At 53.0% G+C, this 69,967-nt stretch overlaps 1 protein-coding gene and 1 non-coding gene across 4 annotated transcripts; both read left to right on the top strand.

Annotated features, from left to right (window-relative positions):
- The first annotated feature begins 21,606 nt into the window (after positions 1 to 21,606).
- PTPRE (protein tyrosine phosphatase receptor type E) lies at positions 21,607 to 62,539 on the top strand. Of its 3 annotated transcripts, none has more exons than XM_065894441.1 (19): positions 21,607 to 21,718; positions 27,072 to 27,177; positions 27,487 to 27,554; positions 29,181 to 29,317; positions 34,600 to 34,690; positions 39,127 to 39,203; positions 39,918 to 39,954; positions 41,746 to 41,843; positions 46,100 to 46,219; positions 47,468 to 47,631; positions 51,214 to 51,349; positions 51,626 to 51,775; positions 52,100 to 52,193; positions 53,193 to 53,269; positions 54,435 to 54,569; positions 57,658 to 57,783; positions 58,660 to 58,826; positions 60,249 to 60,384; positions 62,232 to 62,539. In XM_065894441.1, exons 1-19 carry the CDS (start codon positions 21,607 to 21,609, stop codon positions 62,304 to 62,306), a joined length of 2,106 nt encoding a protein of 701 aa, XP_065750513.1. In that variant the 3' UTR covers positions 62,307 to 62,539. The 3 variants fall into 3 exon arrangements, with proteins under 3 accessions (XP_065750513.1, XP_065750512.1, XP_065750514.1); XM_065894440.1 differs by having other exon boundaries at positions 27,481 to 27,554; XM_065894442.1 differs by lacking the exons at positions 21,607 to 21,718; positions 27,072 to 27,177 and adding an exon at positions 27,326 to 27,360 and having other exon boundaries at positions 27,481 to 27,554.
- A 6,304-nt stretch (positions 62,540 to 68,843) lies between these two features.
- On the top strand, positions 68,844 to 68,950 carry LOC136136752 (U6 spliceosomal RNA). Its single transcript, XR_010656687.1, has one exon. It is a non-coding gene; the product is annotated as a U6 spliceosomal RNA (small nuclear RNA).
- The last annotated feature ends 1,017 nt before the right edge of the window (positions 68,951 to 69,967 follow it).

Here is a 69,967-nt window from a genome sequence, read left to right as displayed (position 1 = left end):
AGTTCTTTGAAGTCTTTCCTTCTTAAGGGACAGCGACCCACCCTGTTGAGCTGGGCCAAGCTTCTGCCCTAATTAGGCAGTTACACGAGAGACCTGGGCGAGGAGGGTGGATTTACTTTTAATAAAAGGAGATTAAAAACTCTGTATCTGCCGCATATTAAAGAAGATCGAAGCAAATTAAAATCCTCCCACAGCTGTGGGTAGTCGTGGTCTGAAAAGGAAGTGTTTCACTTGGAATTACTACAACTTCTTGCTTTGAGTCAGGAGAAAATTCAGGCTCCCCCAACCCCGATTTCAGAACCATCTGTTGGCGTTCTGCGCGAGAGTGCTGGGGATGGAGAGGCACTTTGAATCCGGACACCGGGCCCAGGTGTCCCCTGGTGGAGTGGCAGTCACAGGCTGTGTGATGAAGGAGGTAGAGTGGGAGCCGTGTGGCACGCTGCCCATCCAGGCTCCTGGTAAGGGGCCAGCTCGCACAGCCCAGCAGGAATTCAGGCAGACCTGCTCTTCCCAAGAGAAGCCAGGTCTCCAGGCTTTATGTAGACTCTCCCCCTTTTTAAGTATTTCAAACTAATTTAAATCCTTTTAAGTCATCAGCATACACCTACTCCTAGAACCCAGCGATTCCACTTATAGGCATTCACTTCAAGTGAATGAAAAACACTTGCCCACAAAAAAGACTTGCACCCAAGTTCATAACAGCTTTGCTCATAATAGCAAAAAACTGGGAAACAGCCCAAGTGTGTATCAAGAGAAGAACGGGTAAGCAACATGTGGTAGTCGTGCAGTGGAAAACTCTTCAGCAGTGAACAGGGGTGGACCTCTGACGCCCATGGCGACAAGGATGAGCCTTGGAAACCTGTTGAATTTAAGAAGCTGAACACAAAAGAGTATTGTGTTTCCATTTACAGGAGGTTCAAGAACAGGCAGAGCTAACCATCTCTGTAGATAGAAACCAGAATAGTGCATGCTTCTTGGGGTGCGGGAAGAGTGGACAAGAAGGAAGTTTCTGGAAAAGTGGCCAGTGCTCTTCATGTTGACTGCATGGGGGTATGCATTTGTCAAAACTCATCAAACCATAGGCTAAAGGTCTGCATTCGACTGCATGGAATCATATCTTTAAAATTGTATCTTTAAAAATAAAAGAAAAACTTTCAAAACCCAACGCACATCAAACCTAGACTGTCCGTGGATTACACTGCGTCAGCAGGCTTGGGTTTGTGACTTCCGTGCTTCAGTGAATTTTTACCCCTCGAAGCATCCAGGTGGAGAAGCACATCCCTCACCAGCAGGCGGGATGTGATGTGATAGGGGCGGGCGGGATGGGCAGGAGGGTCCCCCTCTCCAGATTGCTGCCCAGCCCATGCAATGGCACCATTTCGAATTTATTGCTAGGATTTTGACTTTCCTTCAAACGCAGTTTAGAGGAACATGTTCACCTCGTTCAGAGCAAGTGACAGTGACCTGTCAGCCTTCCTGTCTTCTTGGTCGGGGGACCTGTGCCGGCTGGGGTCTTGGGAGAATAGGGACAGAGGGCATAAAGCCCACCTTTGCCCTGGATCAGTCAGCCAGGCGGCTAGTGGAGTCCATCCTGTTCCTCCTTTCCTCTGCGAGGGTGTAGGGAGTGTGGGCGAGGAGGGTGCCCATCCAAGAGAAAAGGAGGCAGACGCACGCATGGAGCATCTGCTGTGGGACCGCAGAGCCAAGGAGCTGGGGGGCTCAGACACGGGGGAGATGGACAAGGCAGTTGCTCAAGGTGCACAGTGGGGAGCGGGTGGCCTGGAAGCAGGTACCTGGGTCTCCCGGGGCACGGATTGCTGGAGAGCTTGGCTGGGGTCAGAGAGCTGAGGGTCAAGAGGAGTTCGGCTGGCAGAGCAAGTGCAGAGGGGGATCTAAACAGCAGGGGCCAGTAATCTACGGGGAGCAAGGAGGCTGGCGTGTTTGCTGGGTGGGGGGAGGGGGGGGCTGGAAGGGGAGATGGGGCCACCACCCAAACCCACCCGGCCGTCTGGCCTCAACCCTGAGGGCAGTGGAAGCTACTGAAGAGTAGGATGTGACAGGATTTTCATTTGATGAAAATCGCGACCTTGGCAGCCTCGAAGGCCGGCTTCAGAGGGGCCGCTTCCTGCCTTCCCTGCGGGACCCACAGGGACCGCACACAGATCTGGCCCCAAATTCGGTGGGCTTCTCATCCCCGCGACACACCCGCAGACCGGCTGCTGCCCGCCACACGCGGCCCCCAGACTGAGAGTACATTCTGGACATTTTCAGAGAGCAAATGATTGATGGAGGTGGATTCTGGAGGCGATGGGAGCTTTGGAGTGGGCAGCATGAGAGGGACTTCTTAGATCCGTGCGTCCTGTCCAAAAATCTGAATCACAGTCCTTGACTGGATGGGAAGCTCAGTTCGCTCCCCGATGCTGCTTCCTGGGCTCCTGGTCCCACGCACGTCTTCAGGTGCCTTTCAAACAGCAAACAGAGCCATCAGGCTGCCCAGCGGCTTCTGGCTCCAAGTCAGACACGGTGCCTTCCTCTGCCAGCTCCCTGCCATCCTGCCTCTTGAATCTCCCGTGTCGTGGTCCAGTCAAAACAGGTCTTGTTCACGCAGCCAAAATCTATACTCGTGCGGCCTTGGCGATGCACATATTTCTTCCTTTCCCAGAAGTTTAGTGGGATAGGGTGGGACTGGTGAGCTGCCCAGAAGACTGCTGTAATTGCGGTGTTTCCACCTCTCCCCGCCAGGCTCGTCCTGGGCCTTCAATAGGCCCCAAGTGCTGGGGAGCAAGCCCTCAGGCCAGGCTCTGCTCTGTGGTGTTCTTGCTTCTCTAAATGCTGCACGTCTAGGGTCTTCTGTAGGATTTGCCTTCATAGCCAGAGCGTCAGCCTGGAGCACGGCTCTGCCACTCTGTGACGCTTTGATAGTGTGCCCTGCTTAAGCCCGGCCCATCTGCTCATTCACTCATCTGGTCATTGCTCAACAAATGAGTACCCACCATGTGCCCTGGGATTGTCCCCAAGGCTCCCCTTGGACCGGGGTTTCAGACCAAAGACAAGTTGGTGAATGGAGAGGAGGTGGGAAGGGTTGCTAGGGCAGGGTCCCGTGGGAGGTGCAGGGTGACAGCACCCATTGTGCCCCTCAAGGACCCCTGCCCTGCTGCATATGAGCTGTGAGGATGGACAGTCTGGCTTTGCCCAAACTCAGTGATGGTCCCTGTGCAGGGACCCTTGTTACAAGGAAGCACCAGGAGCCTCTCCAGGGAGATCAGGATTCTCTCCCTGGGCTCCCAAAAGGCTTTGCTGGGAGGTGGAAGCTGCGTGTGTGTGTGTGTGTGTGTGTGTGTGTGTGTGTGTGTGTGTGTGCTTTGCAAGGGGCTACTGTGGGAATGAAAGGCAGAGAAATTATGCCCAAAGCCAGGAAAACTGATCGCTGGTAATTGACGGTGGGCCTTCTTACTGAGATGTCAGAATTTAAGCAACCCAGTGATGTGCTTTAGATGCGACAAGGTGCACAGCTGTGCCTCAGAAAATCCCGACTTTGCTCTTGGCTCAAGGGTGACATCTTGCACCGATGCAAAGCCAGTTTTTACTTGATTTTGCTGATTGATCTCTTGACCCCAGATCCAGATATAATATCATCGGACCACAAATATAAGCAGTTTTTTCTCCACCGAATTTCTGCCGTTTGGTTGCCAGCAACAGAAACCTACTTAAGGACAGTTCAGTGTACAAAAGCAACTGCCTTGGTCTGACCGTGGGTCGGTATTTGGGTTTTAGAGCCTGGATAACTAGATAACTCTGGATCTAACCTCGCCTCAGTTTATATTAGATAACAAAACGACACACTGGGCTTTGGAATGACAAAATGGTCAGTGGCTTCTGCGGATCCCCTGGCCAGCTGGCCCGCCCCCTGGGAAGCCCTGCCTCCACTGTCCTCCGGGACTCCGACCCGCTGGTGCCTTTCCCTCCGGTTTCGTGTGGATCGAACTACCAAGAGCACAGCCCTGGACAAGCTCACAGCGCTGAGGCTCCTGGTCCAGCCTGGGGCCACCGGGAGGGATGGACTTTACTGGGAGCCACGTGAGTTGAGAGGCGTGGTTAAACCGTATCTCAGCCTGCTCAACCCAAGGAGAGGGCATTTGTGCGCAGGAGGTTAGAGGACCCAGGCGCTGAGACCCAACGTCTCGGGTGCAGGTGGCGTCCATCTTCCATGTGCTGTGCTGGCGTGGAGGAGACTGTGGCCTCCTCGGCGGGGCCAGGATCCTCATCCTGTGAGCCTCGGCAGCCAGAGCGAAAGCCCTGCGGGTTTGGGAGCTGCTCACAGAATGGAGGCAGAGGCTGGATTTAATGGAAGCTAAAGTGCAGTGATCGGCTGGCACCTTGTTCCACAGACACCTGCAGCCTCAGAGCGGCTTCTGCAGCCCTTCTCCCGGGGCCGCCTCCACCCTTCCCCAGGGAGTGGGCGCTCCGGAACGCACGCTGTTTCCAGAATTAGCCCAAGCAGAGCACTTGGAAGAAAGTCAAGCTGCAGCACCCTCCAAAGCCGAGAGTCTGTCATTCAGCGCTCCTGCCGGGACCCAGGGTCACACAGCGATCTCTTCTGCTTGCTTGCATTGTGCCCAGGAGTCTGGCCACCACCCATTACAGGACCTAGGTTGCCTGCTACAGAGGGGAAGAGAAAGGTCCAAAGACACCTTTAAAAATGCTCTTGGGGGGAAGCAAAGAAGGAAAAAAATGATGCTGGAGTTCCAAGTTTCTTACTGGATCTTTCCCCTTTTGCTTCTCCTGAGGCTGCTTTTAGGTGAAGGGTCACCATCTTTATTTGACGTTTTTGTCGATCCTACGTCTTTTTCCCAAAGGCTTTGATTTCCAGTGTAATCAACCTCAGTTTTCAGGAACGATTGTAGAATGTGCATTTAGTTATTGATCACTGGCCGAGCTCTGTGCCCAGGCGATCGGCATACTTGCTGAGTTAAATTAACCCAAGGCTGCAGCAAGGATATCTAAGCAATTAGATGGAGGGTGTCGGCTTACAGTCCCTGGAGGTAGGGATGGAAGTGTCGGCTTATTTACGGACCCTGTTTGAAGGACGTCACAAATTGATTTACTGACACAGCCCAGGTGAAAGCTGAGTGGAAGGCACAAGGTAGAGGAAGTGGTCTTACCTGATCATCCCCTCGGAGGTGTCCTGACCATATTCTGAAGCCCCGGAGAACTCTTCACATGCCTCACTTAAAGCACAAGCCCCTCCTCCCTCAGCAGCACCTGGGCTCCCCAGGGGCACCCAGCACCCCTACTCCTTGCAGGTGCGCTTGTTAGGCAGGACCCTAGATGAGGGCCGAATGAGAAAGCAGGGCAGGCCAGGGCTCCCCAGACTCTTTGAAAATGGTGTCTGTGCCTCTGAGAATCTTCCTGCAGCGGCAGGTGGATCCACATGGCCCTGATGGGTGTTCTTTCCAGCTGTTAGTGAAATTCGGGTCCAGAAAAGGAGGCATGGCAGCTTCAGAGTGGTGAGGGCCTGTCCTTCCCCGACCCCAAGCCGTCCCCCCGGCAGAGGCCCAGGCCTTCCCTTGGCCTCCTTCTGGCAACGTCCCTACAATGTTACTGGATGCTTTGCAAACTCTGCCCTCCCCCTGTGTAGTACCTCCCCGCCACGCTCCCCGCCCTCAGGAAATGCAAGACCCCAAGATGGCATGACTCCCAGGAGATCACATTCAAGTTCAGAAGAGGGAGTAGACGGGAAGCCACATGGATCAAAACCCACCCGCTGTAGGCACCAGCAGAGACCGCCAGGGCGCTGGGCTAGGGTGGAGAGAGCAGAGCTTCCCAGGGCAGGGGCAGGGCCCTGGAGGTCGGTGTGCTGCCCAAGTGCACGAAGGCATGGGTGGCGTCCGCCCAGGAGAGCCGCGTGGACAGGCCCGAAATGATGGCTCAGGTGGAAAGAAACCACCATCGCTGAAGAGTCACCCTCAGTGAGTTTGTAGTGCTTTGGGCTGTAGCACCAGGACATCGCCGTGAATATTAAGGTACAATATGATGAGAACAAAAAAGAATCCTAGTACCTTTCCCAGGGAGTAAAGATCACCATTCGTATTTGCTACACATAAATTGATAGCACCCTCCCCTAGGGCCATGGTGATTTCGGATTGAAACAGTAACAAGAACTGAGAAGGCATTGGGGCAGGATCCTTGGTGTCTGTTAATTGTTGTTTGCTTATATCTGTAGAGGTTAACTTTCTGTCTTCTGGGCCTTTTTTTCTGGCTCATAAACAGTTATTCTGCAATAAGAACTTGGTTGGTTTTGGTAAGATCTAAAGACGATCCCAACAGAACCGTCTTGTCACTGCTGAGGTCGTAATCTTTATTGAAGAAAGGATTCAGTGATGTTATATCTTCTGTGAAATGACAATCAGCTACTGCAAGTGTAGGAAAGATTAATTATTGGTAATTCGTGAAGCTCACGAACAATTGATGGTGAGACATTGTTCACAGTATTTCAGGTGAGGCTGCAGAACCTTTGTCATCTCTGGTTTTACGTAACTGCCACTCAGGATGGAGAGTCACACTTAGAGGTTTTCAGGGGTTTCTTCCTTTGTTCTTTTTTGATAATAAGAAGGATGGTTTTCTTTTCAATAGGGAAAAAAAACTTCTGCAATAAAAGTCTAGTTGTACTTCATTCCTGTCTTATTTGGCCCCAACTGTGGAAACATGGTCAGTTTCATGTTCCCTAGTAGGTGACTGGTCGGTGGGCTCGTTGGTGTTTAAACACATTCAAGTACAGCTTTGGGGTCGGTGAAAATGTGCTTTGGAGAAGCTTCCTTGGATCTTCAGTCACCTGTCAATCTGTTGTCCCTATTGTAATGGAGAAAAACTTAATTCTTACGGAAGAAGCTCTTCACTTTTTCTTCACAGAGGGCACGTTGCGTAATTGGAACTTGCAACTTCTGTAGGAAATTGAAATTATCCCCTAACAGACTTACAGACATGCCTGTGTTCTTACGGGTCCTTCCTAGTGGCCAGGGAAGAGTGCTGCCATGTCCTCGGCCCCTCGCTGGGCTGATCTGCCCCAAGTATCAGGCCCTATTCAGTTGGGCAGGCAGGGAATTCAGCGTGGACCAGTACACGGGAGGTTCAGATACACAGGGGCTTTACGTCGTCCTTGTGATTTTTCAGAATTCTTTGATGAAATCCGTTTCAGCCTATAGTCCACAAGTGTGCACACAGGTCTTCAGGAATGCGTATAAAGTAAAGCACAGAGATGAGTTATAAAGGACCTTTTACTCTTAGACGTAATGGACTTCCTGAATTCTTTGAAGAGCAGCTGCCACTCTCGGTTGCTGTGTCAGCATCAGCAGTAGTAGATTTGGTGGAATTCCCAGTGCGGACACTTTGCTTGGGATCCTCTGTCCGTTCCTTTGACGGGCCCCTGCTTTGCTCAGGGAAATGCCTTCTCCAGGCTCTAAGCCTCACACTAAGGAGGTAAGCTCAGCACGTGGCCAGCTGAGGATGGAGTAACAGTCGGTTTATTGCCCCACTTTCCGGACAAGTAAACTGAGACATCCATCCACAGCCACCTGCTTTCTCCCCCTGAATCTAATAACTGAAAGTTTCCAAGAGACCAGTCACATTTGGGCAGAGGTTGAACTTCCAGGGCTCGTATTCCCCCACACTGTACACCCTCCTCTTCCAGAATGTACCCGTTCATCCAACAAATCAAATCTTGTTCTCGAATCATGTAAAGTTCAGTTTACAGGAGCCAACTTGGGCGTGGAAGCCGGGTCCTGTGCGCCCTGTGCCTGCACGTTCCCTGTAGACCTGAGCCTGTCCACGCAGCCTCGCCCTGTGTACCTGAGCAATCAGTGCCCATTTACAGGCAGCTCCTGCACACCTGGTCTCCTTTGAGCCCCCAATCTCATGAACACGAGAGAAGAACGTGACATGAGGACAAGAGAGAGATTAAAGTAAATGTCGTGTACCCTCTGCCCTGCCATGGAGGACAAATTACCTACTTTTTAGGAAAAAGTTGAGTGGTGAAAGATCCAAGTCCAATCACCATGTTAAATTCTACTGACTTTACTAAACAGAAAGGATTTCATGTTGAGACTTTTACTTTAGACAGTCCTCAAACCAAGCCTGTGATGTTTGTAACAAAACTCCCAGTTCTGCTGGGAAAACTCCCACATTCCCAGGGAGTCTCAGATGAGGGTCTGGGGCTGCCCTTGTCTGCGTCTGCCTGGGCTGGGCCAGGGGAGCTCAGGACCAAGGACTGGCCAGAGATCCACTTACTTGCGACCACGTTCATCACTAGTGCTGGTGTAGTGCAGTTTCCGGCCCCATGCCTGGAAGGGTCTGAATTGCCAGGACTTCAGTGAGACCCAGAATCTGGAAAATCTGCCCCGTTAGGTGAATGGTCTGAGCTTGTGCTCTAGTTTTCTACAGGAGAGTGAAAGTCAGTGTCACGGCAGACTAACTCCCAAACTGGACACGTGGAAATCTCCATTGCCATGACCACTGGAGGAGAAAGGACGTCAACAGCCCTGCACTGCAGGGTCACAGCTACCACGGAGGAAGGACTTGCGCACCCTGGCGGGCAGGTCTTGGGGCCCAGGGGCCAGCCCTGCCAGTTCCCACGGCCTCGCAGCGATCAGCCCTTCCTTTGCCTGTCCCCTGGTTCTCCCAGATCTGTCTGACTCTTCCTTCCTAGTCTGTTTGACTTTCTTTTCTCCGGGAGCCTCTAGGCGTCAGTGGTCCCAGTGTTCACCCCGTGCCCCATTTCTTCTTTCACTTTTGCTTTTCTCAGGTCCTTCAGCCATTGCCAAGGTCACCTGCCTGCTGGCAGCTCCCAAGCTCCACCTCCAGCCAGAACCCCCTCGGAGCGGCACACCTGCCTGATGGACGTGACCTGCCGGGTGGTCCACAGGGCTGCAAACTTGACCCTGAAGGCACTGTCCCGCCCCTCCTCCAAGCCAGCTCCTCCCCGAGGTCACTTTCTCCATAGAACTCCTCTCTGTTCTCTGGCCTATACGCCCCTCCTTCCAGCGAGTTACAGACCACGACCCTGACACCCTCTGATAGGGGAACCAGATATAGCAAATTAAAACCAGCCAAAGGAAGCCCAGCGAAATGTGAGTTCCCAGTAAACAGCAGATGACTCTCAGTATAAGTATCCCCGTGAAATATTTGGGACGCACTGATACCTGGGTGCTCCGTGTTTTATCTGGCAGCCCTACTTCCCAAGTATTTCTCCAGTCTTTCTGGGCACGCATTTCCGATCCTTCCCATTCCTTGCACGGATGCTGCTGTCTTCCAGACACACCGAGCTCCACCGAGACATCAGGACCCTATCCTCTCCCGTGTGCAAGGCTTTTAAACCTGCAAACCACCCAGCGTGGCTGTGTCACTGCCCGCTCATGACGAGCAGTCCCAGCGGCCCTGAATTACTCGTCGTACCGGACCCATCATTTAGCCAAAGGGCCTCGCAGATAAAATATGTAAAAGTACGTTGCTGCGTTGCGGCCGGCCTGCTGTCCCTCTGCTGTGGCATGTCCCACTCACGGCAACATGTGCCCTTTGCCTGGATTTGGAGTGTGCCGGCCTGCAGGGGGTGCCTCTCACCTGCCCTGTGGCCGTGAGTTCTCTGGGCTTCCCCAGTGGTGGTAAATCGTGAACTCTGGGTTGGGCATGAATGGGCTGCAGGTGGGTGTGTGTTTACAGACAGGGGTGGGAATCGAGGGGCCCCGGCAAGGAAAGCCCCCAAAACTCCCAAGGGTGGAAAGGTCGGCAGACTGCTTTGCTCTAGCCTTAGTGATAGGGAACACCCCACGCAGCAGGGTGCCCGCAGCTCTGCGCACTCCTTCTGCAACTCAGCATCCCCAGCGCCACCTCCCTGCACCTGCGACAAACCTCTCACCTGCCCGCGCTGCCCGCGGCCTCATGGCGCATCTTTACACTTTGGAAGCTGCCCTTCGGGAGCGCAGAGAAGTGGGGAGGAAGAGGCCTGCGGGGGGAAAGCCGAGCCCCACGTGCCGTGCAGTACACGAGCGTGTGCGCCCCGTGGGAGCGGGCGAGTGCCAGAGTCCCGCGCCGGGCGTGGGGACTGAGGGCCTCCGGGAGCTGGGATGGCCAGCCTGGGCCTGTCCCCTGGGCCTGTCCCCGTGGTGTTCACAGGGGAGGGCAACTTCCTTTCCGGCTCTGGCCCCACCGTTTCCCACACACCAAGTGTCTTCACGTCTCTGCCGTTTGTGGTTAGAACCGGCCTGGTTGGGACGCTGTAAGCTGCCCTCCAGGCTGGCCGCCGAGGCCCTGGGAGGTGGGAGGCTGCACAGACTCGAGCTGCCCTCACTCCTCACCCCCACTGGTCCAGGATGGCTCTGCTCAGAGACCTTCCTGCCAGACAGCAGAGAGCCCCAGAGAACCTCAGAGACAGCACGTGTGGCCCAAGCCCGGGGCCGATGGGGCCGTGTCTGAGGGCTGACCCACACCCGTCCATCCGGGCTCCATTTCGAGGACTCACTTGTCCTTGAATTAAACACATGGCCCATCTTCTCTCTGAGGTGAGAACTCTCAAAGTCCCTGCAAGTCATTCCTCTGAGAATCGTGATGAAAAGTAACCACGCAGAGGGTTTGGACGATAGGTCGACGTGCTCGTTGCTCGCCGTTTTCAGGATCTACTTTTCTTTGTGAGGCCCGTGGACCTCGGTGAGCTTGACGCAAACCTTAGATAGTGGAGAGCAGAGAGGCCCCTTCTGCTCCTAAAAGCAGGCAGCACTCTGTTTCCTAAACATATCACTTGGTCATCAAACGGCAAGACACATTTTCAGATGCTGTTACATCAGCTGATTTTATTGTATCAATATTTCCCCCAGTTAAAAGGGAGAGAATTTAGTTAGCTCTGCGGAGGGGCCATTTTTCCCAATGGATTGAGAACTCGTGGCCTCAAATTTGGTAAAAGACTGTGGTATCCATTATTCCGAGGCCAAGTAACGTCACCTAACGGTGGCCGTGATGTCTGCTTTCCTCACACCCGTCTCCCCACGCTGCGTCCTCTCACTCAGGACCCAGCCTCTCCTTGAGCTGAGTTCTCTAGTTCTCTTGTCTCGGGGATTCGCTGAGCCCAGGACGTGCCTCAGGCTGCGGACAGGGCACCCTCATTCCCCCAGTGCTCTCTGCCCTGACAGCCTGGGTGGTGGCCAGCAACTCACCCTCTGACCTCCCTTGTCCTTGTCTGTCCGAGGCAGAGGTGGCGCCCGCCTCTCTGGGCGGCTGTCAGGGGAGGCTCAGACGAGGGGACCCTGGGGGACGCGACGGGCGACTCAGGCCCTGCCTGGCCGAGCTGCCCAGGCTTGCCTCCTCCATTTCCTCCTGGCTGTCTTCCCCCTTTTTCTCTCCTAACACATGGGCTTCCTGGCTGGTCTCCTTTTCATGATGTTTCAGCGGTTTGACATTTAGACCTGTGCAAGTTACCTTTGTCCAAAGGCAATTAAGTCCCAACCTCCACCGGCTATGATGAAAAGCACCCTTTTGCATCTTTTCCTTTTTAACAAGCAAAGCCTTCTCTGAAAAGGCGGGATGGCTGTGGATACAGGGGGACCTTGCTGAGTCTGCGCACCTTCCTGCTTCAGGGGGTCTTACAATTGTTATTGGAATCTCTCGTGTATAAGTATATTCACCCCTGAAGCTTGGGAAAGGTCTGGGCTTGTTTCTCCTTTACCGTGAAAATACAGCTTTCTTCTTCTTTTTATTCTTCCCCAATGCATAGAAAAGTAATAATTTTGCCCCGTGGGTAATATTGTCCTGATTTTCTAGAAGACAGGCGTGGTGGGATCAGGTACCAGATACCTAGGTAATCAAGGCCCCAAGGCTCGTAGCGGTCCCTGCTTTCTCAAGGGTTTATCAGGAGGCTGCGAGGGGCTCAGCTCTGTGCCCGGCAGGCAGAAAGGGCTTGACTTGTCTTATTAGGGGTCATTTCAGAAAACTGGTGCTGCCCTGTCCTGTCTGTTTCCTAGGCGAGCAGCTGAGGAAGCCCGCTGTCTGTCTGTGCTCCTGGCGGTGGTTTTCCAAGCACAGTCCTTTCTCAGGGGCCTGAGGGATGGAGGGATGCCCGGAGCCCCAGGTTCATCTCTCACCGACCCGCACCCCACGGGTGTCGAGCGGTAACCCCGACTGTAGGTGAACAGCAGTGCTTGTTGGCTTTCTGGGATCATTGAGGCACCATGTGTGATCATCCTGGTCGAAGCTGCCTTTCTGCCCTCGGGATTCGTCGGCAGGCAGAAGGCTCGTCCTCCTGGCCTTCGCTTTGCTCCCTCGCCCGGAAGGGTGCGGGCAGCGTGTGCATAACTGCAGGCCTGGGAGCGTGTGAAACTCGCCATCCGCGCGTACAACCCGCCAGGCTTTGTGCACACGTGGCCTTGAAGGGTATGTAAAGCGGTTTGGGGTCACCTGAGAGGGGCCGATGGCTGGCCTTTCTCTTTCCGCTTGCCCTCCACTGAGGGCCTGGGTAAGCAGCTGCAGAGAGAGCCCCTCGCCTGCGCCAGAGCTGCCCCCTCCAGTCGGGAGACCTGGCCGGCTGAGATGGCAGGGGGTGACAGCAGCGGGAGGCTGCCGAGGGGCCTGGGGGCAAAGGGCGTGTGTACCCCGAGCCTCCCGCAGGGAGAGCCGGGCAGGCAGAGGGAGGCCATCGGGTGGTTCCGTCCGACTTTGGCCAGGGCCCTGGCAGCTTGCCTCTGCTCTGGAGACCAGAGGAGCATGGGTTGGGTTCCTAGAGAGCACTGAGCTTCCCCAGCCTGTCTCATCCATTATCCTCAGAACCTTCCAGAGAGGGCGGGTGGCAGACGTTCTAAGCCACGGTGCTCGGGGGAGGTGAGGAACCGTTTCTGTCTGCAGTTAGGTGAAGGATCTGCACGGCTCTGCCTGCCTCCGGGCCAGGGTTGGGTGGGGGAGGGGGTGTGTCTCTGTGGAGCCTGGAGGCCTCGCCCCGGGAGGACACACGCAGCCCCCCTGGGACCTGAGCCCCCCGCCTGAGCAGGTGGAGTCGCCCACCCTGAGCTCTCCCACCTTCTCCTTTCTCCAGCTGCCTCTGAAGGTCACTGTGACCGGCGTTCCCCAGGAAAGACTGGGGAGCAGGGGACACAGTGCCCTTGGCCCTGGCTCTGTCCCGCCTGGGCAGGTGACAAGAGGCATGGGCTGTGCCTAGCTGGAGGAGGCTCGCACTGCTTCTGCTCCTGGCCCGCAGCTCCCAGCACAGCTGAGGGACCCGTCACTAAAGCCCAGGGGGACAAGCGAGAAAGGCCATGTGTCCGGGTTGGGGCCGACTTTGGGCTCTGATTATGGGCTGGCTAAGGCCCCTGCACAGCCGGGCTGGGCGCACGCACTTGGGCTCAGGGACTGCCGGCGCCTTGCCCCACCTACGTGCATTGGTGGTTCCTGGGCATCAGTGTGGCAACAGCCGGATCTGTCCAAGCTGTTTCTGAAGCTTGTTTGCAGAGAAATGGTTCTTTTGTGGGACAACGGGGAGCTTATCTCCCTTGACAAAGATCATCCCAGGAGGGCACGACCTCCACAGACGTTCTTGACCACAGAGTGAGTGAGGATCCAGGCTCCGGGCCAGCGGGCTTTGACGTGGAAATAGCAGCTGCTTTCTCCGCCCCAGGCTGTGCCCTGGCTGCTTCCAGGGGGAGTGATGGGGCGGAGGTCTTCTCAGGAAATAGTAGCATTCACTTGGCTGAGTTTAAAGTCTCCCTGCAGCACCCGTGGTGCCCCAGTAGTTCTAATAACCAGCCCAGGCCGATGAGTTAACAAGATTCACTCACAGTTATTATCTCATTGGATCCTCTTGTTTTACTAATTGGGAAGGGAGGTCAGAGAGGTGACGTGGCCTGGCAAAGACCTTCATCCGGTGGGGGCGGGAGAGGAGAGAGAGAGAGGGTGAGAGCAACAGAGATACAGAGACAGAGAGACACTAAACGCAGCTGGGCCTTCAGTCCCAGTAGAAGATGGACAGGAACCTGCTCTGCTTTGCCTAAGGGGTTTATTTCCTTCCACCACGTTCCCTGAGCATCTCCCCTGTGCCAGATGGACGCACGCATGAGAGCAGCTCCGCCCTCAGGAAGCCCCGGGGTAGGAGTCATTCTGCCCAGTGGAGTGAGCTTTACTACAGTCCTGCTGGAAAGCTTTTCCTGGATGTCTTTAAGGTAACCCTCCTCAGCGTTGTCAGGAGAGACCCTCGGGCTTCCTTATCCTGGGCAGGTCCTGGGGCTTCCTAAGGACCACGTTCTCTGCATGGGGGGGCCCCCCTGCTTCCTCCTCCCACTTCCCACCGTGGACCGGTTGACTCCTCATTGAGAAGACACCCCTCTCCTCAGGCGGCTTTTCAGACCTCCCTGCACAGGGTAGATGTCCCCGCCAGGTGCCACCTCACCGTGTGTAGCCCCCTCCTGGCACATCAGAGTTGCATTGTCATTATTTAGTTATTTCCTGTCTCCTGCTGAAACATGAGCTCTGAGGGAGGAAAAGGCGGTGCTCAATTTGTCCTGTTGTCTCTCCAGACTTTGGCAAACAGTCGACTCGGTAAATATCACTGAAAGAGGAAAGAACGAATGAACAAATAATCAGCCCAACAGACCGTTGCAGGTTTACAGGGTTCACACAAGAGCCAGTAAACTCATGCCTTTGAAATCAGACGTGTGTGTAAACCTAGCCACCGAGGTTTAGTCCACCCATCCCTGTCTGTAGGCATCTCCACGTCTCATCCCAGGTGGGTGGAAGCAGCGTGGTCTGAGGTTCACCCAGCGGGGGTCACCCGGCCCTTGGAGTTGGCCACCTTCTCCTCTGTCATCTACACTGCTGAGTGGAGGGTCGGTGGAGACCCATTTATCACTAGCCTTTCCCTGAGTCCCAAGGCACTGCTGCATCAGCCTCTACTTTGCAGCTGTTTTAGGAGCTCTGTGCCTGAGGATGGTGGATGGAAGATGCAGGACGTAGTGCTCCGCAAACATGACTTTTCATTTAGATCAAACGGCTCTTCTTCGTTGATTTTGCCTGTTTTCAGCTCCAAGTGTCGTTGTGCACTTACCGAAGGTGAAGTGATAGGTGTTAATGCTCCCGGAGCAGACGATCCTCACAAACCGTCAAACGAGGCCAGTGTGAGATCAGAGTCATTGTCAAATAGTGATTTGCAAACAGAAAATCAGTTAATTCCAATCTTAGTTCAGTGGTTTTTCCATTTCACGGAATCCAACCACAACTTGAAAGTTTGCTCCGTCAAAGATAAGCACCTGACGTGATTGCTGACGTCACTGCAAATTTGATGAAAGAATCCAACATCTATGATACAGTTATTTGTTTTATAGGATAATATAAATGTTTGTGGTAAGTGTATCACCCTCAGAATTGATTGTGGTGTACAAGTAATTCATAATTGTGTCCAAACCAACGGGATGTTCTGTCCGTTAAAATAGAAGCTGTAGATGTCAGACTTTATAAATGGTGAAAACTACAAGAGTAATTGAACTAAAAATGTATGGTAATGAAGCCGATGTATACTTCGGCTTATAGCATGCATTCTTCCTTCTCTATTCAGCGTCATATTTCAGAAACGTTTAGGCCGTCAAAGAATTACTTTGTAAATCAATCTGAGTGTCCAAAGGTGGTGAACTTTTCTCTGAATGAGGCCCTAAATGTTGGCTTCATTCTGTTATAAATTAGTTGGAAATATTTAATAGTAGCCATCAACAAACAGAACACCAAAAAACACAACCACAGAACAAAACAAAAACTCTCAGCTTTGAGACTTCTATAGAGTTACAAGTATTAAAAACATAGTTTATGAACAGGAAGACATTAAAATTCCTACAAAAGCAAGGAAGGGATAAACAAATTCAGTGATGAGAGCTCACAAGATGCTATTTTGAAAAAAATTACAGGCAATTTCATGAAGAAATGTAAATATTAAGGATATTGAAGAATATTTTAAAAGTGAAACATACTAAGAACAGACAAGGCTAAGAAACTTATTGGAGCAGGTGAACATGTACTGAGAATAAATATTCTGTTCATGTTCTTATTTTATTTCCATAAAGACAATATAAAAAGGCTTTCCCCCCCAAATATTGCTGTAATGTGCATTGATACGTTAATTTTGTCATCCAGAATTTTTTCTTAAGTTTTAAAAAGAGTTTTTGAACAGAACTCCTTAATAGTTTCCCATTTTAATAAGACCAAAATGCTCTTCAATAATTATTTTAGAAAGCATATAGCTTTAGTTGTTTTAGCCCCTCCTTCACTCTCAAAAGGGTCCTGATTTGGATGAGAAAGTATACGGCGCCCATTCTGAGGGCTCTAAGTGCAATGGCTGTAAATCTCGAGCATGATGGCTCCCAAATCCTCATCTGCTCCTTTGTGAAGGAGCCTCGTCTGTTTTATCAATGTAATCGAGAACAGAAGAACCACCTGGGAAGGGCTGGAGCTGCAGAAGGAAAACACTACCCTCTTGGGGACGCAGGGGGCAGTCTGGTTCAGTCTGCCAGGACACCCAGGGCTACTTGGAAAGGGCACTTCCAGGCCCCGCTGGGCAGGAGGGGTCAGCCAGGCAGCCCCTCCTCAAAGACACCGGCTCAGGGAAGGCGCCAGCCCTCAAAGCGCTGAAGATCCCAATCGTCTGGGGTGGCTGGGACAGTACCCGGTCTGCTTGGGTCACCCAACACCCAAATGACTGTAACTCACACCGGGTGGTAGGACCCCAGGGAGCAAGCGTCAGTCTCAGACTTGCTGGACCTCAGAAGCTGATGGGACAAGTCAAGGGAAAGGAGAGATGGGGAAGCTTGTGAACCAGGGCTGGGGGGAGTGGGCAGGGGGCGGGAGAAGCCCTCTCCTGCTCTGGTTCCACCTCCATCTGCTTCTGTCCTCCTTCTGTCCCCCAGCTGCCACTGCCCGGTCTCCCGCCCAGTTCCCCTTCCCGTCCCTAAGCCAAGCACCCCAATCCTCACCTGTCTCCCACTTACCCTTGGAGTGAACTCAAGCCCACCTCTCCCTTCCAGCCAATCCCCAGACCCCCCTCCTCTTGGTGGTCTCCACTAGAATGGCCCACAGCCCCCTGAAATACAACTTGTCATCCCGCTGCAAGGACAGCAGGACATTTCCCGTGGGATTTCGGTGAGGGTGGGGGAGGAACTTTATCTCAGAAGCTCAGCTAGCCTGTCACACGTCATAGGAGCCCCCCAAAGCGGGGACCCACTCCCCCCGTCTCAGCTGATGTCCCCTCCCATCCACCCCCCAATATGGAAATCCCAGCGCCTCTGACACCCGACTCTTCACCACGTCTAGCTGATTACCATCCACATGGATTCCACCCTTGACCCCCCTCACATGCTGCCTCCCTTCCACTCCCATGGTCCTGCTTTAGCCCAGACCTACTCCATCTATTGCCTAGACCAGCACATCTCAAATTGTAACGCACATAGGAACCACCTAGGGACCTTCCGAGAGGGTGAGAGGTCTGGGTGGGACCTGGGATCCTGCATTCCTAACCAGCTCCCAGGTGAAGCCCATGCTCCAGGACCATCCTGGGGCAGCAAAGGCTACATCACCCCCCGCTTCCCTCCCCATCTTAACAGTGGCTCCTGATGGCTTCCAGTCACTCGAAACTTCCATGGCGGTTCATTGCTCAGAGCCAAGGTTTTCGGCTTCAGTCTGTGTAAAACCCATCACTGCCCATATATTTGGATTTCCAACATCTGGAATCTGGAGTTAGGCCCAGGAATTGGCATCTTTGTTTAATGCCCCCAGTGGTTCTAATAATGTAGGTTTTCGGCGGGGGTTGTTTTGGTTTTGGGGGGTTTTATTTATTTATTTTTGGCTGTACCTCCAGGCTTGTGGGATCTTAGTTCCCCAACCACGGACTGAACCTGGGCCCCAACATTGAAAGCACCGAGTCCTAAACACTGTACTGTGAGGGGGCTCTGATAGTCTAGGTTGTTGATGGAAAATGAGCCTTTAATACCAAACCAAACGCTTTACCGTGGCACTCAAGGGCCTTCTCAACGCAGTCCCATCTTTCTGCCTCGCTCATCCCTGCTATACCTTCACGTACCAGAAGTCCAGCAGAACAAACCGTCCACTGTCTGGACAGTAGGTCGTGCTGTCGTCTCCCTCAAGCCCCTGTCCGTCCCCTCTGTGTCCTGGAGGGACCGCTTAGCCCTCCACCCCTGGGGAGCCTTGGTGACCTCCCAGGTGAATCACCGCCCCCATCTTCCTTCCTTGGTGCTGTGGCCTCATGTCTCCAGAGCGTGAGAGTGGGTGTCTCAGGGGTAGCTGTTTCCCACTCGTCCTTCCAGCTCAGGAGGGCTGCTTTAGGGCAGGGACAGGTCTGTATTCATCTTTGCATCTCCAGGACCAAGTGGGCTGCCTGCCCCAGAGCCATTTCCTAAAGAATAGTATTGAAAAGGCATCAAATGGGGTTTAGAAAAAGACAATTTTAATCAAATGTGTAGCTGGCTGAGTTTTGAAGGGTGTAAAAATAAAGTCTGCTTTGTTGGAAATCATCTGTTTTGATAATCTCAGTTTTGGAGAGCAATGTGCTTTATGCCCCACAGTACTTCACATTTGGTGAGCACACAAGCACTGATTAAATACAAATCACTCAAAGTCAGTATAGATTTAATTACTGTTTGAAGCATTATTTTTGTACTGATTCGTGTCTGTGTTTATCGGGTAGCTTGTGCAAACCCTTTGAGGGTGAATGGCCAGGGACTGGCAAGCTGTCTTTGGCCTCTTAAGGGCTACGATTAAGGGACTCTAGGTGGTGGGCTGGGTTTGAATTCTGCAACGTTTAGTGCCCTCTGCTGGTCACACCAGACAAATCACCTGCTGCTCCAGGAGGCCCTTGCAGAACTCATGGTGTCTGATTCCTGATAAGCTGGTCTTGTCTGGCCTCTCTTTAGATCGTTGAACATTTGGAAAGGAGGGTTTTTAAATTAATGCATGGAAGAGAAAAATGTTCCACCTAGGAATTCTGCCTCTCTGGGTTGTATTAAACCAATTAATACCTTCTAATCAATTACACTACAATTTACTCAAATATATTTTTTTAGTGATCTCATTTTCTTTTCTCATTTTTTATTGAAGTATAGTTAATTTCCAGTATTGTGTTAGTTTCAAGTGTACAGCAAAGTACAGCAAAGTGATTCAGTTATATATATATATTCTTATATATATGAGATTCAGTTTTATGTATATTTTTATATTTATATATTTTACATACACTTTTTTCAGATCCTTTTCCATTGTAGGATATTACAAGATATTGGGTAGAGTTCCCTGTGCTCTACAGTAGGTCCTTGTTGTTTACCTATTTTACATATAGTAGTGTGTACCCGCTAATCCCAAACTCCTAATTTATCCCTCCCCACCTCCACTATCCCCTTTGGTAACCACGAGTTTGTTTTTTTATGTCTGCGAGTCTGTTTCTCTTTTGTAATAAGTTCGTTTGGATCATTTTGTTAGATTCCACATATAAGTGACATCATGTGATATCTGTCCTTCTCTGTCTGACTCACTTCACTTAATGTGATCATCTCTAGATCCATCCATGTTTCTGCAAATGGCATCATTTCGTTCTAGGAAGGAGTAATATTCCGTTGTATGTGTACTGCATCTTTATCCATATATTAAGAGCGTCAAAACAGTGCTCAACAACAACTTTCTAATGCAGTGTATGCAGAGTGCCTGTCAGGGGTTGAGGGCTTTTGTCTCCAGCGGCCCAGGATTGGGATAGCGGCTCCTGAGTTTCCTCCGGACTGGATATGGACCAGCTCCCCCGTGGGGCCTCAGTTGCTCCGTCCTGGAGGGATTTCTGTGAGGGTGATACCCATAGAAAGGGTGTAGCACACAGTAGGTGCTCACGGAGCGAGAGCTATTTTGCATGTATGGCTCACTTAGTAAATCTAAAATATATTTTGGAAACAAGAAAGAAGAAGGAACTAAAAGTGTTGATCGTGACTGTGGTGGTTGTTCTGGGATAACTGTCATAATGTGCTCAGAATGGTTTCATTTTAATAGTGGCGATTGCTAGAAAATGATTGGGTTTTTTTGCGTTCACTCAGCGCCTTCTCTAATTACAAGTGTTTCTTGGCTTTGGTCCATTCGTATTCCCGAGGGAGGCTTCTTGCAGGAAAGTGCCATCTGTAGGGCTGGGCGCCCGGGCTGACCGTGGACAGGGCTCGTGGATGGAAACAGAGGAGGGCGTCCAGGAGGGAGGACACGCCTGCATCATTAGCACCAGATCCCACCCGGCAGGTGCCACTGCCCACCTTCAGCTGCAGGGAGCCCTCGGGATGGGTTTCTATACCACCAATCACTATCATGATTCCCAAGGATTTATGGTGTCTTTGCCAAAACGGAGCGCTGAGTAGGAGGTCCCAGGTGACCGCCTGCAGGTCTCCTGGGCGAAAGAGCCTTTTTCTCTGTCGAGCCGCGTTGCAGTCTGGGTTTGCCCAGCACGTCTGCCCATCCACCCAATAAATACTTGCCCCCATCCCCGAGGTGCCCAAGTGGGTCTGTCAGAGATGAGCTGACCATGACCCCTCCTCCAGGAGGGGGCTTGCCTCTGCTTCCCCTGAGAGCTCAGACCGGAGCAGAGTCCAGATGCAAGGCCTGATATCAGCCCGGAGTCGTGAAGATTACAGGGGATGATCTAGGAAAGCTGCCGGCAAAGTGCCTGGCTCAGAGGAGCAGAGACATGACGCCAGCTCTTCATCCCCAAGTCACTGTTCACACCTCACGAGGCAGGGGACTGAGCTGAGCTTCACGACGGTTAATCAGGCTCCGGAGTGTGGGACAGGTGGACGGCCAGGGACTGGAGTTTTTCGGGGACCTTTTCCTGTAGCTCTGGTAGGAGGTACTCCAGGCCGGCACCCGGAATAAGGGCCGGGGTGTAGTTGTGGTTGTGGCTGAGGGACAGCAAAGGGGGACCCTGTGCAGGTGGCTGGACCCCCCTTCCAGCCCCCCAGCCCTGTGACCACAGGCTACGTAACCGAGGGCGCTGATGCATCTCTGGGCTGCTGTGATGCAACACGGAAGTACTCCACCGTGTCAGCACGGGCACAGCGAAATGTTCCTACACGTTCAACAAGTTACTGTCGTTGGCAATCCTCAAGCCCAGGTGACCGGGCCTCTTGCAGGGTCTGTGAAGCTGCCTCTCAGAATCCCAGACCTCGTGATGTTTTAAGAGTTTATTCTCCCCGGCACCTCCACGTCCTTGGCCTCTTCTCTCCCTCCCGAAACAGACAAACAAACAAAAAAGGAAAGTAACCTGAACAGCAGGAGCTTTTATAACCTGTGGGTAGTTATGGCGCTACTAACCTGGCTTGTTCTAAGGTGGGGCTACTTCCCAAGTGCAGGTAGAAATCGTGCCAGTACAAGACCTCCCCCCCTACAGCAGACTGACAAAGCCACGCTCCCAAAGGGTCCCCACTGTCACCCCGATGCCCGGCCCACTGTTTTTCTTCCCGAGTCCTCTGTGTCTTCCCTGAGTTTCCCGCCTCGGTGGAGGCTGGCCATCCCCAGGTGGGTGGTGGGCGAGCCCTCTGAGCCCGTTCTGCCTCTTCCAGGGTTGCCATGGAGCCCTTCTGTCCGCTCCTGCTGGCCGGTGTTAGCCTGCCCCTCGCCAAGGCTTTCAAGGGCAACGAGACCACCACCGCGCAGAGCAACTGGACCTCCACGACCGCAGGTAAGGGCCCCCCCGCCTCTTCCTCCCTGCCCTCCTGCCCGCACTGCCCACTGCCCCGCCTCCTGATGGCCTTGTGGGGTGATGGGCAGGTGAGTGGGAAGTGTGCTTCTGACCCTGCACGTCTGTAGGGCAGGCTGGCTAGGAGAGCAGTTGCTCCGTATGTGACTGGAGCAAAGCTGAGCACTCGGGAGGCAGCGGACATAAGCTCCCACCCCTGCCCTGGGCTGAGAGTCCGTGTCAGCTTGGTGGGACGGAGGGCAGGATGGCCTCCGTTGTGCTGAACCCAACTCAAACCAGCCCTGAACAAACATGGATGAGTCAGTGGGGGATATTTAAACGCTGCTGTGATAGTTGATGCCGTTCATTAAGAAATTCATACTGTGGGGCGAGATATTGGTATAGCAGTCAGGTTTATTTTAAAAAATGAGTCCGTACCTTTTAGAGACGCATACTTGTATGTTGACAGCTGAAACGACAAGATATCTAGGAGTGACTTGGAAAAGAATACGTAGCGGGGCCGGCCACAGACGCACACAGTTGATCCAAGAATGTCAGGGGGCAGATACGCGGGGGTTCATTACTCTAGTCTCTCACTATTTTTATACTTTGAAAGTTAAAAAGGAGAAAAGGAATGCCTGATACATGAGACAATATGGGTGGATCTCAGAAACACGCGAGGTGACCAGACGGGCTCCCCCCTCCTGGGTTCACCTAAAAATAAAATGCTTGGCTGATAATCGGCTGTGGCTGTCAGGAGTCCTTACAGGAAGCGGGACGGTTGTGTGACCTGGTGCCCACCAGAACGAATGTGGAAGTCACCTGTTGCAGCCTCTGCAGGCTTGGCAGTGGCTTCTGGTCACTTCCAAGAGGGAAATTCATCTGGCTCAGGGCCCCTGTTATGTGAGTAGATGGGCTCCTGTGGCCTAGAATTCCGGATGACACCTGACCGACCCTGTGAGGTGCCCTTTGAAACTTCATCTGTTCCCCAAAAGAAGGATGAAGCATCATTTGGGATGATCACAGCGCTTTGCCAGTGTGTTCCAAAATAACCGGAAATCATTTCATTTGCTCACTGAACAAAATGTATTAAATAATCATAGGAGACATTATTTTACACAAGTAGTTGAAGGTAAATACCTATAAATTGTATAGCAAAATGTTATTGTCCGGATTATATGAAGGATTCCTAAACATTAACAAGAGACAAAAAAAGACAGTAGGAAAACGGTTAAAAATTTGACCAGGCAAAATATGAATATCTAAGTAAGTATGTTTGTGAATCATGAAAAGGCACCTAACCGTCTAGAAATTAGGGAAATGCAAATTTAACTGGTATTATTTTACTTATCAGATTGACAGAAATTAAACGAATTACTAATATCTGGGAGAAATAGGCTCCATCGTACACTCCAGGTGAGTGTAGAGGGTGGAAACATTGGCAACTTGCAGTTTCGATTACAGTTTAACGTGTGTGGACAGAATACAAAGGGTCCACTTCCAGGAGCTCGCCTACAGAAACCCTTGTGAGATACACAAAGGTATCGACAAGAGCTGCAGAATTGTAGGTAATAGCCAAAAAGTTGGAAACAACCTAAGTGTCCATCCCAATCTTGGTTTACCCAAAAAGTGGAAATTCAAGGGGCAGTTAAACAAAATGAAGAGGCTCCTGTGTGCTGACACTGAAACTCTCCAAGACAGACGACCCAAGAAAGGCAAGTCGCAGAGCTGCCAGATACCGTATTTCATCTGTTTTTCTTTTTCCCCACATTTCATATCACTGTATCCTGAAGTGTGCCTTAATATCTTTTTTCCTTTCTTAGTGGTTCATAAAGTAATAGCACATCTCACGATCCGTGGAGTCTTAGATGTAATGAGAGAGTCGTTAGGACTCCAGTTATCAGCGAACCTGTAGGTTTATGAATGTAAACGTGTAGGGAAAATGTCAGGGCAGATACACCCCATGGGTTTAACAGCGTGTAACTCTGGGAACAAGAAGGGATGGCTCTTGCCCGTGACTGTTCTGTGTTTGGTCTGAACGTTTTGCAGCAGGCCTGGATCCCTGTGTTGCTCCTATCGACCAGAACCCAGCAAAACGCACGAGGTACAGGGTGGGAGCAGACTTTTAAAGCGCCCTCTGCTGGTAAACAGCGGGTCCTGCAGGGACCTTGCCCACCCCACCCCACCTCCCGCCCCCAACCAGAACACAGCTGCTCTGCCACCTTCTTCCCCTCCCTCCTCTTCTCTCCCACCCCTGCCCCAACTCTTCCCTCCCCCAGGGACCCCCAAGGCAGGGCAGATCCGCGTTGGAGGAACATCATCCAGTACCCCCCTTACTACAAGCGGGGACCCCAGAAGGGGGGGGTCCCTTCGTCAAGGCCTTACACAGAACTCTTTAGGGCTGAGGGGGGAACCAAGGGGCCTCCCCACCCCCTGCTGCCCACCCTCACCTCACAGGGCCGTCCAGCACAGCGGGCGAGCCGCACAAGTTTAAGCGTGCAGGTGCGTGACTGAGGTCAGGACTCACACGGCAGCCCCCGACTTTCAAATTCCAGGACCAGATTCCATGTAAGCCAACACACACGGGTGCACACTTCTCAGGCGTGCCTGGGCATAAATTTGCACGAACATCCATGCACACCTGACTTGGAGCATTGGCTGCGTAGAGTTGGAGGAGATTTGGGGAGAAGGCTGCTCCGAGTGGACCACCGGGGTACTTACCTCCAGGAGAGCCCCGCTCTGCTCCCCAACCGCGACCCTCAGCCCCACCCAGTCTGAGTCACATCACCGTGAAATGAAAACAGAAAGAGACTTGAATTTCCTCTTAGTCATCGCCCTGACTTCCCGTCGGGAGCCCGTTGGTGCCCGGGAACACAGCCCAGCCTGCGGAGGCTTTTTCTGACCCACATTTTGGTTTTCAAAATTGTATTTGGGTTGACTTGCTTACCAATATTTAAAAATCAGATATTTTTTACGTAAAAATATAGATTTCTTCCTTCGGTAAATTGGAAGAACTGAGCACGTCACGTGCACCTCTCCTCGGCCCCCGTGAGTTGGGGCTCAGACGCGGCCAGCCCCGCCGACAGGGCATGGACACCCCGCCAGTTCCCGGAGCCCCACGGGGCCTGCTCGTCCTTGACTGTTCCCGCCTGACCTCCATCTTCCATAACAGAGGCGGCTGCTGACAACTGACAGAGACCCCGAGCAGGGGAACCCATTTGTCCCTGTGGCCCATCGCTTCTGTCCGGGTACACGGCCCCTTTCTGGGGGCCTTGGGTCATTCCGCCTCGCTCCTTGAGGGTGTGCCGTGGAATTGCCCACGTCTGTAACTGCAGCCTTGACTCCGGGCAGCATGAAAGCGGAGGCTGGACCCTGGAGCCCCTGACGGCCCCAGGGGTGGGCTGTCTGTGATCCCGGTGCCCACCTGAAGCTCCCGGCAGGCCTGCACGCTCAGCTAGGCCCATCCAGCCCTCGGGCCTACGAGCTGGCCCGTCAGTCACTGCCATGGTTAAGCTGAGCAAATGCAGAAGTGGGGAGTTCGACAGAAGGGACGCCCCGGGAGAGCAGAAGGGCACCTGTCAGGCTCTGCAGCTGCATCTGGACGGGCAGGGATGGAGCTGAGTGGCCTCTCTGGGGCTGGGCCCAGCTCTGCCCCTTGGTAGCAGGCATCTCCCCCATCAGTCTGGGCTTGAGTTGCTCCAAGGCCCTGGCAGGGTTCGGGGGTGCTCCAAGGAGCTGCAGGCAGGGAGGCCACAGGCAGGTCGGCTCCTAGGGTCAGGGAGGAGCCTCTGTAGCGGAGGGGCTCCCAGGGAGGGACTGAGCAGAGAGCTCAGCCTGGCATCCCCAGCCTCCCAGCACAGCTGCGGTGGTCCCTGAACATCACTAGCTCAGGTGGCAGAGGCGTGGGGCAGCCTGGAGCGGGGGCGTGTCGTAGGTTGGCCAGGTTTACGGTGGCTGAGGTCACCTCCTCACCGCTGTCCTCAGGTTTTAATACTTCCACGTCTAGCAGTCACTCAGGTCTGTAAGAGTCCTTCGATTATTAGGAGTATAGCACTGACCACCCACAGGGTGCCGGCGTCAGCGCAGGGCCCCGGCGGCAGAGCTCCCGGCCCAGGGGTGAGATACCCATTACACCTTTGGGATACGTGGGGAGGGGTGCGAGATGGGGAACTGCGGGGCTGTGGAGCCCCCACTGGGCTCAGGGGCCCTGTTGGTGCTTCTGTGACTCAGAGCGATGACGGTCCAGTCATGCCTTCTAGGGGCTTCCACTGAAACAGGGGTGAAGGCGGGCCCCCCGGGCCTGTTCCCCCCAGGAGAATAGGCTATGTGCTAAAGGCACACAGAGCCCCTCTGGGATCCACCGGAGGGGAGCTGCGTGGGCTTCGTGGACGAGGGGGCTTTGAGGTGCTCCTTGGCGAGCGAGGACGCTTTGGAGAGGAGGACGCCGCAGGGCAGTCTGAGGGGACAGGAGCTGAGTCAGAACACTGGGCGAGGGGTGGGCTCTGAGGGTGGCAGCCGGGCCACCAGAGCCCCCTGGAATTCGGGCTTGCGGGCCAGACCCTGGGCAGCCACGTTGGGTCCAGGGACGTGGCACCTTCTGGTCCAGGAAAGACAGATGAAAGGGGAGCGCGGGTGGCGCCTGGTCAGCAGCTTTCCTCTGGGCGGGTGAGGTCGGCAGCTCACGGCTCCGGGAGGCCGGGTCACCATGCGACCACGGGCCACCGTCCTGGGACAGAGCAGCAGGGCATCTACACTCCCACCCTCCTCCACCTCCCGTTAGGGGGAGGGACAGGTGCCCTGGGACCTGGGGAAACAGGTCACACGGGGGTCTGGGCCTTCACTACCCAGCAGCAGGGGGCCTTGGACACGTCAGGTCATCACATCCTCAGCTCAGCTTCTTCTTGGTGTCAACGCTGCTCATCTAAGTAGAGGGGCCTTTGTGGACCCAATGGACCAGGATGGTGAACTGAGTTGCAAACTGTAAAGTGGGGTCCGGGAAGAAGGGCAGATGAAGGAGGGAGTTTGCAAACTGTAAAGTGGGGTTCTCGTGTCAGGGAAGAAGGGTTGAGAGGGAGTGACTACTTTGCAAACTGTGAAGTGAGGTTTTGGTGTCCAGGAAGAAGGACTGTTGACGAAGGGAGTTTGTAAACTGTAAAGGAGGGTTCTGGTGTCCTGGGCCGCTGGGATGGGGGGGACGAATTGGTGACCTCTAAAGTGGGGTCTGGCATCAGGGAAGGGGGGCTGGTGGGAGGGCCACTTTGCAAACTGCGAGGTCTGGTATTGGGAACCTTTCCTCGCCCAGAGCCCGCTTCCCCTTGTGCCTCGGGTCCTGACGGGGACCTGCTTCTGCCCCCAGGCGCTCCGGCCCCCGGCCCTCCGGCCCCCGGCGCGCCCCAGCCCCTGCTGGCCTGGCTGCTGCTCCCCTTGCTGCTGTTCCTGTTCCTTGCAGGCTACTTCTTCAGGTAGGAGTGTCCGGGCACTGGCTCACCCACACCTGCTAGGGAGGAAATGATGCGAGAGGCCGTGACTGCAGACGAGCAGGTGGGGGCTGGCCGGGTGGCAGAGGGCAGAGCAGGGGCGGGGCCAAGGGGCCAGGGCAGTGGCTCAGCCATGAACAGCAGGAACAGCTTCTCTCGGCTCACCTGGTGGGTATCCCCGGAGTTCACCTGGTGGCTATCCCCGGGGCTCACCTGGTGGCTATCCCCGGGGCTCTGGACTCTCAGCAAGCTCCCTGTGCTGACACCTCACGCGTCTGTGTCTCTAAGGTTCAGGAAGCAGAGGAAGGCAGTGGTCAGCTCCAACGACAAGAAGATGCCTAACGGAATCCTAGAAGAGCAAGGTAGGGGGCCGGGCCGGGCCGGGCCTGGGGGGGGGCCGTGCCTCTCTAACACCTTAACACTTAAATGATGGACTCCTCCGGCTTTGCGACTCTCATCTGGCTTTATCTGGTATCATGCCGTCCTTTATAACCGGAGTTTCCCCGTTTCAAAACTACTGTCATTTTCTGTCCGGTGTGAAACAGACGTTTGAGGCATTTCAGTTTGTGGCTTTGGGGGAGACACTGTTCATATCCTGTCGTTTTTCCGGGATTTCAACATATAAAATTTATCAGTAAGTCTTAGCTCGTCCTAAGCCGAGACAGGTGGGCTCATAGTTTACAGTTCTCGAAAGGGCCACCCCGGAATCCGCAGTTTTCCGATCAGCTAAAAGAAGGGAATTGATGCACCAACGTGCTTAGAGGGAGGCTCAGAGTAGCTCAGGGGGAATTTCCTGCCTTTCTTTGAGGTTCCAAATTCAGCTACTAACTTGTAAATTCTGCTTACAAAGGCACATTGGTTTTCTTCCCACGCGTTGAGATGTCCAAGAAAGGTATGTGAGGCAGAGGCTTTTAAAAATATTGTTCACACCAGTGACTACAACTTCCTCAGTCAGCTTGCTGCCTGGTTGTCCCGTGGTTTGGGGGAGCAGAGGTGCCGTCAGACTTCAGATGAATTACAAAACCGACCCGGCACACGACCAAGAGTATCGGCAGCAAAGGACCTCAGCCAGTTCTGTCGTGCTGGGAGACCCGTGACCCTGGTTTCACGATGACACGTGGCCTCCGGGCGCCACCTTCCTGCCCCCTTCTCCCTGCCCTGCACGTCCCAACAGCCCGGATGGGAGGAGGAAGTTGGGGCCGGTTAGGCGGGCTGCTCATCCTAGAGTGACTGTCTCAGGAGGAATGAGCCCTGGAGGGAGTTCTTGGCTGGCCTTCAGAACAGCTCTGCAGGTGGGGACAGGCCCTTTTGCAAGTGACAGCAAAGTAGAGTTGACCTTGTTGAGAACAGCAGCTCGGTTCCCTAGGAAGAGAAGCACATGCCAGGGTGTCACTTGCGGTCTCACTCTGAATTTGTGAAAGCAGCTTGTCCGGGGACACCCTTGAAATCTGGCCCTTCTCCTTTTCAGTGCCGCCAGCCCCTCCCCTCCGCCAAAAAAGAAAAAAACAGCAATGGTTTCTCTTATTTCTCTTGGAGCTTATGGGGCTTGAGTAACCAGGACTAGTTGTTACAAAGAAGACAAGGCTGCGGGAGACTCACACCGGAACTGATTCCCAGCCTGTTACCAGTTTGCGCCCAGAAACCTATTGTTATTCTGCTCCATTTCAAACCTGGACAGTTGAGCTGGAGTGTGAAGCCACCTGAATCCCTTGAGGAAGGAGAGGTGGCTGGTGGGCGAGTGAGCTGGGAAGATGAGGCGTGTCTGGTTGGTAAAAGCAGGGGACGCCAGCCAGAGGGGCGTCCGTCTGTCACTATGAGTGATCAGCGTGTGTTAAAAGAGACAGACCTTGCGTTCAGCTGCTCATGGTCTGGGCGACTGTCCCCCTCCAGCTGTGCCATTTCCCCAGGAGCGTTGTCCGTCTGTCTGGCTAATGTCACCCATCTGGGGACATGGCTTAATAAGCCCCGTATTTCTGTTGACCCCACAGAGCAGCAAAGGGTGATGCTTCTCAGCAGGTCCCCCTCGGGGCCCAAGAAGTACTTCCCCATCCCCGTGGGGCACCTGGAGGAGGAGATCCGGGTCCGGTCGGCGGATGACTGCAAGAGGTTTCGGGAGGAGTTCAATGTGAGTTTGGGGCCCCTCTTTCTTGTCACGCGGAAGGGCGCTGGGACGTGGGATGTCGTGTTTCAGGATAAATTAGCCCAAAGGCTCAGAATGCTGGCATCCATCGAGACACTGTCCCAAAAATGGGGTTCCAGGGAAACCTGGTTTCTGCCGTGATGACCCTCCGCTAACCCTCATTCCCATTTATGAGATGGTTGAGAAAGAGGTTCAGAACCTCCTTGCAGCTCAGACACCCTGGGTGCCGTGTTCTAAAGTCGAGTGTGACGGAAACACCGTTATCTCGATAATGTGCAAGACCGGGGCCTGAGTGGACCACAGGATAACAATTTCACGCTGAGAGCAAAGGAGCCCCCAAACCGTCCTGCACAACATCGATTAAACAGTCGAGGGGCTGCCTTGAGGGGACACTAGCTCTGCCTGGACGGCCCTTTGATTCTGCCCAAGTCAGCGTGTTCATCCTGCTACCGCTGTTCTGGGTGAACTTAATGATGGCAACAGCTAAGATGACTTTGACGAACTGGTCCAGCCGGATGGTAGCAAACCGATCCTACTATCAACAAAAATGCAAATGTACATTAATGACACCTCCCCTTGTGTTGCTAATTTTTTAATTTAATGTTCCATGAATTGTGAATCTGCTAGATAGATAGACAGATAGACAGATAGTTATAGATGCTGGGATGCACAGGCAGGCAGACAAGACGCGCTGGGAAGTGTGGTCTCGGATTTGGCTGTCCAGTGTTTATCCCTGATCGTGTTTTGAGTTTTCTTTTATGCATCTTCCTCATATCGTACATAGCCGTGCGCTGGTGTTGAGCTTTAAAGAGGACGGGTTTCCAGCAGGGGAGCCACCTGGTCCTGGCCCTGCCTGTGGCACCGCAGCCCCGCCCGGCCCATCAGTTATTCTCCTGGAAGCCACAGCTTCCGTCATCTGTGAAGGGGCAGGGGTGGGAGGATGCCTTAATGACCTCACAGGTCAAATATGAGGCTCTGACTTGGTAAACAGCAAAGAGTCGTAGCATTGTGACACCTAAAGACAGCATGACTCCTGCTGCAGACAAGTGACTTTTTACCCAGAAGCAACCCACGAGGGCACGGCAGGGTGATGGCGCATTTAGACCCGTGCTTTTGTTTATTTTTTAACACAAGCCTCACCTGCCTTTATCTTGCTTCCTTTTAATTGTTTCCAAATGTATCCCCTTTTCTGAGATAGTAGGTCATAGTGAAAGACAGCTCCAAGCAGTATTGTTTTGCAGTCTCTCAGCCTGACGAGAGAAGTTAATTCTCCATTTTCAAAATGACTATCCAAGCTGGCAGATACAGGACCATTTCCCCCACGTCCATTCTTGTCCTGTTTCCTCTTGTACTTGTATTTCTCCACGTGGAGGCTGGTGACTGCCCTTGCCGAGGGAGGGCTGCGTCAGAACTCGCTGCCTGTGCCGCCATCTCAAAAGCGAGGGCCCGGGAAGAGGGTCGGGCAGGTGAGGCACTTGTCCCAGGTGCAAAATTTAAGGGGGCACCAAAACACTCTGTCATCTGGATAAATTCTATTTTCACGCAGCTTTTAAAAATCATCAAAATTAATGCAAGCAATCCATGATGAACAGAACAGCGCAACTGGAAATAAAGACAGGGTCACTCTGGTGTTTCCTGTTGCCCCAGGCTCCGACGTGGCTTATCACCACGCTGTTGCTGATCCTGACGGTATTTAAAAGTTTGATATTTTGGTTATCATGGATTTTTTTTTTTTTTTTGCGTTTAGATTTTTTTATTTCTTTTTTATTTTTTTTTTTGTGGTACGTGGGCCTGTCACTGCTGTGGCCTCTCCCGCTGCGGAGCACAGGCTCCGGACGCGCGGGCTCAGCGGCCATGGCTCACGGGCCCAGCCGCTCCACGGCATGTGGGATCTTCCCGGACCGGGGCACGAACCCGCGTCCCCTGCATCGGCAGGCGGACTCTCAACCACTGGGCCACCAGGGAAGCCCTTGCGTTTAGATTTTTTTAGATGTTGCATGTGAGTGGGATTTTTCTTGATTCCTGGGTTTTGGGGTACCAACCAAAGCAAGTGACTTGCTCTGCTCTCCCCACCCCTGCCACTGAGCAGCCTTCCCAGCTGCCCTCCTGCCCACGGCCTCCACTCAGGGAAGGGCCGGGAGAGAGGGTTGAGGGGTCGAGTCCAGCAGCATGGAGCCTGGTCCTGGCTCCAGGGGACCCAGGGCAGCTGCACGTCCCCCTCTGGACCCCAGTTTGCTCCTCTCTCAAGTGAAGGGCAGGCTCTACTGAGAGCATCACAGCTGCCGTGACCAGCCCGCTCTTGCCTCCACTGGTGGACACGCTTGAGCTGGGCCCTCGATGCTCGTCCTCTTCTTTGCTCACCCTCTGTCCTGAGCTCCTCTCCCAGGAACTGTGCAGGGAGACGGATGAGCCTCAAAGTAGTCGATCCGAGTGAGTTGGGACTTGTGTGTATGGCCAGTGGAAGCTGCCGTGAACTTGACGAAGTAAAAGAGGGCCTGGCACTGGGATCCGTTCAGTGGGGTGATCAAGGCGTGGATGCTGGAGACGGGCTGCCTGGGCGCCTGCCCCAGATTTGCTTCTTACCAGCCTGGAGGGCTCGGGCGACATCCTTAACCTCTGCCTCAGTGGCCTCGTGTATGAAATGAGGCCCTCCCAGCCCCCATGGGAGTGTCTTAACACGTGAAAGAGGTAAGGTGTGTTCCCAGCTCAGCCTGGCTCCCGCATGAGGGGAGTCTGAGCTGCCGCCCTTCTCAGGACGACTTCTCTGAATGTCCGGTCTGCCGTCTCCATGGTAGAACACTGGTAGAACACTGACCTAGCAGAGTCTGTTCCAGGCCCCCGGTTAAGTCCCTGCAGGTGAGGAAAAGGCCCCCTCCAGACAGCTTCTTCCACGAGCCTCTGTCCCAGCAGGTTATTTTAAGCCCAGTGCCTAAAAATGTCACCTCAAACAAACCAGCAAACCCTCTTTAGCCAATTTACGTAACCGGACAATCCATCACAAGGTAGTTATCAGCCAACTGCTAGCTGCATGGCTCACTCGGGGCGCTGCAGGGGTTACCCAGCTATGGCAGACCGCACCCGGCCCGCCCCAGAGCTCTCTTATTAGCCCTGTGCCTTTGGAGCAGCTCACACATGACTGACGGCAGGAGGAAGTGCTGGCCTGCTCTGTGTGGGCGGTCCTTCTGTGTGCTTGGAAATGGAGTAGAAGTTCGGGGAGCAGAGTGCTTTGCCTCCGCTGTGAACTTCTGTGCTGCCGCCCACAGAGTCAGGATCACACCTCCGTGTTCTGCTCTCCGATCACTGCCGGGGCCACACGGCTGTGGGTGGCAGAGCCGGGTCCATCCTTACCGCTCAGACCCCTCCAGCCACTTCAACCTCCAGAGGAAGAGGGAGGCTTCTTGGTTTTGTTTTGTTCTGTTAATTTATTAATATTAATAGAGTATGTTTTAGAGCAGATTTCGGTTTACAGAAAAATTGTGCAGAAAGTACCAAGTTCCCATATGCCGCATCTTTCCCTGCACAGTTTCCCCAACGATTAACGTCTCGTCTGAGTGTGTTACACTTGTCACAACTGATGAGCCAACGTTGACTCGTTGTTACAAACTAAAGTCCGGGTCGGGGGTCCAGCGCCGCACGTTCTGTGGGTTTTGACGAACGCACAGCGTCATGCGTCCCCCGCGATGGTCTCAGGCCTCATTTTTGTTTTCAGTGCTGGGGTCAAAAAAGCTTCAGGGTGAAAAAGAGAAGGCTCTAGAATGTTGCTACAAATTTCACGTTGAGGTTTGGTCAAGAAACTCAGTGTTAAGACAGCTCGATGCAGAGCTCCCGGTGGAGGAGGTGCTGGTCTGGCGGAGAACTGCCCACCAGCCTTGCCCAGGTGCCCGCCGGGTGGGCCTCCACACTGGCCCTGGCAGAGCCTCTGCCTGTGGCCACTGGGTGTGCTGGGGAAAGAGGCCATGGGCTGGCCGGGGCTGGGTCTGTGATGGAGAGACCCCCGACCCGGGAGAAGGGGGCTCTGGGCCCCCACGGGCTACACACCCGACTCGGGGCCTTGGCTTTGATCCCAGGCTGTGCCTCAGTCTCCTGGGCACTTATAGCCGGACGCAGGGAAGCCCTCGCTTGTCCCTACACTTAAGGAAGCGAGTGCCCTTCTCGTGGTCCAGGTGCCAGCTCCACGTGCCCTCCCACTGCCTGCTACGAGCTAGGCAGGCGACTCTGGACAGTTCTGCAGCCACCCTGGGGTTCTCTTTCCTCATCTGCAAAACAGGAGTGATCCTGGTGTCACCTGATAATAGGTAAGTTGTGAAGGCGGGTGACCCAGCTCCTCCCTCAGTGCCTGGCACATCGTAAACACTCGATAGATTTTAACACCAGTGACCCCTGGTTCCTCTGACGGTCAGGCTGAGTGTTGAAGGATGTGATTTGGGGGTTCAGAGGGCTCTCTCCCACTGTGTACTTCGAGGAGCCCCCCTGAGCATGGAGCCCCCCCAGCAGTGAGCAAACAGGAAGACAGTTGGTGCTAACAAGAGCCGAGGGCCTCTGAGTTGTGGAAAGAACTAGAAGTCAGGACGCTGGGCTGACACCTGCTGTGCCACACGTCAGCTTTAGGGGCCTAGCTGAGCCCCTATACTCATTTTCCTCCTCTAAGACAAAGGGAGGGTTAGGGCGGTGCATGCAGGTCCCCTGGGGAAGTGGGTAGCTGCTGTGCGGGCCCGGGGTGGCCTGAGATCTGCGTTTTCAAGGAGCCCCCCAGCTGTGCCTGTCCCACTGGTCCTCAGAGCACACCAAGTCCTCAGCAGGTGAGGGCTTGAGGACGGTCCTTCGCCATCACTCTACTCGTCCTTCAGCCCAGCATCTGGGTCCTTGCTCCCGGATCAGAGCTCTGCTGTGGCCAGTTCCTACGTACTTGTGCAGGGCCTGCTCTGGACCAGGACTGTGAGTCCTGGGGGTTTGGTGGCAATGCACGGGCCAGCCCCTGCCTTAATGCACTTCGGGGTCCAGCTATGGGTCATCAGGTTATCTGCACCTCCGCTGGCCCCACTAGACAGCGGGCCCAAGGGGAGGCGGGCCTGTGTCTCCATCACATCTCTGCCCGGTGCCGGCCCAGCGCCTGAGGCAGAAACTTCCACAGGCAGGAGCAGAGAGATGGACCCAGCACTGGAGGTGCTCAGAGTCCAGATTTCTGGATTCCTGTGCTCAGTCGGGAGGTGACGTAAACCCGGTGTTGGATTTCTCACGTTTAGTGCTGACCCTGTGCTTTCTTCTAGTCACTGCCGTCTGGACACGTACCGGGAACTTTTGAGCTGGCCAATAAAGAAGAGAACAGAGAGAAGAACAGATATCCCAACATCCTTCCCAGTAAGCTTTTACTTTTTTTGCGCGATGGGTGGCATTTTGACTAGACTCAGCCTTGCCTTGCAGCTACTGGTGACCCTGCCTGTCCTGACAGCAGATGCGCGGGGGCTTGGAGGTCAGGGCCTGGGTCAGTGCAGCGGCTCAGCCTTCGCAGCTGGGAGTCTAGGTGTCTGTCTCCCGCCCAGGACTTGGGTAGCCTGCGTTGCTCTGGGTCTGGCTGCCAAGCCTGTGCTCGCTGTTGAGACCTGCACTGCCTGGTCTATTTGCCCAAGAGGGGTGCCCCCTGCACCGGCTGGCAGGGCTTCTCCTATGGACCCAAATTGTGCCTGGGTCTCGGGCAGCTGGTGGCCCTGGGCATCTCCCGTCTTGGACGCAGTGCTTCTGCCACCAGCAACAAGGCTCCTGTACCAAGGACAGAAGTGGCAGAATAAGAGAGCTGTCTGACATTGGCAGCTTGGTGGGAAGGCTTAGAAGTAACTGGATCTTTACCACCACAGCTAAAGGTGGCCATGGGCTGGGGAGGGCGGCCTCCAGGGGGTGGGGGGCCGGGGAGCAGACACACCTGTCCAGGGGCGTTGCTGGATGGGCTGCGCCTTGGCCTCGGTGCCAAGACAGACACCCAGAGTTCCAAGCTGCCTTTGTGGAAGCTGGCCCGGGAGGTTTGCGACATCCTTCCTCCAACCTGGACCCACCTGTTGGCTTTGCCATCGGGCTAACAGAAGGGCAGCCTCAAAAAACTCCAGGGAGTTCACGTTTGAACCCCAAACCGAGGCCTCCTGGCATCCCAGGGAACACCTCCCTTCTGAGGCGGTGCTTCCGTGGGGTGGAGCAAGCTGGTCTGTGCTGGGCCTCGGCGTGTCGGCTCCTGGTTGCATTTTTAGGGTTAGAATTGAGTCCGGCTGCTCTGTAGGTAGGAGAAGCTGTGGTCCGCCTCATCTGTGTGGTGTCTGGATTATTGGCACTTGATAGAAACAATTCTTTCCCATCTTACGTGCGTAGGATTAATTTGTGGTTTTGTTTGGGTTTTTTTTGTGGGTGTTTTCTGTAGAGCCCACCATGAGCCTGGCTCAACTAAAACCAGAGAAATTAACTAAGTAGTCTGCCATCCAACACATATTTGTAGAGGCAGCCAAGGGGGCACCAGGGAGACGGGTCAGGAGGCCACTGTGGTCACACAGCCGAGCTGAGAGGGTGGCTTGGACCAGGGTCAGGTTCGGCACACACTGCAATGATCACGTTGAGAGGACTTGCTGTTAGATTGGGTGAGGTTCATCGGAGGCAAGTTTCGCGGCTTGAATAGCTCAAGGGAAAGGAAAACCGTGCAGGAGGTTGGGGGTCTTTGGAATGTTGTTGGTCGAATAAAAATCGGGATATTTGGAAGTTAGCATCTAGTATTAGTTGAATTAATTACTTGATGCGTTGACTGCAGAACGTACACGTGGAGGACCCACTCAGCGCCAAAGCCCTTTCCCAGGTTCCTCACCTGCATTCCTGTCCTTATCACTCACTGAACACTGTATCTTTTAAAGCTAACGATTACTTTGCTGATTAAGAGTAGTTTGGGTGGGAGCTCAACCGGGCGGAATTAGCAGCCAGGTGTAGGAATTACCTGTACCCACCACTGCTCCCAGATGTGATGGCTGGGGGAGTGGGCACCGCCCCCCCAGAGGATCACCAGCGGGGACCAGCAGGACCTGGTCCGGCACAGCATCTCTAAGCCGTGTCCTCCAGCTCGTACTGTGGAAGTGAGTTGGCCTTTCCTGCAGGTAGGAAAATGTGGGTCCTGCCTCAGCCCCTCCTGGCCCAGGAGTGCCACGTCAGAGGTAACTGAGGGCGCTGGCCATCCCCAAGGGCCCACGGGACCTCTGCCAGAATGTGAGTGTTTCACGTTGGTGGGAGGATGCGTTTACGGAGCAGTGGCCTGGAGATACTCGGGGTGGGCCCTGGAGACGGCCAGCTGGGTGGCATCTGGCGTTTGGCATCAGCCAGACATAGGAGAAGCGTATCTGATTAAACTGAGCAGTTGGCCAGAGATGCCCTGGGGCAGCTGGATCACGGGGATATCGTGCAGGGGGCTCCCAGGCCTGCTCTCCCCACCCCAAGGCTGAGAGACGCTTCTCTTACTCAGGTTGAGGTCAGGGTCAACGGGCAGGGAGAGGGGCGGGGGCCCAAGGCCCTCAGTCCGGTACACCTTCCCTGCGCCTCGCCCTCTTCCCCAAGCAGAGATTGGCTGTAACTGTATCAGATTTATGAGGTGCCCCTGGGGCAGGAGCCCAGTCCTGGATGTGGCTCTAGGGAGCCCTGAGGACAGAGGTCAAGGTGCCGGGCGTGCCGAGAGGCTGCATGTTCCAAGGGCTCCACGGCCGGTAGCAAGAGAGCATCCTCTTTTCTGGAAAAAAAACGCCAACACCTGGTAATGTTAGGAAATAGCGTTTTGAAAGAGTAGTGCGACTTTTTAGAGTAAAAAGACAGGAAGCTCTTAGAACTGCAAGACGCTAAATCTAACCAGAACGCTATTTTTTACCCCCTGCTTTCTATAGCTGTCCTCAAAAGGGTAAATGGGTCCAAATTATGTTCAACTAGCTTTATACGTGTTCCGCCAGAGCTATTTCTGCCTCAGGGCTGTCAGCCCCTGAGCAGAAGGGTCTCACGGCCGAGCCTTTGTGGGCTGTGAGTTTGAGGCTGGGCACCCTGACAGCCCCGTGTGGGCCGTGACTGACCCTGAGAGCTGCACTGGCTGTGCTCGCTAGCAGCAGTGGTACAGTGTCCAGACAGCTCGCAGTCAACCCAGCTTCCTTCCATGTAAATGGGAGACGTATAGCCTGTGACTAGGAGGGGACAAAGCAGGGGCCAGGACGTGGGACTATTCAATAATTAATGAGTAAATACATACAAAGTACCCACCATGTGCTGTGCCCAGCGCGGCATGATAAACGCGGAAGCAGCTTGATCCCCGGGCCCCGGGCCGAGTCTGGGCATCCTTCATATTTCTACTCCTGGGAGTGGCCAGCCGCTTACACACCAGTGGGGAGACCCAGGGCCGGGGCCACACCACCTGTAGGGACCCATAAAACCATCTAATTTCTTTGTGAATCAGAAGAAAATATATACCTAATCCAGCCTGGTTCACACTCATTTTTTTTTTTTTTAAATAAATATATTTATTTATTTTATTTATTTTTGGCTGCGTTGGGTGTTCGTTGCTGCGCGCGGGTTTTCTCTAGTTGCGGCGAGCGGGGGCTACTCTTCGTTGCGGTGCGCGGGCTTCTCATTGCGGTGGCTTCTCTTGTTGTGGAGCACGGTCTCTAGGCGCGCGGGCTTCAGTAGTTGTGGCTCGCGGGCTCTAGAGCGCAGGCTCAGTAGTTGTGGAGCACGGGCTTAGTTCCTCCGCGGCATGTGGGATCTTCCTGGACCAGGGCTCAAACCCGTGTCCCCTGCCTTGGCAGGCGGATTCTTAACCACTGTGCCACCAGGGAAGCCCCTCACACTCATCTTTATACCAACTGCTAATACAGTTGTAAAGTAAAATGTGTAATTTTTTTCTTTTGGAGAAAGGGGCCCATGAAGGCAGAAGTGACCTGGACCCACGTAGGTCACATAGGGCCCTGGTTGAAAACTCTTCAACATGTGTGTACACACAAAAACATACCACAAGCATACTCATACACACCACAAACACATATATACACCACACTCACATAAATACAACACACATTACACACACTGTATACAAGACACACCACTATACACCCCACAAGTACACCACACACACACACACACACACACACACACACACACACACACACACTACACACACAGCCCTCCCTGTTCGGCCCTCCCACACTGGAAAACCACTTGTACCGCAGACCAGAATCCTCCAGACAGTGGCCCATCCTGCCCAGGCAGTCCGTGTGAGTGTGGCTTACCTTTCTGCTCTGGGGCAGACCTGAACATGAGGACTGGGGTCTGGAGTCCCAAACCCCAGAGCCTTGTGTCCGTGTGTCCAGAGGCAGAGTTGTGCTCCTCCTGGAAAGCCTGGGAGACTGGACCCCGGAAGTGGTCCTGAGGGTACCCTCACTGGTCAGTACTGGGGCCTGGTTTGGGGTTCAGAGGATATTGCCATCACACTGTAGGGGTCCCGCACGTTCTGCTGTGTCTACGTGATGGTTCAGCAGACCGACTCCTGGACCCTGAAATTCTTACCTGTCATCATCCCACAGGTTGTATTGAGCTCCTGTTTGGGGCCTGGCTTGTCCTCAGTGCTGAGGTACAACAGGTGCATCCCCGACCTTAGGGCACTGAGGATCTCGTGGGAATGCTTAAGAAGAATGTCCCTTCTGTCCCGTGATCACCATGGTTATGTCCTTTGTAGTGTTTAATACTGTGCCTGTCATTCCCTTGTCCTAATGTCATGGTTTTTGTGTTGGGTTTTTTTGCAGATGACCATTCCAGGGTAATTTTAAGCCAGGTGGACGGAACCCCATGTTCAGACTACATCAATGCTTCATACATAGATGTAAGTACGCCCAGCCCCCCACCCAGCATGACACTCATGCCTGGACCATTGGGGGTTGAGTGTGAATCATGACCGTTGGACACTTTCTTCTCTGGGGCCACAGATGCAAATTGTCACAACTTTCCTGAGAGCAGTGGCCACACTGGTTACAGCACAGAGCATGGAAGTGCTGGGCCTTTTGAATTAACACCTGTGTCGGGGGTTTGTTCTTAAGATGCAGATAAGCCCTGAGGATGTCCATTACAGCATTATTTATATCACTGACCAAACAGAACAGAGGGGACCAGTTAAATAAATTGTGGTAAAATCATACACAATGGATTATTAAGAATCCATTTTAGTTGAACCTTAAAAGATCATTTAATAGAAATTTTAAATTATCATAAAAACTCAGTATAAGAGAATGCATACATATTAACCAATTTAAATATATATATATATATATATATATATATATATATATATATATATATATATACGTGTGTGTCTGTGTTTCTGCTTGTGTGTGTGTCTGGGAAAGTATTCACAGAAAAAATACTGGAGAGGGATATACAAAAATAGCGTGTTATTTCTGGAATTCCTGGCGAGTTTTCTTCGTACTTTTCTGTGTTTTCCAAATTCTTCACGACGGATACGTGTTATTTTCGTAACAACAACAAAATCCTTCCACAACGATAATTTTGAAAAATTAGAAATCTGATTTTATTTTTCTAGGGTTATAAAGAGAAGAATAAATTCATCGCAGCTCAAGGTAAGCTCTTTGTTAAGTTACTTTCTGAACATGATTTTGGTAAAATGACATGGAAGGTGATTGCTTCTTTATCCGGTACCAACCATCCTGAGGGTTTATGTCGGCTTTTTGTACGTGTGTGTGCTGCTCCATTTACGTAGCTGATCAGAGTCCGTCTAGCCTTTCCCGAAGCACAGAGTTCAAAGCTGTCATGAATCTCACACAGCACTGCCACTCACTGTGTCTGCTTCACTGGCCAGGAGTGTCCCATCCCCTGCGAGCTGGTCAGAAATGCAGCAGCTCAGGCCCCACCCCCAGCCTGCTGCTGTCCCTGAATTTGCATTTTGGCCAGCGTTCCCAGGTCATTCTGCTCAGTAGAGTTTGAGAAGCATTACACTGTGAGGTGATGAAACTCCTCCTAGGAGCAGGGTTTCAAAGGAGCAGAAGAGTTAGAACCTCTGAGAGCATACGCCCCCCGTCTGTGGTCAGGGCAGACAGACATGGAGCGTTTGCGGGCGTCTGTCATACAACAGGCATGTTAGATGTGCAGCCAGACGATGCGTATGTGCAGAAAGACACACGATCTGTTTCCACACCTGCATGATTTAAACCCAGACACCCAGTGGTCTGGGTTGCCGCTTCAGCATGTCGATACTTGCGTTAGAAAACCTTGAATCTCCCTCGGCTGGCTAAGCTCTATGTGGCTTCCAAGTTGTCGGGTTTGGGGATTACTTTCAATCCAGCATCTCCCATCTGCCCAGGGCTTGCATCCCCAGGAGCCAGTACTGGTGAGGTTGGGTGTCATTGGAGCTAAAACTAGGTTTCCTGGACGTCCTGACTCCTCAGCAAGTCTTTAGAGCTGCGGGTCCCAAAATTCAGTGTAGATCAACATCTTAAATGCACATTCCCTGAAAAATAGGGAGATACACATACGCCCACCGTCCATCAGGAATAGGCCCAGCTTTAAATGTCAGAAAACCTGACAAACACTAGCTGACACCAATTGAAATGTCTTTTTCGTTCTTATAAGCAGACATCCAGGGGAAGCAGCGCAGGGCTGGGGCGGCAGCTCAGGGGAGAGGGGCCTCTTTTATACCTCTCCACCCTCCGTGGTCTCATCCTCAGGGTCACAACATGGCCTTCTGCACCTCGAGGCACTGTGTCCCTAATCAGGCAGGAAAGAGGGCAATGGTCAGAGGACTTTCTTCCAGGGACACTTTATCTTTTGTTCAGATCCCCTCCCCAGGGACTTCAACCCACATCTCACTGGACAGCGTTACTGGCTGTCAGGGCAGCCAGAAGATGAGATGTTTTCAGAGGAATGGGGGTTAGACATGGCACGCGGGTCAGTCAGCCTGCAGTCTCTCTCTCTCTCTCTCTGTCACACACACACACACACACACACACACTCTGCTTCAGCAGTTCTGGATGGAGGGTCAGATTCTCAGGCTTTGACAAGCACCCCAGTGGCCACAAACCGCTTTGACAGGCAGCTTGAACCCCAGCTCCCATTTGAATAGCCTTATGGCCCAGGGAGATCATCACCCAACCGGATCTTACTTAGCTCCCGAGGATTTCCCAGCCCCAGCGGGACATCGGCGGGGGGGAGTGGTAGGACAGAATGGGGAATGGGGAGGCTGCCGCCTACTCCGGTTCTGGGACTCTGTAGGGTGTGAAATGGACCAGCAGGCCCATCACCCCCTTCCTCAGGGCGGGTGGGGAAGCCGTTCCCGGGGCCTGAGGGCCAGGGCCACAGGCCTAGGGCTCGCAGCGACCTCTCGGTCTGACTTTGGGACCATCGTCTGCTCACAGGCCCTAAGCAGGAGACAGTGAATGACTTCTGGAGGATGATCTGGGAGCAGAAGTCTGCAACCATCGTCATGTTGACAAACCTGAAAGAAAGGAAAGAGGTAAGCCCAGCCTCTGAGTCACCGGCGCCTTCTTCTCAGCTGCTTCGTTGGGGGTATGCTTACCACTTCCTGTTCCTTTCTCTCCCGCCCCCCCGCCGCTTATCACTGCAGAAGAGAAAAAACACCCAGTGGCTCACAGCATTTTTATTTTGAAATAAATTCTCTGTGTTCCAAGGATCTCACTGTCTTAGACTATGATGTGAAAATGATGCAGAATCTTCTTCTTTCAGCTAAGGGTCATCCCTGGTGGGCTACTCCATGGTGGGAGCGATGGATTTTAATATAGAGATCTTTCGTATGTTGGACACATGATGTGTGGAGCCTCAGACCATAAAAAAAATGATTTCCTGCGTATTACTCAGACCAGAGAAATGCATTTGAAAAAACAAGGCGTATTGAAGTAATACTGATTTGTCGTGTCAGTGTGTTTAATGAGCTGTTTCTAATTATGCTAATTATGTAATGCATGTACATTATAAGAACTTGAAATCTCTAGGTTAAGCTGGTTCATTTCCTACGGGGACAGGTACACGTTGGCCTCTGTCTCCTGGACAGGGCTGCCCCAGGTGGGGTGCATGTAGTCAGCCGCCCGACAGACCCCTCACGCAATTTCTATTCCACGGACGGGGGCTGGCGCCAAACGGAGAGCACGTGAATGTAGATTATGTCAGGAGGTGACAGAAAATATAGAGGAGAATAACAGGGACAGCGGTGGCCCGGGAGGGGTGGGCCACCGGGAAGGCAAGGCCAGGCTGAGGGTGCAGAGACGCCGGGGCATTCTCGTGTCTGGGAGTCACTCACTTTTTAGCCAAAGGGACGCAGACCCCTGTAGGATAAACCGGAACACAGCATGATTGTGGCTCTGGAGGTGTGGAGGAGAGGAGGGGCGGGCCCCGTGGGTGCTGGGCTAGGACCGGGGCAGGAGGGCTCATTTAGGGGGTGATGGTGTCGCTGCTCAAAGACCGGGCTGGTGCGGGGAGGGCCTGCATCGGATGCAGCTGGAGAGAGGCACTGGGGCGGGGAGGTGTGTTCGCGAGGCCGGGAGCAATGTGCTGGACCCAGAACCAGGACGCCCACATAGGGACAGAGCGGCTACAAATGCACCAGGGAACCGGGGCTTGGGGCTTGAACGTCGGGCTGAGACGGGTGGGCAGTGGAGGGCCTCGGCGGGTTTCTCAGCAGTAAGCAGGGGCCTGTGCTTTAGGAAGTGAGCTCTCGCTCGCTCTCCAGAAGGAAAGAATTGGGAGCTGGAGGCACGGACGCTGGCGGCAGGGAGACTGTTCTTCTCGCAGATTGCAGCATGAGGGCCAGCACGAGGGTGGGCGCGAGCAGGTCAAGAGGAAGACCCAGCCTGGCGAGAGACGTCCGTCCTGCTGGCCTCTTCCCAGGGTCTGCGCGTCCCGGCACTCGGCCAGGCACGGGCCCAGAGGCACTGATTCCCCCGACCCCGCGCCCTGTGCTCCATCATCACGCACTGGCCTGGGGCTGGCTGGCCTGTCCCCAGCGAAGCCCAGGCAGCTTGGCTGGGGCCCGGGCTGGAGGGTGGGGCTGCCGGTTGAGATGGAAGTGACAGGCCGTGGGGAGCTCAGCTGGGGCAGGGGTGGGGAGGCCAGGCGGCAGGCGGGGCAGCCCTAGTGGCCACCACCATCACTAATTTGTTCCGCCCAAAAAAGCACCAGATTTTTGCATCTATGTTCATCAGTGATGTTGGCCTGTAGTTTTCTTTCTTTGTGACATCTTTGTCTAGTTCTGGTATCAGGGTGATGGTGGCCTCGTAGAAAGTGTTTGGGAGTGCTCCTCCCTCTGCTATATTTTGCAAGAGTTTGAGGAGGATGGGTGTTCGCTCTTCTCTAAACGTTTGTTAGAATTGGCCTGTGAAGCCATCTGGTCCTGGGCTTTTGTTTGTTGGAAGATTTTTAATCAGTTTCAATTTCAGTGCTTGTGATTGGTCTGTTCATATTTTCTATTTCTTCCTGATTCAGGCTTGGCAGGTTGTGCATACAATGGAATATTACTCAGCCATAAAAGAAACGAAATTGAGCTTTGTAATGAGGTGGATAGACCTAGAGTCTGTCATACAGAGTGAAGTAAGTCAGAAAGAGAAAGACAAATACCGTATGCTAACACACATATATGGAATTTAAGGGGAAAAAATGTCATGAAGAACCTAGGGGTTAGACAGGAATAAAGACACAGACCTACTAGAGAATGGACTTGAGGATATGGGGAGGGGGAAGGGTAAGCTGTGACACGGCGAGAGAGAAGCATGGATATATATACACTACCAAACGTAAGGTAGATAGCTAGTGGGAAGCAACCGCATAGCACAGGGAGATCAGCTCGGTGCTTTGTGACCCCCTAGAGGGGTGGGATAGGGAGGGTGGAAGGGAGGGAGACATAAGAGGGAAGAGATATGGGAACATATGTATATGTATAACTGATTCACTTTGTTATAAAGCAGAAACTAACACACCATTGTAAAGCAATTATACTCCAATAAAGATGAAAAAAAAAAAAAAGAAAGCACCGGAAGAGGCTCCACACACACTTTTGGGTCGGGGACAGGAGAGGGGTTTTCTTTTGTTTTCCAGGGAGCTGGGACGGGGCTGGGGAGGGCCAGCCTTCTCTGTGTGAATCCTGCCCTGGTCTTCCTCTCTGGCCAGAAAGGGGAGGAAGCAGGGGGTTCCGGGGCAGGGACACGGCCCCGGGGGGAGGGGGGGGGCTGCACAGGAGGTGTCCCCACGCTCTGGGCAGGTGCTGTGGCAGGACCTGGCCCTAGAAGAGGAGGCTGACCTGGAGCCCCGTGTCCCCTGGGACCAGCTGTCCCCTGGGACCAGGCTTCTGGGGGCTCGTTTATAAACATGAGACACGAGACCAGTGCAGAAGCGGTGGGACTCAGAAGACGCCCCCAGCTCCCCCATCAGTGATCCTGTTGCTACGTTACTTGACATTTTCCCTCCATCTTTCTCTACAGAAAGATCCTACTCATTTTTCTGTCTCTGTGACTCAGAGCTGGCCTGCTTCTGTGTCTTGATTTTCCCCGTTTCAGATGAAATCGTTTCTCAGTAGGGTTCCCTTTTTCTTAATCGCTCACACTTCTGTTGTGGTCTCCCTGGCTTCAACGTCCTGACTTGATGTTGCGAAATGTAGCTGCTCTGGCGTCTCATGAGCTGATGGGAGGGAGGGGACGGCACCCGCCATGTAGACGGGAGCCTTGTAGACGCGAGGCCGAGGGCGTGGAAACAGTGCACACACTGAGCCCTCTGGCGGCCTGAGAAATAGCCCTCGGGTCCCCGAGTGAGAGTTTGTCAAGGTGAGAATCTCTGGAGGGTCCCTAGGAGGCCAAGACTGTCCTGAACCAGGACCTTCAGGGCTTGGTTTCTCCTCGGGGCCCCTTCCGAGTCACCCGGGCCCGGGCCGAGGAGGGGAAGTTGTCTGGTGGGTGTCATCACACAAGCTCTGGGCGCTGGTGAATACCAGCTGACTCTTGTTTTATAAGATTATCAGTGACTCGACAGCTGTGCCCTGTGGGCAGTTTCCAGGGTAAACGGCTTGCTGACCCCAGGGCCTCTCCCGTGGCTGTGGAGCCGGTGTCTCCCCCTTAGGCGGGCCTCATGCCTTCAGGTCCTCCTTGTAGGAGGACAACCTGGGATCGGGGGCCGGAGGCCCCATCCCCACCCTCTCGTGTGGCCCTTTGGTAGTTCCGGGGGAGGGAAGGCAAAGGAAGGGCCTCTCCGTGACCACGCGCCCGCTCCGCAAATTCCCACATCGGGCTCCTCCCGGCTGGAGAAAAGTTAGGAACGTTCAGCTGACCACAGGCTCATGACTCTCCCACAGAGGACGGGCGGGATGCAAATTTAGTTTGTCCTTAGTGCTGGGCAGGAAAAACACCCCGCTGAATGCGACGGGAAGTGTTTGGGGAGCACGTGATCCTCCGGGGCCTAGGGCGGCCCCTCCCAGGTGAGGCCACTTCTGCTCTGGTCCCCAGCTCTTCGGTTGATGTGTGGGGTTAGCGAGTGGATGAGTGAATGAGACATGAACTGGAAATGGTCCGATCCTGGTCTCAGCCCTGCCCATTCATCAGCTGTGTGGCCTCAGTTTCCCCATTGATAAGATGGAAACACACTTCCCCAGCTGAGGACTGTTTCACGGGAAGCTGGTGTGTGTGAGGCCTTGTGGCCATGGCCAAGGAGGGGGCAACGAGGTGCTCATAGGTCCCCACAGACCTATTGTTTCTGTTCATTTGTTCCACGCAGGAGAAGTGCTATCAGTACTGGCCGGACCAGGGCTGCTGGACCTACGGAAGCATCCGGGTGTGTGTGGAGGATTGCGTGGTCCTGGTGGATTACACCATCCGGAAGTTCTGCATTCAGTCCGTAAGCACGTTACATCCTGGACTTTTCTGGAGAAGCAGGGTAGGGAGTAAATACCCGTCTACGTTTATAATAGGAAGCGCTTTGCCCGCGGCTCTCACGAGTGGAGGATGAGGCGGGAGGAAGTGCCGGGCGGGGATGTGGGACGGTCGTTAGTGGGCCCAGGCGGTGAGTCTACAGGGCAGATGGCAGACAGGTGCACGTGGGCCTTGAGTCAGTGCTGGATGTTCCTGGCTCCCAGGGACCTTTCTGGGTGGAGGAAGTCGAGTCAGTGGGAGGGCCATGGGGGTCCCCACTCAGTGACACAGTGTCATTTCACACGCTGGAATGGTGAGGTGAGGTTTTTTTTAGCAGTTTCAAAATGATATCTGAAACACCTCATTAGTTTTCCCACTGATTTCCTGCTAATCCTTCCTTCCCAGAAAGGATTTAAGGCAGTCTTCAGTAAAGATACCTGTATGCAAGGCAGATGAAGTAGAGGTTTAAGAGATTAAAAAAACCCAGAAAAGACAGAAGGTCGTGTCATCAGGAATCGAAGGTAGAGTGAGGGGTGTAGTTAGATTACAAAATAAGAGTCTGAGGTCCCGAGAAACCACAGCAAAGAAGGAAAGAGGATGAGCTTCATCGTTCTTACTATCCCCGGCCTGCTTGCCTCCCCAAAACACACACACACACACACACACACACACACACACAACTTCCCAATACACCGTATAACTTTCTGTGGCTTTGGGCAGAGAACCAAACCTGGGTTCTGGGTAATAAACTCTGAGAGCGGCTTTGGGGCATGGGGTGGGGGGTCTCCCGAGGGCCAACCACGTCTTTTCCCCGAAAATTAAGACGCTTATGAGCATGAAAGCTTCTGCCGTTGGTAGTTACACAGGCATAAAAGCTAAGCCCACCGGGATGCAGCCACCCTGCTTCCCAGCGGGGTCCGTGAGCCCTAGGGCCATCTGTAGGGATGTATCTGGCTGTCTGGGGCCTGGCCTGGCCTGGTCCTGGGACAGGTGACCGTGGGTCCCGCTCTGCTGCCCCTGCTGCCACGGTGCTGTGTCCAGAGCCGGCAGTAAGAATCAGGGTCTTTCACTCTGGGGTGTCCAGCCTTCACTGACGGGCCCCTCCCTGCACCCGTACCCATGGCTGCCCACACCTGGATGGCAGACGGGGACCCCAAGCAAGCATTCTCAGAGCGTGACGCTGGGGAGGCGTAGGGGCCGCCCCACCTGCTCACACCTCCGTGCATCCCCGCAGCAGCTCCCCGACGGCTGCAAAGCCCCTCGGCTCGTCTGCCAGCTGCACTTCACCAGCTGGCCCGACTTCGGAGTGCCTTTCACCCCCATCGGGATGCTCAAGTTCCTGAAAAAAGTGAGGACACTCAACCCCACGCACGCCGGGCCCATCGTGGTCCACTGTAGGTACGTGCGGAGCAGGGGCCACGGGGCGGGCCCTCCAGGGAGGACTCAGGCCCTCGTGGGAAAATCACCAGGGGACGGAGAGCCGGGTGGGCAGAGGGTCAGCAGGGGCAATGTGAAGGCACCTCCCGGATACCGGATGCAGCTTGGAGAACCCCTCAGGGCAAGAGCCGGAGGGATATTCCCCATCCGGGGCGGCAGAGCCCTTTCCTCAGTGCCACCGGGGGGAAAGCCTAATGTCGGAACCACACCGAGCCGGGAGGCCCAGGTTGATGGTGGGGATGGAACTCTGCCATTCACCCCCCAGGGACCCTCAGGTCACCTCCAGGAATGGAGATGGAAACCGCACTTCTGTAGGGGGTCCGCCTGACCTCTCTCAGCAGAGGTCTCCGCGTCTGGAACGGGGAGGACAGCCTCGGAGGGGCTGGGACTCACCTCTGGGAGTGGGCTTCGCGTGCCGCTGAGCACCGTTTCCGTGTAAGTTGCTGCGGCTGTGGTTACAGCCGCAGCAGCTAAGGTGATGGAAGAGCAGGTTATGAAGTGATTGCTTCTCCCAGAGCATGTTCCCCTCTGCCTCTGCATACCGGGACGTCCTCTGGTTGTTCTCACGCTGAGCTCTTATTTGCTCTGGGCTCCCCAAGCCATAGCGTCAGGGCTCAAATCCACCCCCTCCGTAGCTCATGACTAAATGCAGTTCGGCTTCGAACACGAAAATCACGGTCATGAGAAGGCCTTGGACTCCTGGGGGGCCGGCTGGCGTGTGCGTGTGTTGTTTTTTAAGACAAAGGCACAAAGATGAGAACGTTCCCCAGCCGTGCTTCTCACTCTTCGGTGGATGCACGGTCAGAACCCGAAGGTGCTGGCCAGATCCTTTCTCTGCCCCAGCCCAGGGGCTTCTGCTGTGCCCCTCATTGCCTAGGCTGGGAGGTTTGGGGGCCGCTGGGGCGGAGGGGAGCGCCTGGCATCCTGGCCGGGGATGGAATCCTGGATCTGCGCAACTACACATCAGGTGAGGTGACACCTGTAAGAGTCCCGTTACCTGGCCCTGCACGCTCCTCCCAGCAGCTGCACTGGAGGGGGTGGGACATGGTCGAGCCCCGCTTGGCCCCCTCGAGGCGGCAGCCCCTGTGTCTCAGACGCCCTGGAAGCCAGGGTCTGCATGCCATTTCTGCTGAACACTGTGTGGCAGGTTCGGAGCACCTGTGTCACTAGGTGCGGGTGCCTTTTGCCCCTGGCAGGGCTGTGATGCTCAGAACGACCCTGTCTTTAACAGCTGGAAACCCAGTGTCCAGTCAGCGTGACACCCAGGGAGCAGGCCCCTTCCTCCTCAAGCCTGGACAGCCGGGCCACAGGCCTGGGTTCCTGCACGGGGATTTCTGAGAAACCCCGCAGAGATGTGGGCCCGCATAGCCGAGTCAGTGGGGGGTCGACGCCGGCAGCTTGTCATCGGGCGGAGAGTTTGAAGGGCCCTCCGCTGGAGAAGCGGCTGGCAGGGAGCTATGTGCTCAGTTCCCGTCAGCTGCAGGAGGCCACCGGCTGTGCTCTGGAGGGCAGGGGATGAAGAAGCAGCCTCTGTGTGGCATCAGGGGCGGCTGCGGGCAGCTGTTCAGGGCTGTTCTCTTCTGCTGCCTCTGGATCCACCGTGCGTGCGAAAACTCAGTATGCGGCCCTCCCCTGCTCCCCTCTCCCTCACCACAGGTGCCCCGGGCAGGTGCATTTGCCCTTCATCTTGGTTTCCATCCTTGGTTCCCCTGTGGCTGTGAATCTCAGCCTTTGCCATTGAATACAGAAGTAGTCTCTCGGGGTAATGCTTTATTTCCGTGCCGCCAGTGCAGGTCCTGGCCCTCCCTGCCGCTCTGTGCTCTGCTCTGCCCCCGCGTTTTTGTGTGTGTGGATGGGAAGCCCTTCTCTCGGGGTCTGCTTCCCCGCAGAGCTGAGTTCCCCTGCAGGCAGTTGGGTGGTCTGGGCGCTGCCTACAGGGGGTCACGTGGTGACAGCAGTTCCCACCAGGAGTTCAGGCCAGCCAGAGCCCCCCCTGGAACAGGGAAGAGGCTCCCGTGGGCTGGCAGCCTCCGGTCTCGGGAGGAGCGGACCAGACCTCCTCATTCCTCCACATTCATCTTCTCACGGGGTCTCCTGCCGCTCCAGAATGTGCATCGCCTGGGGGTGGGAGGTTTCTCGATTTCCTTCTCTCTCCCACACTCACCCTCAACGTCTCCCCCTTAATCCCTTAAAAAGAACCCACTGCCTGCCTGCGGTCCCTGTACAAACAGCAGGGAGGGTCTCTAGCTAGGGCTGTGAGCTCTGCACCAGCATCCAGGGCCCAGGAGGGAAAGAGCGCCGGGCCCGGGGCCTTTCCTCTTGGAACCGTCCCTTTCCCCGCTCCCAGGTGCTCCCCTACCCTCTGCCCCGCGTGCACCTGGGCCTCCCGGGCTCTGGCAGCCTCGAGTCCTCTATTTCCTGGTCCTTACCACTGCCCTGTTGGGTGGGGCGCCTTTAACTGGCTCTGCACCTGATGACTTTCTCTTACTCTGCGTTTGTAAAGAACCAAGGCTCCCGAAGGGGCCCCCCTCCCCTCAGTGTGATGAGCGGGGCGTCCTTCCAAGGGCGAGGGGCTTCACTGTCTGTCCTAGCACCATTCTGGAGACTAATGGTCTGGAAAGAGCGGTACCACCCTCCCCACAAAAAGAGGAACAGGGTAGGGGACTTCATTCATTAAGTTGTGAGCCTTTTCGTTTAAAAGATCACTTTGACTGCAGGGGCCAGAGGGGGAAAGCCCCGTTCAGCCAACTAACCCGACAGACACCCGGGCCGCCATGTGCTGTTCTGGTCGACGCCGCACCTATGAGTCTGGGCCATTAGGGGTTTATTCGTCCAGCGGATGTTGGCTGAGTCCATTTGTGTGCCCCCTGAGCCCTGGGTGTTGGGGAGACACATATGGACGGCCTGCACTGGCTGGTGGGCGTCTAGATGAGACAGGTGGGGTGGCGGCGGGGAAGATGTCCAGAGACTGCTGCGGGGACAGCGCTGGGAGGGAAGGAAACCCGAACCCGGGAATGGAATCGGGCAGCTTCCTGAGGCGGGAGACCTCTCCGTGGAGCCCCTAAGGGCCAGCTGGCCCCAGGCAGCCCGGAGGTGAGGGCTAGGATCCCAGACGGAGCCCCCATTTGCATGACCTTGGCTCCAGGGCCAGCAGACCTGGCCTGGGGTTCTCCACTCTTATGAAGAGCCTGGAAAAACCATATCAAGCATGACAATAAAAAATCCAGTTACACAAGTGATAAGGAGAAGATGGCATTTGGTAACAGAGGAAAAATTACCTGTACAACTCACCCGAGGCTTAGGACACAATTTCCAGGTAGAGGGAGAGATTTGAGGTCTTTTCACTAAGACTGTGGTGCCCTCTGGTGGCGTCGCGTGGATTTGCTCTTTATTAACCGAGGAACGTTTGCGTTCAGGGATGAAGTGGATGTCTCTGTGGAGGGCGGGGTGTCCTCTGGTCCAGGCTGCAGGCGTGTTCCGAGGCCCCGTCATTCATTTCGGGGAAATGTGACTCACGACTTGGCGTCTTTCTTTCTCCCCAAGCGCGGGCGTGGGCCGGACGGGCACCTTCATAGTGATCGATGCCATGATGGACATGATCCACGCCGAGCAGAAGGTGGACATCTTTGATTTCGTGTCCCGAATCCGCAATCAGCGGCCTCAGATGGTTCAGACGGACGTGAGTAACACCCTCCTCGGGCCCAGCTGCCCGTCCTGGTGTGAGCTTCGCACGGCAAACCCAGACGCCCCGGGATGTGTGCCCTCTCCCCGAGACGGTGCACGCAGAGTGGTGCCCGGCAGGGAGAACGTCCTCAGCGATGCCCGCCGTCACACGGTCGAGGCCATAGATGCTCGTTATAAATGGCCATTACTCTGGCTCTGCCCCCAAACCCCCTTCCCTTTACACAAAGAGAAGAGAAGGGCCCCCTTGGAGCCCACCTGCGTCTCCCTGCAGATGCAGTACACGTTCATCTACCAAGCCTTACTGGAGTACTACCTCTACGGGGACACCGAGCTGGACGTGGCCTCCCTGGAGAAGCACCTTCAGACGCTGCACGGCGCCACCACCCACTTCGACCAGGCGGGGCTGGAGGAGGAGTTCCGGGTAGGTGCCGACTTAAGGGCCACCTTTTACGCGAAGCTGCTTTCAGTTGCCTCCACCCCCGATTGACCCCAGAAAACGCAGGGGAGCCGTCCTGCCCGTGACTTCCGAGGGAAGAGTACTGGGGACTTTCAGAGCTTAGCAACCACCTGTGCAGGGGGCGTGTCGTGCATACACTTTTATTTCCCAAGACTCAGGAAGCGTCTGGAGAAGCAGACGGGTATTTCCATTGAGCAGGTGCCCTTAACGGTAGAGCTGTTAGAAGGCTGAGGGATCTCTCGGGAATGTCCTGGTTTTAACTGCATGGCTGTGTCCTCTTGGCCGCAGAAGCTGACAAATGTCCGGATCATGAAGGAGAACATGAGGACAGGCAACCTACCGGCCAACATGAAGAAGGCCAGGGTCATCCAGATCATCCCGTGTAAGGCAGCCCGGGCCGCGGAGGGGAAACCCTTGAGGCAGGCGTGATCGGGCTGGTACCCTCTGGCTTCGGTTGCTAAGAAGTCGTTGCCCACCCACCCCTGTAAACCAGGGGTCAAGGGCAGGACGCCCTCTGGGAGCTCTGTCAAGTGTGGGGAAGGCACGAGTGACCCAGACAGTCCTGTGGGTGTCAGGCGGGCAGCTTGTGACCTGGACTTGGAGGCAGGAGAGGGAGGACTTCCTGGAAGCGGTGAGATTCTGGCCTGACTCTGCCTCCTGCTTCTGCATGTCATCCAGTTCTACCCCAAGCCTGGGCAGAGGCATGGAGCCCCCCGTACACAGAGCAGGGGTCCTGGCCCAGGATGTGTAGCAGGACCAAACTCAGCTGAGACTTTCCAGGAAGGGGCCTGGGGACGGGCGATCCATGGGCAGGGTGGCATCGGGCACTGGGCTGCCCGGGGTCTGGGGGCCTGCAGGAGCATCAGAGGAACCCTGGGGGGAAGGGGAGGGCACCCGCCTTGAGGGGAAGAGGACACCTCATCCAGACGTCCCCTCCACCTCCCTGCCCGGGCTCAAGCTCGGGCAGGAGCGGGTCTCACGTGGACCTGCCCAGGCAGGCAGTGTGTGGGCTGAGAAAGTCCTCTTCAGCCTCAGACCCTATAGAGTCTTTGCGGCTGTGATGTCCCGGGCCGGCTACCCCGGGTTGCCTGCCTGGCCACACTCCTTTTACTCTTTAAATTTACTTTAATGCTTACGTTTTGGTAGGAATTACCTCAATTATGACAAATGAGAACGATAAGTGGATTACTTTAGAACTTCCCTGGTAAAACACAACTTCCTGGGCCACTTGAATTAAGCTATTTTAGAGAGTAAACCTTCCTTTGAGTTGACTTGTTTTAGTTTTCCATAAGTTTTATGTCTCGGAAGCTCCTAGCAGCATGTTCAAGTTTGCAAGGCAGGATGGGGTTGGTTCTGACCCAGGGGACACACTGCTTTGCAGATGACTTCAACCGCGTCATCCTTTCCATGAAAAGGGGCCAGGAGTACACGGATTACATCAACGCGTCCTTTATAGACGTAAGTGCAGCGGCCCGGCCCTGCTTGCGTGCCTGGAGAGGACGCATGCTCTCTTCATCTGTAATCACAGAGACTCTTGATCAACTTGCTTTCACAATCAGAAAGGATGGACACGCCCACAGAAATCCAAACCATTTCATTAGCAGACACTTGCTTAAAGAAAATGAATAAGGAACTTTGGAAATAGAGGATGTAGGTGCGCTGCTAAATAGTTTGCTATTTTTCCATTCTGCTTTTTTTTTTTAAATTAATGTATTTCGTTTTGGCTGTGTTGGGTCTTCGTTGCTGCGCGCGGGCTTTCTCTAGTTGCGGCGAGCGGGGGCTACTCTTCATTGCGGTGCGCGGGCTTCTCATCGCGGTGGCTTCTCTTGTTGCGGAGCACGGGCTCTAAGTGCGTGGGCTTCAGTAGTTGTGGCTCGCGGGCTTGGTATTTGTGGCTTGCGGGCTCTAGAGTGCAGGCTCAGTAGTCGTGGCGCACGGGCTTAGTTGCTCCGCGGCATGTGGGATCTTCCCGGCCCAGGGCTCGAACCCGTGTCCCCTGCATTGGCAGGCGGATTCTTAACCACTGCGCCACCGGGGAAGCCCTCCATTCTGCTTTTAATACACAGTGACTTCCCTTTTCCCTCTCTGTTGCACACCACCCTCTATCACACGCTTTCTCTCGCATGTGCTGTGCGTGGACAGCGCGATTGCGTTCAGGCCCAGTCTTAGGCTGTTTAGCGCACAGCAGAGTTAGCTGGTGAACGGGCAGGAGAGAGCGTAGCAGCCAAGTCTGTGCAAGGATTTTTGTTTGCAGATGACAGTGCTGTGCCCCCGAGGGGAGGACCTGGGACTTGAACCCACTTCCTCTAACTCCGTGCCCAGGCTCGCTGCCCCACTGCGATGCTAACTTAGCTGTGACACATGCAGACATGTTAGAATCAAAGCCAGCCCAAGCAAGGGGTTCATTATACCCATTCAGAGGTGACCTGGGGCTGAGGGGGGGCTGTCTAGCTTGGGCATCTTGACCTGTTTTCTGAGCGTGTGCCAGCTGGAGCTTGGCTCAGGCCCTGGAAGCCTGGAGAATACTGTCCCTCATCCGGCCCTGGGCTGTCCTACACTCACATGTCCCCCGGTGGAAATGGGTTGGAAGGAAGTCGGACTTCAACCTCTCTCCCATTTGAAGGGCTACCGGCAGAAGGACTACTTCATCGCCACCCAGGGGCCCCTGGCGCACACAGTGGAGGACTTCTGGAGGATGGTCTGGGAGTGGAAGTGCCATACGATCGTGATGCTGACCGAGGTCCAGGAGAGAGAGCAGGTCAGGGCGCCGCCCAGCCCACCTCTGGGGCCGTTAACACACACCAGGTGCAGCCCACCTGATGTGACTACCTGTCCCTTGTGAATGTCTCACCTGCTGTCATCTGTGAGGCCAGGCCACAACTACTGAGGAGGGGGAGAGGCTGGAAATGAAAAAGGTTTTATTTCATCACCACGCCCACCATGAGTTAATCGTAACTACCCACTGGCTTTATTCTTAGCCTACATTTTCTTTAACCTGCCTTGAAATTCTGCCATCTTGTGTTTGCCACAAATACAAATTTGGTCACAACCTGTTGAAGAAAAAGACATTTATTCACTTTTTTTTGGAACAGAAAGACATAGGTATTGATATATGTACCTAATTAATATAGTTCTGGTAAAACTGAATGAGTTAAACATTCCTTTTTTCCCAAAGATCCATGCATGGCCTTCTTGTTTTGTGTATGTGGTTTTTTTTTTTTTTTCCGGTACGCGGGCCTCTCACTGTTGCGGCCTCTCCCGTTGCGGAGCACAGGCTCCGGACGCGCAGGCTCAGCGGCCATGGCTCACGGGCCCAGCCGCTCCGCGGCACGTGGGATCTTCCCGGACCCGGGGCACGAACCCGCGTCCCCCGCGTCGGCAGGCGGACTCTCAACCACTGCGCCACCAGGGTAGCCCCAGCCTTCTTGTTTTTATTTAATACCTTAATAAACAGTCACAAACCCACCATCCAGCTGAAAAACCAAACTTTTGCCGATAATGTACATTTATCCAGATTCTCCTGAGAGGTAACCACTGTCCTGAATTTGTGTGTTTTGATTTCTTTGCTTTTTAAAACCAGTTTTGTTGGGGTGTAATTCACATACCATACAATCCATCTTTCTAAAGGGTACAGTTCCGTGGTTTCTAGTGTATTCAGAGTTGCACAGCATCACTAATTCCAGATCATTTTCATCACCCCAAAAAGAAACCCCATACCCACAAAAAAATCACTTACCCACTTCCTCCCCGCAGTCCCTGCAACGACAAATCTACTTTCTGACTCCATGGATTTGCCTCTTCTGGACATTTCTTATACGTGGAATCATACATGTCTTTTGTGGTTGAGCTCTTTCACTTAGCGTAAATGTCGTCACTTAGCGTAAATTCACGTCATCCGTGAATCAGTTCCTCGCTCTTTTTTACTCTTTATTGTATAAATAGACCACACTTCGTTTATTCATTCATTAGTTGATGGATATTTGCGGTGTTTTCACTCGGGCTATTATGAATAATGTTTTGAACGCTCATGGACAGGTTTTTACATGAATGTTAACTTTTAATTTCTCTTAGGTAGATACCTAGGGGTGGAATTGCTGGGCCATATCATGACTGTATTGCAAACTCATATCACTTAACATTTGGAGGAACTGCCAGACTGCTTTCCGAGCAGCTGCCCCGTTTTGCATTCCCACCAACAGTGCACAAGGGTTCCATTTTCTCGCCATCCTCATCAACACTTATCATTATCTTTTCAATTAAAGCCACCCTAGGAGATGTGTTCTTAGCTTTTTAAAAGATCTTTTTATATCACGTGTGTGTATTCCTAAAGAAACTGTTTAGTTTTGTCTGCTTTTGAACTTTATTCAAAAGTTGAGTTGGGGGCTTCCCTGGTGGCGCAGTGGTTGAGAGTCCGCCTGCCGATGCAGGGGACACGGGTTCGTGCCCCGGTCTGGGAAGATCCCACATGCCGTGGAGCGGCTGGGCCCGTGAGCCATGGCCGCTGAGCCTGCGCGTCCGGAGCCTGTGCTCAGCAACGGGAGAGGCCACGACAGTGAGAGGCCTGCGTACCGCAAAAAAAAAAAAAAAAGTTGAGTTGGTTTTTCCACTCAAAATTACGCATTTGATATTCTCCTATGTTGCTGCCTATAACTATGGCTCATTCATCATTATTTCCTTATACTCCACAACACAGACTGTACATCCTGCATCCGTTGACTTTGCCCCTTCTCCTGTCATGGGCATTTGGGTTGATTCCATTCTGTTGTTTTACAAACTGTGCTGCAGGTACTTTCTTGTACGTGTCTCATGATGTATGAGGAATAGTAGGTTCCAAAGAGACAAAATGCTGCATTGGAGAGTGTGTGTGGAAGTTTGAATTTGCGAGACATTTCCTAATGGCTTTCCAAAGTGGTTGTGGTTTCCAAAGTGGTCCGTGGGTGAATACCATTCGTAGACATCCCTAGGGTTGTCTGATGTGCTCATTTTTGTTAATTAAATAGGTATAAACATCATCTCTTTGTGTCCTTGATTTGCACCTCTCTGATCCCTGTGAGGTCAGGAATCGCTGTGCATATGTATAGAGGACATGTTTCGTCTTGTGCAAGGTGCCTGTTCATGCCTTTCACTCATTTTTGTAGTGGGTTGTTTGCCCTTTTCTTACGGATTTATAGGATTCCTTTACGTGTTCTTGGCACTGATCCCTTGTTGGTTTTACGTATTGCAAACATTTCATCCCTGTTGATGGTCTGTCTTTTCATTCTCTTGATATTTTTGGATGATGCAGAGTTAATTTTATTATAATCTGATGTTGCAATCTGCTGTATCATGGTTGGTTTGCTCTTTGGGGCTCTTGTTTGTTAAATCTGTACCCCAAAATGAAAAGGTATTTTCTTCTTCTAAGGCTTTCACAGTCTTGTTTTTGACGTTAAGTCTGACCCTGTCTTGGTTTGTTTTTATTAAGGTTCAAGGCTACCGTATATGGTAGGGCAAGTTCTACGCTGCCCAAGTCCAGGAGGGGCTGGGGCATTCATATCAGCCCAGGAAGGGTGTGAGTCAGGGATCCAGTTCCCTTTTCCCATATGGAGAACTGATTTCCCAGCTCCATTTACTGACTAGTCTCTCCTCTGTGTCATGTCACTTCTGTTCTGTATCAGAGTTGCAAATACACGCATGTCTGTTTCTGGATTCTGCTCTGTTCCCTCGGTCAACAGGCACTGGTAGCATTCATATTCGTGTTCATATGTTATTTTCTTGGTCAGACGAAATACGTTAAATGCTTTGAGAGCAATTCTGCACCAGATCGTCAAAACTGCTAGCAGCAAATTATTTTTATGTTATCCCCCAAGGATAAATGCTGCCAGTATTGGCCAACAGAGGGCTCAGTGACTCATGGAGAAATAACGATCGAAATAAAGAGCGATACCCTTTCTGAAGCCATCAGTATACGAGACTTCCTGGTCACTTTCAATCAGGTATCGTTGCCAAAGCCCTTTAATCTCTTGTGGACATCACTCGGGGTCTGCTTGTCATTGTGCCAGAATGTCCCGCTCCTTCAGGCTTTTCCGGAGCCCCAAGTTAGATTAGTATCGACGGTCAGTGAGGACAGTATGAAGCTGTGTTATCAAGTGGCCGATCTCCCGTAAGATTTGACCTCATGGTCCCCTGCCTCCTTGCTGGAGCACGGGGATGGTGGGGCAAAGTGGCCAATTCCGAGAGGCGTCCCACCGCCACCCGCTCCCCAGGAGCAAAGACCGTGGCCGAGAGCAGGAAGAATGAGTGGATGAATCTGCAGAGGCCTCTCTGGGGCTCTCTGCCATCTCCCCTCCCCACCGGGTCTTGGGCACTGCTCCCTGGCAAGAATGGGGACGCTGTGTATCAACTGTGGGTAAGATGACCCACCTATGGGATTTGATTCTGAGCTCAAGGCGGTCAGAACAGTGAAACCCAGCTTTGCCCAAAGACTTGTTCTCCTCCACGCGGGTCGCAGAACGACCCAGGGCCGCTTGACTCAGAAACTCCTCATCTCCAGCCTTGAAGGGGCGTGTAGGGTCCTGGCCTCTTAAAAAAAGGGGTGATTCCTGTTAGCTCAAGCAAAACTGCCAAGGATCCCATAGAGGGGTCTAGTGGGCCCTGGGGACTCGGGGGCGTATCCTCTGAGTGTCCTATCCCCACCCAGAAGGAGGCACTGCTGGCCTTCTGCTTTAGGGTGGCCACGGCCTACAGGCACCCTGACCGGGGGGCCAGCCACATGGGAACTCTGCTGGCCACCAGACACCGTGGCCCGAGTCCCCGGGAGGGCAGTGGAGCCTGTGGTGGGGCAGCACTGAGGCGCCCTTCCCGCCCGGCAGCCCCTGGCCCGCCAGGAGGAGCAGACCCGGGTCGTGCGACAGTTCCACTTCCACGGCTGGCCGGAGATCGGGATCCCCGCCGAGGGCAAAGGCATGATCGACCTCATTGCGGCCGTGCAGAAGCAGCAGCAGCAGACGGGCGATCACCCCATCACCGTGCACTGCAGGTGAGCGGCCCCTGGGGGCCCGGGCAGCCCTGCTGGTGGGGCGGACACAGACCCCACGCCCAGTTCACTGCTCCCAGCAGCATCATTTACCTGGACCGTATCCTTGCCCTTCCCTTAACGCACGTCACATAACGCAAATGCATAGGTGTCATCTTACCATAACACACAGAAGCGTTTGGGCAGAAGGGGTCAAGAAATGCCTCAAACACACACTTCTTTGTGCTTTTTAAGTTGTCAAAAAAAAGAAAAAATTACCAAGCACCGCTCCGACAAACCCTGAACTTGAGTCGTCTTCATTTTGAAAGGCCGTCTGACTCTGGCTGGTGCGCCCACCCAGCACAGCAGGAAGCTCTTCGTGAGCTTCTCAGGGACGTCCAGGCCGGGGTCCATAATGGAGGGCCCACCGCTTCACGCCCTCCCTCTCAGCCCGGCTCCCGAGTTAGGCCCAAGGGCAGAGGGACACACTGGGGGGACCCCTGGACACAGCTGGGCGCCCCCAGCAAAGACTTTGAAAGACAGCATTACGAGGGTAGAGGGTGAATCCGGCTGAACCTAGACACCTGCCAGCTCACCTTTTTGCTGGGCCAGGCCCCCCTGCTGGCAAGGACCTTGACCACCCTTGCAAAGCTCTTCCTCGCATTTGGGGAGTTTAATCTTGGGGGTGCTGATTTGCCTCCAAAGCTGCACTTCTGTTCCTTTGTCTACACGTGTGGCTCCCATTTTTTTGCGACTGCCATTGGCACCGACCCACTTCACCTTGTCGCTAATGACACCCAGCGTGGAGGGTTTGGGCCTCTTTCCTTGTGTGGGACCCGCCTGGCGCACTTCCGGCCTGGCCAGCAGGGAGAGCACACGCCTCGGTCTCCAGTCCCTGGTGCCTTTGTAGATGCCGTTTTGTTTCTGTTTGTTCCACCTCTGCAAACCCAGACTGAGCTTATCACGTGTTGGACACCAGGGATGCAAAGGTGAAGGAGACCCACAAGGTCATCCCACCTGTGGGAAGGCAGACGCAGGGAGAGCAGCCGTAGAGTCAGCCCACAGGTGGGATTCCAGGGCCCAGAGGGCAGCCGTGCATCCCCCGAGGGCTCCCTGGAAGAGGCCAGCCAAGCCCGCCTCCATTAGGTCTGGTCTACGCAAGGAAGAAGGGAAATGGCTCCACCAGCTTAAAAACTTGTAACCGGTCCTGATTTAACTCATGTTGTAATTAGGCAAGTGTTTTAGGAATTTTATGTTTGCTGACTCGTAGTCCAAAGCTAAGCTACCTATAAATAATCATTAAAAATCCAAGCTCCAGTCATTCCGGTACTGACGTGTCCAAGCTCCAGTCATTCCAGTACTGACGTGTAGGGCTTGGCGGAGGCTGTGGGCTTCTCATGCCCGTGGGTGAGTTTGAGTATCTCATCCAGCACGTTTTCTCTGCAGTGCTGGAGCTGGGCGCACAGGGACTTTCATAGCACTCAGCAACATTCTGGAACGGGTCAAAGCTGAGGGACTTTTAGACGTATTCCAAGCTGTGAAGAGCTTACGACTTCAGAGGCCCCATATGGTGCAAACCCTGGTAAGAAACCGTTTCCAGAGGGATCGAGAATGGTCTCATGTTGAATTTGATGTATGCTTCATTGAAGGAGTTCAAGTCCACGGGGAAGGAGGTAAAGTTTCCAAGAAAAAGAGCTCAAGGTTCCAGTCAGCTCACAGTAAAGCTCTACAGACCCCCTTCTTCCCTTGCGTCTGGCTGGGGTCTGTCCCCCGGGCAGGACACGTGAGGAGGGGCACACCCATGACTTCAGATGATAAGATCCCTTGGACAGAGGCACAGATGATAGCAACCGTTATGTCAGAGTGAACTGTTCCTCCAGATTCCAATGTGCATTTAATTATGTACCAAGTTCAAAAATAGCACTGACGTTTACAGTCCTGATTCTTGTCATCTATCCTCCACTGTTCGTGTGGACTCTTTTCCTTGGCTGGATCTCACTCAGCCTCCAGACACTGCCGAGGGGGCTTCTTAAGGAGTCCATGCGATGCACAGTTCCCTCTCACATTCTCTTTCATTTCGTGGTGAAAACACACACTTTCTGGTTTTCGGAAGAGATGCCTCTTCACCAAATTTGGTGATTATTCTGCAACAGCAAGGGCAGTTTTAAAGGCTGTTATAACCTGTCGTTTTCCCCAAGGCTCCTTATTTTAGCACTTGCCCTCCTGGCCCGGCCCACTCATTCTCTGTGCTAACTGGATCCCGACTCAGGCACTTTCCTTTCCTTTCCCGTCCGGGGGCTGGGTGATCGGGTGGGAATCTTAGTAGCTGGAAGGGAGGATCCCTACCGTCCATTCTTGGCTCTCCTGACAACTTTCCTGCAAACTCAGGACAGCAGTTTTCTGCCTCATCTTTTCTTCCCCTGGAAAGCCCAGCTCCTTCCCATGATGGCTGGACTGAGACTCCAGAACGGCCAGACAGGCTTATGTTTGGCCTCTTCCAACCCAAAAGCCTGTAGATTTTTGTTCAATGGGAATTTAGAGAAGAGGCTGAACCCAAGGTGTTGGGAAAGAAGAGGGAGGGGGATGAGGAACCGCCCTTGGTCCCCCTGCTTCCCCAAGCTCTCATGTTCACTGGGCCAGCAAATGACCAGGGTCTGCAAGGAGCCAGACCCTTTTAGGGTAGCTGTTGTTACTTGAACCTGCCTGCTGACCATTGTGCACGCGTGGTTTTCCGAGGCACACAGTAGGCTCACTAAGAAAGCCCTGCCGTGGCCATTTTCCCCAGCTCTTTTATTTCCTCTTTTGAGTGCCCGTTATGGGCCGTGTCACACAACCCGCTTTCTGGTCCCCTGTTAACCCACCATCTGGCTCTAGTCTCACCACCTCAAAGAGCCACTGGGAGGTCTGGAGTCAGATGATGTCCAAGTGTTCCAATAAGTTAACAGCCTCATACATATGCAACACATTTTTCTTTTAAATTCTAGTAAAATTGATATAAAGCAATGCCCTTTTATAGTGTAAATTTAGGCTTAAAAATAATCTATATTTCTGTCTTACTTAACTTCTATAGATTATTTTCATTACACTCTGAAGTTTGATGTTAAGTATGCCCATTTTTTTTCAGTTCAGAAGTGGTTGTTTTTAAGTTTAAATATGAAAACTAAAGATCTCTCACTCAGACTGTCCAAAATACACTAAGCTAAACTTGAAACTGAACATTGACATTTTCTATGTAGAAAAACAGCTTTATTTGGAAATGTCCATGTGCCTAGAAACTAAATTATATAACAGGAGCTGATATGCAGTAGGGTATACAGTATTTCAATAACTGGTCAGACTTTTTTATGTCTTCTCTTTAAAGTTTCTCCTAATTAAATTAGGCAAATTTTTTTCATATTATTTTAATGTGTTCTTGTTCTTCTTTTTCAGGAACAGTATGAATTCTGCTACAAAGTGGTACAAGATTTTATTGATATATTTTCTGATTATGCTAATTTCAAATGAAAATTCCTGCCTTAAAATATTTTTTAATTTAATGGTCAGTATATTTTGTAAAAATCATGTTAATTTATTTCATAGTTGACATTAATATCCTCCTAATTTCTTTGTATATATTTTGTTATGCTTAAAGGCCACCTGCTGTAAAGTTATTAAATCTTAAATACCCCTTTTAAAAACTGGAATAATGTATTAAGGTCAAATAATATTCCATAAAATATATATTTCTGCTAATATCAGTAAAAATATTTTAATTTTTCATTAGATTCATATCATTTCATTTCACACAGTCAGCACCTCTAAATGTTAAAAATCTTAATATGACAAGTGTGTTTATTTATGCAAGATACTAACCACAACTTCCTTAGAAAACAGTCGAGGACTCAGAAATCGGTGGAAAATACATTTTCCTGCCACTGATTTTACAGCCCTGAGCAGTGGCGGTTTTTTTTTGTTTTTTGGGGTTTTTTTGCGGTACGCGGGCCTCTCACTGCCGCGGCCTCTCGCGCCGCGGAGCACAGGCTCCGGCCGCTCCGCGTCATGTGGGATCTTCCCGGACCAAGGCACGAACCCGTGTCCCCTGCATCGGCAGGCGGACTCTCAACCACTGCACCACCAGGGAAGCCCCCCAGTGGCAGTTTTTTGAAAGCAAACTGTTTGTGAAGATACAGCGTAAATAGGGAATTCTGTAGTCCTCAGTCTCAACCCACGTGGTTTATCTTTACATTTTAAAGATCAAAGAAGATTTTACAACCTGAGTCCAAGTCTAAAACACACTGGAGTAGTCAGTGACTATATAGTAATACTTAAAAATGCATTTATTCAAGGCTGTGTCGTGCCATCTTGGCCAGATGAGAAAGATGTAAAGGCCGGTGGTCCAGTTCTCACGGGCCTTGGGTCTGGCAAAACCAGTTATCAGAGTTTCAGTCCCACGGCGCTGGGCGCTGCTTGCTGTCCGTCTGTCTGAGAATCACACCCACTGCACTTCTCACTCCCCACCGCCCCCCGGCCCCCGCCATTCTGCCCTGCTTGTCGTGAGCTGTGCCTCAAGGCGTGACAAAAAACCACTTCCATTCGAAAAGGTCAGATAGAGCATCTGACACGCATGGAAGCAAGGAGCTCCCGCCTGGTAGAAACAGTTGGGCAGCCACAAGCAATTATGCTTTAAACTTTCTGAGAAGCATTTTGGTATTTAAAAATCTCTTGTAAATGCTAAGGCTGTTTGTAAGAAAAGAAATCTTAAAATCTAGATTTATACAGTTTTTTTTAAGTCCCACTCCTCGATATTTAATAAAAGAAAAAGAGAAATCCTTAATCTAAAGGCTAATTTATTTTTGAATGGTTACTAGTGAGACCTCTGACACTGGATAATAATGATCTCACTGCCAGACAGGATTGGCTTATGAGGCAAAAAAAAAAGCGAAGGGATGAATGTAAAAAGGTTTGATTTAATGGCAGTGATCTGTCTGTCTGTGGCTGTTAGGTACCTAGCCGATGAGCACAATATGAAAAAAAAAAGACATCTGAAAACATTTAACATGTGCATTTTTGGGTACACTTTTTGCTTTTTAAAAGAGATGTGAATGTGAAGGCCTTTATTTGATATTTCCACTGGTAACTGATTGCACAAAGGTAACCCCGGGTAAGTTACGTCCTAATAACAAGCCCACGGGTAATCAAGCTTCTGCCACTCCTCCGAGCCCCACCCAAGGGTCAGATGAGGTGCCCAGCTGGACGGACAAAAGCGCAACTTTGTGAACGCTGCCATGGCCACCAGCCTGCAGCCCTGAGCTCCACACACAGCTGAATGCGTCCCTCACCCTTCTGGGTACAACGATTATGCATTTGGGTCGAAGAGAAAATGGAGGGAGCTTTGCAAGATGCACCTGGTGGCCCTGTTTGTTTTCATTGTTAAAGTCCCAAGCCCGAAGCCCTTCTTGACTAAAGGGGAAGAGAGAAACCTGAACTCCAAAGCCTAGAAACAGAGCCGGTGTTTGTGGTGAAGGCGACATATAGGGGTCATAGAGTCGAGACGCCTGGATTGGGGTCCAAATTTAGGAGCCTTCAGTGAGAATCCTTCAGGCCCTTCAACGGTCTTACTGGCATCTCTTGTCTAGAGATTAAGGTAGACCTTCTCGGGGAAGCCCCCCGTTTGCGTGTTCTTCTGCCCCCTTGACGCATCCCCCTTGTCTGCTGCGGTTCCGCCCTCTTGGTTCTGAGAACAGAGCGGAAGCTACTGTCCCTGGGTTGCAGGACCCCCTCCGCCTTTGGGGCGGTTCTTGCCTCCCAGTAGCTGCAGCCTCCTAGCCTCGGCCCCGGTCCCGGTTCAGACAGCCTTGGTGGGCGCTCCGGCACTCCTGTCCTCTCTGTGTCGCTGGGATAGTTTGACTCTTCCTCCCCTTCGGTGAAAGAAAGTCCATTGTACATAACAAAACAGCGCCAGGCTGGTAAGGTCATTTTTCTTTGCCAGTTTTCTCCGTTGCATGCGGCTACATTCAAACGCCAAATAGCGATTAGAAGACGACCATTCTGATCTCCTTGCTTTTATCAGTCACCGTGTGACTCACTTTACCGTTTCTCTCCATGTGCTCTACGAATGAAGAATGCATACCAGTGTTTTAAAAGGTATTTTTATGTGTTTTTTAAAACTTTTTAAAACGAGCCTGACACCTCTGTTTCAGCATTTGGAGTCACGCCCATGTTATTTTTTAAAATGTGTGATTACTGATACTTCTGTTGTGTTTGTGTTAATTTATGTGCAATCTTGATAAGATATGTATGTATTCCGGTTTCAAGTCTCATTTTTTCTTTTATTCCATTTATCACTTGATCTTGCACTGATTATGACGCCAGTGAATGCTGCTGAATTCCGCGTATATGCAAATTGCAACATCCAAAACATTCTGATGCGAGGATAAATCTTTACTTTGACTCCAGCCTGCGTCTCTTTCTTCACTGAAATCTCCTTATCTCGTTCCTCTGCCTTAAATCCTTTTAGACAAGACATTCATTAGGAGGGAAGCATTGATTTACGCAGACAATTTTAGGACTTGTAAAATCGAGCTCAGACATGGTAGAGAAACAGCCCCCCGGGCAGGAGTGGGCATGATGGCCAGTGGGCCGGTCTTCAGAAGTCCTGAGGGTGTGTGGGCCACTAGTCACAAGCGGCCCTGCAGAGGGCTCACGTCCCTCCTCCAGTCCAAACAGGGCTCCGAGCTCTGAGCAGTGGTTTCCCAGCATCTACGAGGAAGGTGATCACATGCTCAAGGTCCACAGCCACGTGGGGTCAGAGAGCCCTTCTAATGTCGCTTCTCCTCCTAAAACCTAAACACCTGTTAGGCCTCCCTTTACACACCTTGTGTCTCTGGTGATCCCAGCTCTCTTTTTCAGCTTCCCCGCCCTTCCCCAGCTCACACCCCAGCTTCCTCTTTTAGATATTCTGGGCCTAATGTGGAAATCTAAACATCTGCTTTTTATTCTTGGTTGTATTTATTTAATAGATTTTATAAGCCTTGTTATATTTGTTACAGATGTGATTAATTAGGATGAGGGCCTAGGAGTCGGGTGGGCCATTAGGGTGGGTCCATTCTACTCCAGTGTGAGGGTGCCTTTATGAGAAGAGGGAACTTGGACCCAGAGACACATGCACAAGGAGAAGAACATGTGAAAAGAAGGCAGGCGTTGGAGTGATGCTTCTGCAAACTAGGAAGCCCGGAGGCTGCCGGAGACCAGGGAGTGGCTTCTCTTTCACAGCCTCGGAAGGAAGCAACCTTGACTTGGCCTTCGTGCCTGCAGGACTGGAGACAATAGGATTGGGTTGTTTGAACCACCTGGTTTGTGGCACTTTGTTAGGACGGCCTTAGCAAACCAACACCCTGCCCCCGCTCTGACCCCTACAGCCAAAGTTTCTGTTGTTGGATGTCCCCGAAAGAAGCCCTGAATCAAGTACGTGGGTGCAGGTAGCTAATGGGGAGGAGACCCCAGCACGCGCGAGTGAGGGAACAGGGCGGGAGGGGCAGCACAAAGACCCCACCCCCCACCCCCGGGGACTCAACTCTGCAGTGATGCCCGAGGGCCTCCCCGAATCGCCCTCCCAAAGGACGGGACCCTGGAGCCTTGCCCCGCCACTACCCCCGGCCCAAGTTGGAGGTTTTCTCCAGTGGTGCCAGCCCCTGGTCTCAAAGGACGGTGCCACCCTGGCGACACAGGGAGATGCGTTTGTTGTACAAGTTCAAAGCAAACAGAAAGAGTGTGCACAAACTTGGCCTTTCACTCGGTTCCTCTTCTCCACCTCAGTCCATTGGTAACTTGGGGGTACATCCTTCCAGACAGCTATCTGCAGATTTAAACCTGTACAGTTACGTAAACACACGGACTCTTGCTTGATTGTTTGTTTATAAAAACAACAGAGCCGAACTCCCGGTATATCATCAAATCCAGGATGAGAGAATTGCCAAACCCACTTTGTTTTGCTGAGAAAGCAAACACACTGCTAAATATTTCTTGCAAGACACCGTCAGTTTTGAGATGCATCCTGGATGTTCGAGAGGTTAGTATGTAAAAACCTTGTCTCTTAGAAACGACAAAATGCACTACCTGCGGCCGGTTGTGTAAATTGCCTCTTGTCCCGCCTTAGGATCGGGCCCTGTCAGCATATACACAGCTTCCTCATCCTGTCTAAAGGCTGCTTGGCATTCCTGGCCTAGAGCTACTCTGATGGACGTAAAACGTGGAGACTAACCCTTTCTTATTCATGTTATAAGTATTTCCCTTCGATGCTTTATAAAAGACCATCCTTGATGGCTATCTAACGTCCCTTGTCCAGGAAACTTTGGGACTTACCAGCCTGTCGACAGGGTTGCTGGGTGTGTGGGTGATTCCGCCTGGCAGCCGGGCCCTCTGTGGCCCTTGCATGGCGGCACCCAATAAACGCATCAAACCAAACATTCATGCCTGTGCAATCATCGTGTAGACGCCAGGAGGGGCTTCATGTGAACAAGTCCTGGGCACTTTTTGTTCCTCTGTGAAGAGCAATGTTGATGACATCCATGTGTCAGCACGGCGCTCTGTACCAGGAGAGGGGAGACTGCAGCCATGTCCAGGAGACGGCCCGAGGCCTGGGGGTCTGCACGGCACCGGAATCAGGGTCCCTCGGGCTGTGGCTGGAGCATCGCATCTGTGTCTGGAAAGATGATCCCACCAGCTCTTCTAGAGGAATCGTCTAGAAAGCCCAGCAGATGGGCAGATCCCAGCCACAGTGTCTTAACGTCGTTTTCAGTTCAGTAGCTGGACGTGACTATGGAGTTGACGTTTACAATGTACTTTCCACGACAACCCGGACACCTCCACGCAGCGCGCCCATCTGCCGAGGCCTGAATTCCTCCATCTTGACTGTGTTTAGGACTCAGGATGGCCCTTCCTTCCTGCCTCAGCCCCTCCAGGTAGTAATGAACTTGACGCCTGGACACCCAAAAGCCTTTCTCTGCCCCTGACAAGACTTCTTCCTGGGAACAAACCGACCCACCACGGGCTCCCACCCCCCTGACTTGCCCGCAAGTTCACTCCCAGGATCTACTCACGTTAGGACGGCCAACCTGGGGGCAACACGCATCTTCGTTTGCTGACCCTGCGGCCCTGACCAAATCCCTGTCCTTGGACTCCCCACTTCTGTCCAGACGAATAGGACAGAGCCAGGGTTGTGGGAGTCCCCTTCCCCGAACACAAGGGCCGAAGTGGGCCTGCTGGCCAGGAGGGGAAGCAACTGTCCGGCCACGTCAGAGCTGGGGAAATGCAGACAGGCCAAAGAGCCCACGCCAACCCACCCCGTCTGCCACTCACTGTCTTGCTTTGGTTTGGTTTTCTTTCCCTTCCCTCCCCTTAATAAAAAAATACCATGGGTTTTAAGATCATTTCATCCCAGACACCTCCTGCACAGGGTCACCAGGGTATCGAGACTTGTCCATCCATGGTCTGCCCTCCTGGATGGACAAAGCTTTGTCCTAGAGGGGGGCGTCTAGTTTTCACTGCACTACGTCCCACGAGGATGCACACCAAAGACCCCAGGATACAAAACAGGAGACTAACCCAGCCTGGGAAATGGGGATGGGGTTGAACGAGGCTTCTCTGAGGGAGTCTCACTGGAGCCAAGCTCGGGGCTGAAGGGGACCATCTTGTGAAGCAGGAGGTGGGGAAAGTCCGAGGCAGAGGAGAGAGCAGGGCGTGTGTGTGTGTGTGTGTGTGTGCGTATAAACGCATGAATGTGTATGCATGTGTATACGCGTGTAGGAAGGGGTGTGGACCTATGTATATGTTTATGTATAGGCATGTGTATGTGTGTAGGAATGGGTGTGGACCCATGTATGTTTATGTATATGCGTGTGTATATGTGTGCAGGTCTATGTATGTGTGAGGGGGAGTGGAGGGGTTTAACTAAGAAAGACAAAAGTTGGCTGGTACAGAACTGGAGCAAAAAAGTCAAGGAGAGATTGTGGCAGCCATATCACGGAAAAGCTTGGAGATGAAAAAGTAAAAATAGCTTCCATTGTGCTCGCTTCGGCAGCACATATACAAAAACTGGAACAATACAGAGAAGATGAGCACGGCCCCTGCGCAAGGATGACACGCAAATTCGTGCAGCGTTCCATATTTTTTGTTATATGGCAGAAACTAACAACATTGTAAAGCAGTTTATACTCCAATAAAGATGTTCAAAAAAAAAGAATAGCTTCCATTTACTGAGAACTTTCCATCGGAGGGATGTTACTCACTTGGAATCTGAGGCTCAGAGAAGGTACCAAACCACACAGCGAGTAGGTGTTTATCTCTTGCACCCCATTCTCAAACACACAATTAGCCTGGGTAAATATTAGTGGTTAATATTTCTGACCCTTCACCCTCAAGAATGCGAGATAAAGGATGTGTCCTGTGGACGTGTGCTTTTTTAAACACTTGTTTGAATGACCTTTTCTAATCCAGCACCTACAACCCTATAAAATAAAACCACTCTTATGCTCTTGAAATACTGTACTTACGAAGGCGAGAAAATATGCTGATATATTTCAGTGAGATTTTTGGTTAGAATTGAACCCTAAGAGCTTTCTAATTAATTTTTATCCCATTCCCCAGGCATACAGCTAATTGAAATTTTTCTATATGTAAGGTTCATAATTATTACTAAATGTGAAGTATTGGCAGAACAACTTAATCGTAGAAAATTCCTGTTTTACAATTTCTTGAATCTTGCCTACCTAAATGACACGTGTGACTCACACCTTCAAACAGAGTGCCTCTTCTAATGAAGGCTGCGCTTCCTAAAATACTCTCCCTTCTGCTCGCCAGAATCCCACCCCTCTTCCTGGCCCAGCTCTCTGAATGTCCCCTCCCTGCTTCATCCTCAACCCTCCTACCTCCATCTGTCACTCACCCTCCCATAAGATTTCAGACAACACTGTCTAAAACTGTATTATAGCAGCCAAAATAGCAAAAGCAAATACCGCTGACTCAGCAGACACGCCTGCATTCATGTATTCGTTCAGCAAACATTTATTGTTATGTGGACCTGACTCCACGCCAGACACGGGGGTTACAAGAGTAGACAGACAGGGGCACCAGTGTTCCAGTTCACACTCTAGGGGACAGCGACCTTTTCTTATCTTCCATCCTTACCT

This window comes from Phocoena phocoena, chromosome 16 (assembly GCF_963924675.1).
Source record: "Phocoena phocoena chromosome 16, mPhoPho1.1, whole genome shotgun sequence".
NCBI lineage: Eukaryota > Metazoa > Chordata > Mammalia > Artiodactyla > Phocoenidae > Phocoena > Phocoena phocoena.
Note: the sequence above shows the minus strand (reverse complement) of the source record. Positions and strands in the feature narration are given on the sequence as shown.

Excerpts from the sequence above, each read along its gene's own strand:
- PTPRE (XM_065894440.1), top strand. The coding sequence starts at position 21,607 with ATGGAGCCCTTCTGTCCGCTCCTGCTGGCCGGTGTTAGCCTGCCCCTC. Across the intron at positions 27,555-29,180 it reads CGGAATCCTAGAAGAGCAAG|AGCAGCAAAGGGTGATGCTT; the intron begins GTAGGGGGCCGG and ends TTGACCCCACAG. Across the intron at positions 41,844-46,099 it reads ACCTGAAAGAAAGGAAAGAG|GAGAAGTGCTATCAGTACTG; the intron begins GTAAGCCCAGCC and ends TGTTCCACGCAG.